Source organism: Schistocerca nitens, chromosome 8 (assembly GCF_023898315.1).
Source record: "Schistocerca nitens isolate TAMUIC-IGC-003100 chromosome 8, iqSchNite1.1, whole genome shotgun sequence".
In the NCBI taxonomy this organism is placed as follows: domain Eukaryota; kingdom Metazoa; phylum Arthropoda; class Insecta; order Orthoptera; family Acrididae; genus Schistocerca; species Schistocerca nitens.
In genome coordinates this window covers 165,800,270-165,872,358 of record NC_064621.1, presented here as the reverse complement: position 1 = coordinate 165,872,358, position 72,089 = coordinate 165,800,270, and positions in this window count along the sequence as shown.

Genomic DNA, 72,089 nt, shown 5'->3' with positions numbered 1-72,089 from the left:
AGAAAGGAAATGTTTGGAATAGTGTCCAGAGTCATTTGCAGTACGAAAAGTCTTCTTCATCCACATTGTCTCACAGAGGAAAGAAAGCTACAGGTATATTTGTGATGTATACACATCCACAATCCACAGCTACAAAATTGATGTGGCTTTATCAGTGACAGGCAGACTAGCAAACAAGCTCTACATCTGTTTTCAAGAGGCACGAGGCAGTTTCGGCCCTAACATTTCGAACTTGAAACAACTTGCACACGAAACATGTATGTGGATGCATGAAAAAGTGAAAAAAAGGACTAAAGAACAGTCCTTGGCGGATATGTTAACAAATAGAAAGAGGCTGCTGCCGTGTAATTCCTAGTCTGTTTGTACAGATCGTACCCTCCAAGAAGCAAGTTTTCCAAACAATGACTTTATCCTGAAGAAATTTCCAACGAAAACAACCCGATGATATTTACTTCTTTCGGCATTATCAGCTATATATCAGGAGGATTGCTGATTTTGTAGAACTACTAAGTGCCAAACCAGAACTGAAGATATGTGATCTTCATCTCATCATCAAACTTCACTTTGTGATTTACGATAAGTTTTATAAGCTAAAGTATAACCCTATGTTGCAATATGCTTAGCGAAAGGCAGGTTATAACACTGACATCCCTATATCATAATGTGAAAATATGATAAGTGTGGCATTTGTTATTGAACTGCTTGAATGTGAAACCGATTTTGAGCAAAAAGCGTGGCCTTGGTGAGGTGTGCACATTGTTTTTTCCACTTTGATTTAACCACTTTGTCGAGGCGCCGTATCTGCACTATGAGGACTAACACAAGCTCTATCGGGTACGAAGGCTATGTGTGTTATGTGTTATTACAATTAATTTCAGCATAGGGTTTTTGGCACTGTTGATTAAAAGTGTAATGACACACTGAAATCATCGAATTACGTATAATTTCCTTAGTATCGTACTGGTATCTTGTTAGACTGTTTGTGTCTACTGAAATGTCATTTGTGGTAGAATGCGCCGGCCGTAGTGGCCGAGCGGTTCTAGGCGCTACAGTCTGGAACCGCGCGACCGCTACGTTCGCAGGTTCGAATCCTGCCTCGGGCATGGATGTGTGTGTTGTCCTTAGGTTAGTTAGGTTTAAGTAGTTCTAAGTTCTAGGGGACTGATGATAGTCCCATAGTGCTCAGAGCCACTTGATCCTTTTATTTTTTTTTTTTTTGGTAGAACGCAATATTTTGCAGGGAACGTACAAACAACTGGGCAACCCTCCGTTGCGTGCCGCAAATGTTCAGCTCACTAGTTATTCAGGACAGCATATCCCTGTGTTAGGACAGTGCACTCTTCTTGCAACCTACAAGGGACAAACAAAACTTGTGTCATTTTACGTTCTTCGTTCTTCTACTGCAGTGAACTTGTTTGGTTTAGATTTATTTCAGTTGTTTAACTTGTCAATAGTCAATCAGGTCCTATCAGTGAAGCAGACTGTGCCTTCAGCCAGTGTTTTTAGTCTATGTGAAGAATTTGCAGACATTTTTGCACCGGGCCTTGGTTGCGCTAAGAACTATGAAGCACATTTGGAACTGAAAGTAAACGCGCAACCGAAATTTTTCAGAGCGCGCAATGTTCCCCACGCATTGCGTGATGAGGTCGCAAGAACATTACACGATTTCGAATCACAAGGTGTAATTGAACGTGTGCAGGCTTCTCTCTGGGCCTCACACTCAGTAATGTTCCTTTTGTTGTCCGGATGTCTTCAATGACGTCATCTGCCACCATCCAAGCGTTGTCTGCTATCTTTTGCATTGAAGGTCTTCCACAGACTATTGTTTCCGACAATGGCCCTCAATTCATGTCCACGGAATTCAGTCATTCTGCAAGGCCAATGGTATTCAACATCTGACATCCGCGCCGTTTTCGCCTCAGTCAAACGGTGCCGCTGAACGATGGTCCGGACTTCCAAGTCACAGATTCTCGGGAGGACGCGTTGTTGCTCTTTTTGTCTTCGTATCGCTCTCAGCCCCGAGATGGTCGCTCGCCGGCTTTGTTGCACGGTCGTCCTCATCGAACCTTGATGTCTTTGCTGCATCCGCCACATCAGGTTCTTGTGCAGCGGCAGACACCTGCTTTTGCTCCAGGCGACGTTGTCTATTATCGCAACTATCGCGGTTCACAGCGTTGGCTCGCGAGGCGCATTCTTCGCTGCCTCGGCCACGCTACGTATTTGGTTTTGGGGGCCTCTGGTGAGGTGCGTCGGCATCTCAATCAGCTGCGCCTCTGTCGTCGCCTGGGTTCTGCCGCTCCCCGTCTGCTTTCAGCGACGGTGCCGTCCGGTCAGCGCCCTGGGGACCCATCTACTGGCTCGCCTCATCCCCAGGTGTTACCGACGCTGCCTTCCATTTTGCCCCATGGCGACGTGCCTTCGCCGCCGCCTGTTCTCCCGCCGGCGCCGCCCGCAGTGGACGCGTCGCTGCAATCGCCTAGCGCCTCCCTGGGTCACGCGCCGCCGATCGCTTCCCGTGACCAGATGTCCTCCGCCATGGAACTCTTGCCCGCTCCGGACCAGATGTCGTCTTCGCCCGTCGGGTGCCCCGACCACATGGAGGTCGACCCTTCGGCCCCTCCTGTATCTCTAAGGACGCATACACCGCATGTTGACGTGCACCCTGGACTAGGTTTTCAGGCGTTTCCTAGCTCCCCTCGGACCGAATGGCAGGGTGCGGGTGGCACAGCCTCGCCTGTTGTTAGGCTCCCCACCTCATCGCATACGTCAACATGGGGTCCTCCCCACGGCGGGCGGAAGCCTTCTAGCACGACCGTCTGCCGATTTGCGGGGGAGGAATGTGGTGTCACCGCCAGACACCACACTTGCTAAGTGGTAGCTTTAAATCGGCCGCGGTCCATTAGTACATGTCGGACCCCCGTGTCGCCACTGTCAGTGATCGCAGACCGAGCGCCACCACACGGCAGGTCTCGAGAGACTTACTAGCACTCGCCCCAGTTGTACGGACGACGTAGCTAGCGATGCACACTGACGAAGCCTCGCTCATTTGCAGAGCCGATAGTTAGAATAGCCTTCAGCTAAGTCAATGGCTACGACCTAGCAAGGCGCCATTAGCATTACATAGCTTGTATGTAAAGAGTCTCACTTGTATCGTCAAGAGCGATGTACCACAAGGATGGATTAAAGTTAAGTATTCCAGGAGCTACGTACTTTTCTTTATAGCACTCATTACGTATCCTGTTTCAGACCTATCTACTAGCCTGCGTGAGTTAACGCGTGCCTTTCGGCTACTTCCGAGTGGCGTGGCTGTCTTGTTACGCCACAACAGAAATGAAAAGGATCATTGTTCTTCTATGATCGATTGTTATTCTAAGCATGCTTTCGTGCGGTTCCGATCGTTCGAGGTCAAAGATCAGGTGAGTAAAGAAACCGCAGTTGTGATTTCTGGCACTACGTTGCTGACACGAAATTTGTGGTGAGGTCCTATGTGACCAAACTACTTAGGTCATCGGTCCCTAGGCCTACACACTACTTAACTTAGCTCAAACCGACTTACAATATGTACAACACACACACCCACGCTCGGGGAATAACTCGATTCTCCGACGGGAGGAGACGCACCAAGGACTGTGAGAGGGCGCTCGTGACCGCGCGGCTACCCCGCGCGGCGATAGACGAAGAGAGCCATTGGGTATTGATTTGCGAGGCACTGTGTACTTTATGAAAGTCAGCCAATGTCATAGCAGCACAGAGTGCTAATTACAGCGTTTGACAACGCACGCTACAACCCAAATAAAATTATTTTCCTTTCCTGACACTGGCGAACTCTCGTTTCTTCATTTGACACAGGGCTTACTGTGTAAAGCTAAACAAAGCTGCGGCCCCTCTGCTTTGTGCTCGATGTTTATTCATGACCAGTTAATTCAGACTAATGAGACCGAAAAAAGGCTGCTCAGTACAATTTGCCACAGTGCCGTTGTTGGCTTCGGACAGTGACAAGTTGTCCATTCCCTGTGATTGGCAATGCATTCGATTGCGATACAAGAGTGATTTCACACAGGCATCTCCAACAGAATTAAACACAAATGCTTCTGCGAATCCACCAAGTATTTGCTCTGATACCGATAAAAATGAGGAAACGGAGAAAACTTTCAGATTTTCATTCATGTAATACCGATCACTTGTTAGGTAATGCGTTCTGGATCGTTATGTTACGATAATAACGGCTGTTTAATGCCAGAGCGGTATTAGGACACAGTTAACATGCTATTGAGGGCCGAGTGATCGAAAGATCTCCCAAGAGGGAATTTGTTTGCATGGTTTGATGAAGCTTTTCCAACAGTTATCTTACACTCAACGATAAATATTCTGATCCAAGCTACAGTATATGTTTTGATACTTCAATGTCATTGAAGTTTTGAGAACATTAAACTGTGGTTGCTTTCCTCAAAACCCTGTGTTGATGCGAAACAGGACATCATAAAGCGCTATTTCGCGTCAGGAGAAATCAAAAATAAAGAGAGACGTTAGGCAAACGTAATAATGACCAATATTTTACCTTTTACTTAGAAAAAAACTTTCAGTGGCTAAGATTGCATAGAATTTTCCTTTTAAGATTTAACCTCACATTTGCTTTTAGCTTGTACAATAGTAGCTTCAAGCCGAGGAAAATTATAAAAAAATCATATTAATTGCTTATTTACGAACTGACTGCACAGTCACTTAGTACGAGTTAGCGACATCACAGTAACCAGAGTGCTCAAATTAATAGTCAATCAAGATACGATAAGTTACAATTCGAATGTTCGAGATACTTTCAAGCCTGAGACGTAATAGTAATTTTAACCGTCAGGACGGATGAAGTGTTGAGATTAAAAAATTAAGTAACCAACCGAATAAAGATTTTAGCAGAATTTTCCGTTACCTCCTGACGGCGTCATACATGACGAGAGCATGCTGAAAAGTAATGCCTCAGATTTTTTTTTACGTGAAAACTCTTACAGCTTTTTAAACTAAACAAACGTTATTAATATTGTACATCTACATTCTTCATGTATACGTATTTATTTCTCAACGCAGCTACCCTTGGGACAGTGATATTTCTCCCAACGAGAGACCAGTTTGTTGATAAGGTCACTGCAGAATGTTCGACTACTATGGCCGAGCCACAACCTCACCTTGCTTTCACCGCTTCTCGGTATCAAAGTGAAGTTCTCGAAGAACTTTTATAAATTTCGGAAACAGATGAAAATCGGATGGGGCTAAGTCGACACTATGTGGTGGATGATCGATGACAGTGAGCAGAAAGCATCGGATTGTTGCAGATGTAGCAAGGCCCGTGTGAGGTCTGGCAGGGTCATACTGAAGGAGGTGTTCCATGTGTGGACGAACTCTTCGAATTCGAAACTCGATCCCAGCGCACTGTTTCTCACACGCTAGCATAGTTACACTACAACCGCCATGTTACACGCTACAATTCGAAGCCTTCGAACGGCAGAGGGCTGCAAGTATGCAGACATGAAGAATAAAGAAGTAGAATATTAGTAATATTTGTTTTACCTGAAAAGTCTTTAGAGTTCTAACATAAAATTTCGGAAGCATTACTTTTCAGCAACCCCTCGTAGTAGGATGACTTCCTTAAAGCAAACATACTGTCGACAATGAGACCATTTGTGAGAGACCATGCCTGACAGAAGCAAAATGATAAAGTACATTTGTGTTCTTGCAGAGGCTCTTTGTTGACTGAAGTGAAATGTTCACTCGCATTTCAGAATGGGATAAACCTTTTCAGGTACGGGTATACCGTACTTAGACTAATTTGTACAGCAACGACAGAACATTTATGATGTTACGAAGGTGTACACACGCACTTACGTCAGAATAAATACTATTTACATTGAAAAGTATGGATATTACGCAGGATAACGTAATAGTGCGCTCGCCTGAACTCATATTTAGTACAAGTTTGCTGATTTCAGTAGGCAGTATCAATCGAAACCACAAATTAGGTATTCATTAAAATTAAAATTATACAAACTACGAAAAGTTAAATCTTTGAAGCGACTTCAAGAAACTTACACTACTCACTGTCGCATTTCTCCGTCAACACATTAGGCCTTCTAGGCTTGGAGGAGGTAGCTGTTATTGTTGTGGTTTTCATTCCGAAGACTGGTTTGATGCAGCTCCCTATTCTACTCTATCCTGTGCAAGTCTCTTCATCTCCGAATAACTACGGCAACCTACATCTTTCTGAACATGCTTACTGTATTTACCTCTTCATCTACCTCTGCGATTTCCCCCCCCCCTCCGCCCCCTCCTACGCACACACACACACTTCCGTCCAGTGCTGAATTTGTGATCCGTTGATGTCTCAGAACGCGCCCTATCAACCGATCCTTTGTCAATCCATGCACAAATTTCTTGTCTCCCCGATATTGTTCAGTACCCCCTCAATAGCTACGTCATCTATCCGTCTAATCTTCAGCATTCTTGTGTAGCACCATATTTCAGAAGCTTCCATCTTCTTCTTGATGTTAGCAGATTTCTCTTCTTCAGAAACACTTATATTTCCATTGCCAGTCTACATTTTGTATCCTCTCTACTTCGGCCATCATCAAATATTTTGCTACCCAAATAGCAAAACTGAGCTACTAGCTTAAGTGTCTCGTTTCCTAACCAAATTCCCTCGACATCACCTTGTTTAATTCCACCACATTCAATTATTCTTTTTTGCTTTTGTTGATGTGAATATTATATCCTCATTTTAAGACACTGTGCATTCCATTCAACTGTTCTTCCAGGTCCTTTGCTGTGTCTGACAGAATTAGAATCTCATCGGCAAAACCTGAAGTTCTTATTTCTTCTCCCTGAACTTTAATTTCTCCTCCAATTTTTCTTTGGTTTCTTTTGCTGCTGTCTTTCATATGCGGATGACAGTTGTGATGGCAGATTCGATTGAAAGTTTGCAAAGTAATATTTCAGAGCTAGATCAGAAATGTAAGGACTATGGTATGAAGATTAGCATCACCATAACGAAAGTAATGTCAGTGGGAAAGAATTATAAACGGATTGAGTGCCAAATAGGAGGAACAAAGTTAGAACAAGTGGACGGTTTCAAGTACTTAGGATGCATATTCTCACAGGATGGCAACATAGTGAAAGAACTGGAAGCGAGGTGTAGCAAAGCTAATGCAGTGAGCGCTCAGCTACGATCTACTCTCTTCTGCAAGAAGGAAGTCAGTACCAAGACTAAGTTATCTGTGCACCGTTCCACCTTTCGACCAACTTTGTTGTATGGGAGCGAAAGGTAGGTGGACTCGGGTTACCTTATCAACAAAGTTGAGGTTACGGATATGAAAATAGCTAGGATGATTGCAGGTACTAGTAGATGGGAACAATGGCAGGAGGGTGTCCACAATGAGGAAATCAAAGAAAAACTGGGAATGAACTCTATAGATGTAGCAGTCAGGGCGAACAGGCTTAGATGGTGGGGTCATGTTCAACGCATGGGAGAAGCAAGGTTACCCAAGAGACTCATGGGTTCAGCAGTAGAGGGTAAGAGAAGTCGGGGCAGACCAAGGAGAAGGTACCTGGATTCGGTTAAGAATGATTTTGAAGTAATAGGTTTAACATTTTAAGAGGCACCAATGTTAGCACTGAATAGGGGATCATGGAGGAATTTTATAAGGGGGCTATGTTCCAGACTGAACGCTGAAAGGCATAATCAATCTTCAATGATGATGATGATGATGATTCCTTTGCTGCTTGCTCAGTGCACATTCCGAATAACATTGGAAATAAGCTACAACCCTGTCTCACTCTCTTGTCGGCCACTGCTACCCCGATCTCCCCACAGGTCAGCTTTTACCAGTTTTTCCATTCCTTCGTAAATAAATCATGTTAATATTTTGTAACCATGACTTTTTAAACTGACAGTTCTATAATATTCACACCTGTCAGTAACTGCTTTCTTTGCGATTGGAATTTTTATATTCATACAGGTGGTTCTCTTTTCCGCAAAGGCGTCTTTAATTGTCCTGTTGGCGGTATCCCACTTGCCCTCTGCAACTCTCAACAACCTCTGATTCTTACTGTTTATACGTATTACATCTCCTTAATTTCCTACCTTTTTGCAACCTCTTCAGTTTTAATCTACAGTTTATTACCAATAAATTGTGGTCAGAGTCCACATCTCCCCTGGAAACGTCTTACAATTTAAAATCTCTTTCCGAGACCTCTGTCTTACCATTATAAAATCAACTTAAAACCTGCAAGCGTCCCCATGTGTCTTCCGCGTATACAGCCTTCTTCCATGAGTCTTAAACCGAATGTTAGCGATGATTAAATTACGCTCTGTATAAAGTTCTGCGACGCGGCTTCCTCTTTCGGTTCTCTCCCCTAGTCAATACTCATCTACTATTTTTCCTTCTCTTCCTTTTCATACTGTCGAATTACAGTTACCCACAACTATTAAATTTTGATGTCCCTAAACTACCCCAGTTATTTCCTTTATCTGATCATACATTTCTTCAATCTCTTCATCATCTGCGGAGCTAGCTGGCATGTAAACTTATATTATTGTGGTGGGAGTAGACTTTGTCTCTAGCTTGGCTGCGATAATTCGTTCACTTTGCTGTTCGTAGTAGCTTATCCGCGTTCCTGTTTTCTTATTGCTGGAGGAGGCACACAATGTCGAAATAAACTTTCTTAAGCGATACGTTTCCATCGCTTACGAGAAGTACGTTGTAAAGTTGCGGTGCAGTACGGCACACCCGGTCTCAAAATATTGTGTTTTAGATATTCTTTATGTTTCACTGTATGAATGAAGTTAAAACCAAGAGTAAATCCAGAGCTCCGAAACCAATAGTTTCTGCACACTTTATTGAATGGGCAGTTTCTCCTAATGCCCAATGTGAAACCTAACAACACGGGAATCCGAGTGAATAAGAACAAACTTAGTGCGATTAACACTTATCATTTTACCTCCTTGTGATCACACTGGATAAAAAATTTGTCGCTCCCTGGAGACGTAATTCTAATGACGTGTAACACAGTCTGTTGTGTCGATTCCCTAAGGTCTCGACACAATGAGTGGCTAGGTGCACGCGAAACTAACGCAGACGGGCGTAAATTCTGAAACAGGAGACTGGATGAAAAACTATAAAGAAAAGAAAGTATTGGGTAGATTACTTAACTTTTAATGAGGTTCTTCTTGTTGAAATACATCTCTTGCATAGTAGTAAGCAATTAGCAGTGATACACATGGCGCCTTGCTAGGTAGTAGCGATGGACTAGCTGAAGGCTATTTAATCTGTCTCTCGGCAAATGAGAGGAATACTTGGTAGGTCTAGTCGCAAGCTATGTCGTCCGTACAACTGGGGCGAGGTCATGTCCGTGTCTTGTGACCTGCCATGTGGTGGCGCTAGGTTTGCGATTACATAGTGGCGACACGCGGGTCCGACATGTACTACAGGACCGCGGCCGATTTAAGTTACCACCTAGCAAGTGTGGTGTCTAGCGGTGACACCACATTCCTCCCCCGCAAATCGGCGAACGGTCGTGAGATAAGGTTTCCGCCCGCCGTGGGGAGGACCCCATGTTGACGTATGCGATGAGGTGGGGAGCCTAACAACAGGCGAGGCTGTGCCACCCGCACCCGGCCATTCGGTCCGAGGGGAGCTAGGAAACGCCTGCAAACCTAGTCCAGGGTGCACGTCAACATGAGGTGTATGCGCACGTAATGAGACAGAAGGGTCGACCTCCATGTGGTCGGAGCACCCGACGGGCGAAGACGACATCGGGTCCGGAGCGGGCAAGAGGTCCATGGCGGAGGACGGCTGGTCACGGGAAGCAAGCGGCGGCGCGTGACCCAGGGAGGCGCGAGGCGGCTGCAGCGAAGCGTCCGCTGCTGGCGGCGCCGGCGGCGGCTGCGGCGGCGCGACGCCATGAGGCAAAATGGAAGGCATCGTCGGTAACACCTGGGGATGAGGCGAGCCAGTAGATGGGTCCCCAAGGCGCGGACCGGACGGCTCCGTCGCTGAAAGCAGACGGGGAGCGGCAGAACCCAGGCGACGACAGAGGCGCAGCTGATTGAGATGCCGACGCACCCCACCAGAGGCCCCCAAAACCAAATACATCGCGCGGCCGAGGCAGCGAAGAATGCGCCCTGCGAGCCAACGCTGTGAACCGCGATAGTTGCGATAATAGACAACGTCGCCAGGAGCAAAAGCAGGAGTCTGCCGCTGCACAGGAACCTGATGTGGCGGATGCAGCAAAGACATCAGAGTTCGATGAGGACGACCATGGAGCAACTCAGCCGGCGAGCGACCATCGCGGGGCTGAGAGCGATATGAGGACAAAAAGAGCAACAAAGCGTCCTCCCGAGAATGCGACTCTTTCAACTTCAACATCTGCGACTTGAAAGTCCGGACCAATCGTTCCGCGGCACCGTTTGACTGAGGCGAAAACGGCGCGGAAGTCAGATGTTGAATACCATTGGCCTTGCAGAACGACTGAAATTCTGCGGACATGAATTGTGGGCCATTGTCGGAAACAATAGTCTGCGGAAGACCTTCAATGCAAAAGATAGCAGACAAGGCTTGGATTGTGGCAGAAGACGTCGTGGAAGACATCCGGACAACAAAAGGAAAATTACTGAAAGCATCGACCACAACCAACCATCGAGCATTCCAGAACGGACCAGCAAAATCGATGTGCAAGCGTTGCCAAGGGGAAGTGGCTTTCGGCCATGCAAAGAATTTCCGCGGCGGTGCGGATTGTTGTTCGGCACACGCCACGCAAGAGGAGCACATATTCGCAATCGCAGCATCGATTCCGAACCAAGTACAGTGCTGACGAGCAAGCTGTTTCGTTCGCACTATACCCCAATGTCCTTGGTGAAGAAGCTTTAAGACAGAGGACTGTAACGAACGTGGGACCACGACTCGGGATTGATCATTATCGGAACGCAACAACAAAACACCACGTCGTACAAAAAGTCTCTCCTTGTGAGCAAAAAAACGGCGAACCAAAGGATCCTCGATCCGTGACTTTGACAAGGGCCATTGCGTAGCAACAAAACGCAAAACGGGAGCAAGGACAGGGTCAGCAGCTGTGGCTGTAGCTACACGACGAAAATCAATCGGAAACGATGCGACCACGTCATCGGCTTCCGAATCAATGAACATGCAAGCAAGTTCGGAAGAATCGAATGCTTTATCCTCAGCAACAGGCAAACGGGACAACGCATCAGCGTTGCCGTGCTTAGCAGTGGACCGATACAAGATATCGTAGCGGTACTGCGAGAGAAAAAGTGACCAGCGAATGAATTTCTGCGCTGTACGTGGAGGTACAGGCTTGTTCGGATGGAAAAGCGACGTCAACGGTTTGTGGTCCGTGATGATGGTAAAGTGACGACCATACAAGAAATCGTGAAACTTTGTTACACCAAACACAAGAGCCAAAGCTTCCTTCTCTATTTGTGAATAATTTCTTTGCGCAGATGAGAGCAATTTGGACGCAAAGGCAATAGGGCGATCATGCGAGCCATCCTTGTGCGCAAGCACAGCACCGATCCCGAAATCCGATGCATCGACCATCAACAAAAGGGGTTTTCGGGGATCGAATGGCGTAAGGCAAGCATTTGAAAGTAACGCCGATTTCAACTGGCGAAAGGCGCGTTCGCATTCCGTCGTCCAGACGAACGGAACACCTTTACGGCGTAAGCGATGAAGCGGAGCTGAAATGGAAGAAGCATTGCGCACAAATCGATGATAATAATTTACCTTACCCAGCACACTCTGTAGCTGTTTTAAGTTCTGCGGTGACGGCAAGTCCTGAATGGCACGAAGGTGCTCTGGACTCGGATGTATTCCTTGGGCATTTATGACATGCCCCAGGTACGGTAAGTCACGAGCAAAAAACACACATTTGTCCTTCCTCAAGCGAAGACCATTCTGACGCAATACCTGAAATAATGTCCGGAGATTCTGCAAATGTTCCGCTTCTGTCTTTCCTGAGATCACAATATCGTCTAGATAGTTCGCAGCAGTAGGGACCGACGCACAAATAGTTTGTAAATATTGCTGAAATAAAGCAGGGGCGGATGCACACCCGAATGGCAGTCTTTTGAAGCGATACAAGCCAAGATGCGTGTTAACCACTAAGACGCGCTGGGAGTCTTCGTCCACAGGTAGTTGCAAGTACGCATCTGCTAGGTCCAATTTTGAAAAATATTTTCCCGGGCACAGTTTGTCAAAAAGATCTTCCGGGCGGGGCAAAGGAAAAGTAGCAGTCACAAGTTGTGGATTCACAGTGGCCTTGAAGTCCACGCAAAGTCTCAATTTTCCGGAAGGTTTTGGCAAAATGACTAAGGGTGAGGCCCAGAGAGAAGCCTGCACACGTTCAATTACACCTTGAGATTCTAAATCGTGCAATGTTCTTGCGACCTCATCACGCAATGCGTGGGGAACATTGCGCGCTCTGAAAAATTTCGGTTGCGCGTTATCTTTCAGTTCCAAATGCGCTTCATAGTTCTTAGCGCAACCAAGGCCCGGTGCAAAAATGTCTGCAAATTCTTCACAAAGACTAGAAACACTGGCGGAAGGCACAGTCTGATTCACTGATAGGACCTGATTTACAATAGACATATTAAACAATTGAAACAAATCTAAGCCAAACAAGTTCACTGCACTAGAGGAACGAAGAACATAAAATGACACAAGTTTTGTCTGTCCCTTGTATGTTGCAAGAAGGCTGCACTGTCCTAACACAGGTATATGCTGTCCTGAGTAACTAGTTAACGTAACATTTGCGGCACGCAATGGCGGGGCGCCCAGTTGTTTGTACGTGTCGTGATTGAGCAATGAAACAGCAGCTCCGGTATCGAGCTGGAATGGGATCACTTTTCCTGCAAAGTCTAAGTCCACAAAAAGTTTATTGTCTTGTCGACGACAAGAGCGACTGTCTCGTGCAATTTGAACTGATACAGGTCCAGAAGCACTTGCAACTTTACGGGATTTCCGGCGACGTCGACGCACACGGTGGGTGGGACGAACACAGTCACTGTTAGCTAAAGTGTCACTGGACGGGTGGGAATGTACTACATGGATGTCCATGGGTGAAGGTCCACGAGCCTGATTGTCCTGGGTTCGATTCCGGCGCGAAGCAAAGGGCCTGGAATTTGTGTGATTGTCTGACCTAAGCTTTTTCTGGCAAACACTTTGTACATGTCCTTTCTTTTGACAGTAAAAACAAATAGCTTGGCGTGACGGGCAATTTTCACGCGAATGTCTAGTGGCACACCGCGGGCAAGATTTCACTGCATTTGCTTGCTTACGCGGCGCACGTGGTTGCAAGCGAGGCTGCCGCTGCGAAGTCGGGCGCGAGGGCCGCTTAGCGTCCCGTGCAGCGGGCCCGGCGGGCCGATTAATGTGACACACTGCTGGCGAAGTTTCAAATGATTCCTGAGCAAAGTCAAGTGTGTCTTGCCTGTCCAATATGTCTATCACTTGTTGCAGGGAGGGATTAACGAGTTTCAAAATCTGTTCCCGTATGCGAACATCAGAAACGTTCTGTGCAATTGCATCACGCACCATAGTATCTGAATATGGGAGGCCACATTCACAGGCAAACGCGCAGTCTCTAGTAAGGCCTTGCAAAGTTGCAACCCACTCCCTATTAGTCTGACCGGCCGTACGTTTTGTACGAAAAAACGTATACCGTTTGGCAACTACATTTACTGTTTCTTTGAAATAGGCATCCAAAGCAGACAAAATTTCTTCGTAGGACAGAGTTGCTACGTCGCGTCGGGGAAACAATTTCACTATCACACGGTAGGTAGACACACCGACACAAGAAAGCAAAAACGGCTGCCGCTCTTTACCTTGAATTCCATAAGCTGTGAGGTGGAACCGGAACTGATCGGCCCACTCAGTCCAGCTCTCGTTATGGGCCTCAAAGGGCCTAAATGGCGGTGCGACAGCGTTGTGTGGCTGCGGTAGCGATGAAGCGGCTGCCGCCGCATCGGTTTGCAGCGCACGTTGACCCTGGACGAGCTGTCCAAGGGCTTCCAATAACGCCTGCGTCTGCTGATTCTGCAAGCGAAAAAATTCGGACAGTACATCTGGAGAATGCGGCGAAGCCATGACACAAGCAAATTAGAGCAAGTATAACACAAAGACTGCAACGTGGGCGCGGCACCACTCCTCGGCGCCAAAATATTGTTGTGTCGATTCCCTAAGGTCTCGACACAATGAGTGGCTAGGTGCACGCGAAACTAACGCAGACGGGCGTAAATTCTGAAACAGGAGACTGGATGAAAAACTATAAAGAAAAGAAAGTATTGGGTAGATTACTTAACTTTTAATGAGGTTCTTCTTGTTGAAATACATCTCTTGCATAGTAGTAAGCAATTAGCAGTGATACACATGGCGCCTTGCTAGGTAGTAGCGATGGACTAGCTGAAGGCTATTTAATCTGTCTCTCGGCAAATGAGAGGAATACTTGGTAGGTCTAGTCGCAAGCTATGTCGTCCGTACAACTGGGGCGAGGTCATGTCCGTGTCTTGTGACCTGCCATGTGGTGGCGCTAGGTTTGCGATTACATAGTGGCGACACGCGGGTCCGACATGTACTACAGGACCGCGGCCGATTTAAGTTACCACCTAGCAAGTGTGGTGTCTAGCGGTGACACCACACAGTCTCTAGACTTGATGATAACTTCAGTTCGCTGAGGAAGAAAACCTATAGGTTAGAATATGTCACATCAATCTGAAGCCAATCATTGCCGATTATGTTGCGTACGGTTTACAAATTTAAGCATTTAACCTGCTGTTTTCAATCGGATGATTCGGCGGGCCAGTAGAGGTGGGGTAGGGCGTTTGACTGTTCGCCAAACGTTGAGTGCAGCCCCGGTAACATCGCTGCTGTTATCTAGGTAGACCGGAGCTTTCACACCATGATCGTCAGGGAGTTGTAGAAGAAATGACAACGCTTGGCCAACGAAAATGATGAAATAAATATCCTGCTTCATGATGACGGTAGCCTCAATGCTTTGGGTCTCAGTCATAGTTTGAAAAGACTCCAACAGTGCCACAGAACCACTTCCGGGATGAAGTACACCCTGTAACCATATCGACTTAAGGCCCCCATTGTTTTGTCAGTGCACAAGTCGCTTTGGTTAAACTGAAATGAGGCAAAAACGCGATTATTAGAACCACCTTGCACGCTTCCAGCCAGCTACTGTCCAGTTCCTGTATTGTTTGGTGCATCCAAGAAGTGTAGCATTACGCGCAGCAGTGAGCAATGGTGCTTTGCTAGGTATCCGACTTCAGATTTCAATAGCATGCGATGTTCGTTCGAAAACTGGTTAACATGGACCTGTATCCTATTACAGCATTCACAAACCGTCGGGGTTGAAACCGATTATCATTCTCCAGACGTAACGCTCGTCTCTGGTCGCTGTAAGTTAAGTAATTAGATGGCTGTTAGTGGTACACTATTCCTTCCAGCCACGTTAGACAGTCCGCATTGAGACACCAGTGCATCGAGCAACTTCATTCACAGTGTGGTCATATGCACGTCCAAACACGACAGCTACATTCTGCCATACTATTAGATCTCCACTACCGCCGATATTACTGTGCTGATGTGTGCCTGGTGGTCTAGTGGTGTCTGCACGGTGACTCAGCGTGTTTCGTCACGGAACTGCCATTCTATGTAATAAAGAAACAACTGAGTGATGTTGTGTTCGTTGAAATATGAGAGACGACGTGCAGCATCTCCACAGAACTACAGAAAAAAAAGACGGAGAGACATTACCCAGCTGATTCCACACGGCATACTGACGCATGGCATTCTTCATGGCCGTGACCTCCATCAGCTAAGGAAGATCACATGGGTGCTGGTGTCTGTTTTACACAGCACTCGTAAGCGGCTGTAGTAATCATTTAAGATGGTTAGCTCATTCGGTGAGCTAATGTTTTGTTTCACTAACGTTTCACGATTCCATTACGAACAATTTTTGAAAGTACGTCTACCTCATGGCGACAGGCTTGGATGACGTCTGTTTCCACGGTAACTGGCAACGCTGATATCGATCTTTGAATGAATATCTTCTTTGCCACAGGCGCATTCGTCACTGGATATCAAGCTAACCGTCTCCATGACATCTTGTGGCGCCACGTTCAATACATCTATGGATCGATGTTTATATTGCCTTTACTATGATATTTGACAATACACGTCTACATCTACATCTACGTGATTACTCTCCTATTCACAATAAAGTGCCTGGCAGAGGGTTCAATGAATCACCTTCAAGCTGTCTCTCTACCGTACCACTCTCGATGGGCGCGCGGGAAAAACGAGCACTTAAGTTTTTTTGTGAGAGCCCTGATTTCTCATATTTTGTCATGATGATCATTTCTCCCTATGTAGGTGGGTGCCAACAGAATGTTTCCGCAATAGAAGGAAAAAAACTGGTTATTGAAATTTCATGAGAAGATCGCGCCGCAAAGTTAAACACCTTTGTTTTAACGATTGCCACTCCAATTCACGTATCATGCCTCTGGCACTATCTCCGTTACTTCGTGACAGTACTCGTATAAAAAAGCCGCCTTCTTTGAACTTTTTCGATGTCATCCGTCAGTCCCACCTGACGCGTATCCCACACCGCCCAACAATACTCCAGAATAGCGCAGACAAGTGTGGTGTAAGCAGTCTCTTTAGTAGACCCGTTGCACATACTACGTGTTCTGCCAATGAATCGCAGTCTTTGATTTGCTCCATCCACAACTTTATCTATCTGATCGTACCAAATTAGGTAATTTGTAATTGTAATCCCTAAGTATTCAGTTGAATTAACAGCCTTAAGATTTGTGTGACTTATTGCGTAATCGAAATTTAGCAGATTTCTTTTAGCACGCATGTGAATAACTTCACACTTTTCTTTATTCAGGGTCAATTGCCACTTTTCGCTCCACAAAGATATCTTATCTACATCATTTTGCAATTCGGTTTGGTCATCTGATGACTTTACAAGACGGTAAATGACAGCATCATCTGCAAACAGTCTGACAGGACTACGCAGATTGTCTCCTATGTCGTTAATATAGATCAGGAACAGTATAGGGCCCATAACACTTGCCTGGGGAATGCCGAATATTACTTCTCTTTCACTCGATGACTTTCCGTCTGTTACTACGAATTGTGACCTTTCTGACAGGAAATAACGAATCCAGTCACACAACTCAGGCTATATTCCATACGCACGCAGTTTGGTTAGAAGACGCTTGTGAGGAACGGTGTCGAAAGATTTCTGAAAATCTAAAAATATCGTATCAATTTGACATCCCCTGTCGATAGCACTCATTACTTCTTGGGTATAAAGAACTAGTTGTGTTTCACAAGAACGATATTTTCTGAATCCGTGTTGACTATGTGTCAATAAAGCGTTTTCTTCGAGGTAATTCATAACGTTCGAACACGGTATATGTTCCAAAACCCTTCTGCAAATCTACGTTAGTGATATGGGCCTGTAGTGCAGCGGATTACCCATACTTCCCTTTTTAGGTATTGGTATGACTTGAGCAATTTTCCAGTCTTTAGGTACGGAACTTTCTGCGAGCGAGTGGTTTATATAATTGCTCAATATGGAGTTATTGTATCAGCATACTCTGCAAGGAACCTGACTGGTATACAACTTGGACCGGAGGCCTTGCCTTTATTAAGTGATTTAAGCTGCCTTGCTACACCGAGGATATCTACTTCCATGTTTCTCATCTTGGCAGTTATTCTTGATTGGTCGATTGCTTTTATATACCCCCCGTACAGGGCAATTCTGTATATGAATTGATGTATAACTCATGTAGTTCTATAGTTCCTGACCACCCTCGCAGAAATTTACAAACTGTCAGTGACCTGTAAGTAGTCTACTAAGACTGAAACCGATCGTCGGTAATGAAACGAAACGTATGTCATCACGACCGATTATTTTCATCAAAATATAGAAATCTTCCGTTATATCCAGACGATAAGAACACTTTATGAGCTCTCCTTGTAATACATACTTTTAAACTTCTCGCTGTAAAACATTTATTCGTCATATTTCCTTTACCTTGCTAACCTGGTGGGAGTCATTTGAATAGACACGTGTACTTTCTCGTCGCTTGCTTACTTAATCCCTTACTTTTCGAGTTTCAACAGCTTTGCAGCATTTAATAAGGGCACGTGTCAAATGCTTTCAGTTTAGAGATGTAATTACGTGACAGATAAAGTCAAGTAAATTTCCTTAATACATCATATTGCAGGCGCGACAGATACAACACTGTGGAAAAGGAATATAAGCGAGCGCGATAAACTGAGAAATAACTTTTCCACTTGCCAAAGTGAGTTTAGCTCCCAAGCACTGAGAAATTTAGAGGAGCGCCAGAGTATGAAAACAGTATTAGGCCCTGCCATTCAAATATAAAATTAGGAAAAGTGAAACGTCAGAGCAATCCATTTGAAAACTTACAAGAGATGGAAAGATTCCACATGTTACATGCTAAATTAATTTACAGAGTTAAGGGCACTAATGGGCATCTGCTGTAACCTGATTTACTTCACACTTATGTGTCATCTCATGCACGTCCTTCAGCGGTAACAGCAGTTTACGTTCTTAATAGAGATGTGATCGAACAGCCATATAATTAATGAGCTGTATTACTAATCACAATTTGATCGTTCCATCACATAATTAATTTTATACGTTAACTAATGATCGATACAGACCAACTTAACAGAATTAGGAATTACAGCAAGTGAATATCGTAATACGTCACCTAAAAAATTTCTGTTTGAAATTCACGAGACTACAGAAAAAATTTACTCAAAATTGGAGATTTTCGATTTTTTGTATCACATATCTTCTAGTTATTTGATATTTTGTAAAATAATCTGTATTATTTAATTTATTGTTTATATTTCTGTATTACATACTGAATTCCGGCCTTGGAAAGTAACGTCATACGTCGTGTATGACGAATTGTTAACACGTAGTGACAGTTATCTCGGAATGATCGTTCGAAAGTAACTACAGGATTTACGCTCAGAAAAAGTTTCACTTTGCATTGGGTTTATCGTACGCATACCTCGGCATTGAATTTTTCCTAAGACATAGTATTTAGATTATTCAACAAAGGCATTTAGAACAGGAAATACGCAAGGCGTTATTCTGAGTCCGTCCCTGTTAACTGAACCCATGTGAAATACACTATGAACTGTTCTACATGGTTGTTATAGTACACATGACGCGTTGTTTTACAGTTAGCACACTTTCATTTAGTTTAGAACACATTTAGGAATTGTTTTTGCTTTGTTAGCAACTTCGAAAGTTCACAGACTTTCTTCCAAAACAAGAAACGTAACACTGAAGGAGCCTGTGTGGATAATTATTCACATAAAAGTGAACAGTGAATGTTAAGTATTTTAAAATGCTGGGGAAAGTTCTGTTTCCTTAATTAATTTACGAAAACATATAGCCGTATAGGTGTTCCACTAATCTTTCTCTTAAACAGCAGAATTCTATCCTCACATGTTCTTTCCTAACCAGTTCTTTCAGAACTTTATTTCGTATTTTACCACTTATGACGTCACCGTTGCTACATCTCGATAAGGACGTGAACAAACATAACCCGTGTGAGGCGCGACAGTATGCGGTTATGCATCTCTGTGTTTAACAGTAGTTTTCACTGCTGCTTGTTTTTGAGCGAGCGCCAGTCGAGCAGTCGTTAAAGAGTAGCCTACATATGTGTTCGGCCGCAAACACCTTGACAAAGTATTCAAATGTTAGCAGCGTGTTGGTTCGTTAGGGAAGAAATGTGATAACAACACTGAGCAGGAATCCGCAAGTAGGGAATGTCGTCTACGACTGAAACATTCATGAAATTTTTATTCGAATATCGAGGCACAATTGCAGAACCAGTTAGAGAAGATGTTTCCACAAAAGCAACTTATAATTTTCGCCCCCTCTCTCTTTCTCGTACACTTTCACCTGTGTCAGCTTTCGCTACTAATTGTGACACACATCGTATTCCCTGGCGCTCCCCTCCACTTGACGCCCCAAGTAGCCGCTATTAATTGTGGTACGTCCTATATGGAAGTCTTATAGTTGTGATACCTCTGAAGCCTGTCTCAATTTGGCGCCTTAAGCGGCGGTTGTCTAGCTTGGTCCTTGATTTGGCAGGTATACATGATTTAATATAATTCAATAACGGGTTCCGATATACGATGTGATAAACTAATGGTGACATTTAAGTCAATTTTGCTTATTGTACTCCCTGTAACCAGTAGTCATATTGATTATTAAGAAACAATTCGTAATCGATGACGAGAGGAGTAATTATCAACGAAGAACGCTACCATTTTCTTCTTCTCTTCGTGTCCTACGGCCCGCATTTTACTTCCATACCACTGTGTGCTCCAGAAGCACGCTTTCAGGTATTTCTACTGCAGTTCCATGTCTGTATGTAATCCCAGTAGAGCTCTATCACTGATGAAAGCTTTTTTCGCCCATCTCAACCTCCTTCTGATATCTTTTTGATTTCAGCAGTCTGGCGTAATTTCGTTTCCTACTTACGGGAATTATCTTGACTCTTCTACTATGTTATTACCAATTTCTTAATAAATCAAGCTGTTAGTCTCCTTTTTACCTTCGTCCTTGCTGTATTTATGCTTAAAACCATGTTCCGTGTTAAGTACGATATACGTACCTTTCGATGAGCCCGACTTAGTCCTGCTTACATCCAGTCAGACGGGCAACGTCATTGTGAACCTTAGCGATGATATCTGGTACTCTTTATATTTTGTTCCTCTTCTCAAATTATCTTTCAAATCTATTATACTTTCTTCGACTTCAAAGTTAAACAAAAATCGTAATAAACTGCTAACTTAACTTACACCCTTTCCACGTTGTTTGGGAGCATGTGGATTTTGGAAATGCTGTAAATCATTTCTGTTTCTCCACCTAAGTAAGGAACTTGTGAGGGTTCTTAGACTCTTGAAAGCATTCTCTTGGTCCACAAATGCAAGGGGACTAATCAGATTTTTCTTCAGTCTAGGTTCCATTACTAAGTGGATTGTCAGAACTGATTCTCTGCTACCTTTTCTCTTGTTAAACATCAAATGATCTTCATCCAGCACACCATCATTTTTCTTTCTATTGATTTATATATTATTCCGTTCAGTAGTCTGAAAGAGTAATTTGACTAATCGTCCAATAATTTTTACGTCATCTCTGCGTCATTTAGGTGAAGGCTAAAGAAAACATAGCTGTCAATTAAAAAATGCAGAAATTGTTGTTCAGAAAGACGATCGAGTACGTTTCCAGCTATTTGATAAATTATTTCCTAAAGGTCTCACATGGAAGCGGTTTTACTTACTGAAAATCGAGAAATTTCTAATTCCGCGCAACGGTTCGATATAGCTCCTGGACGCTCAAGTGAAACGGCACTAGTAATTACTTCGTGTTCCCAGGAATTCGTGCAATGTGTGGATCGCAATTGCATCCCAAAGCTCTGCAGAAATTAACACTAGTGATATCTATTGAATCTCTTGTTTTGTTTCCGCTATGTAACTCACTAAACAAACACTTTTTTCATTACTTTCAGCAACACAAAGCGCCTGTTTCCCCTCTGTACGGTTCTGTGAACGTTAGATAAGCAAAGTACTCTCCTGAAGTTCGCATCACGTAGCGGTTACTTTCAAAGTACTGCGTAGGCTCTTTGAATCCAAGCAGTGGGTCATGTCCTGTTGACCATTTAATTAATTTCGTTTTCCCAGTTATTCAGCTGGTCAGCAGTTTCCTTATCTTTTATATGTACATATTTTTTATATAATGAAAAAGTCCCAACCACTTAAAAACGTTTATTTAATCTACTGGTGACTTGTCACCGGTTCCTTCGTCTGAAAAAAAATGTTGGTAGCAGCCAAAGGATAAAGTTGAGGGAAATACATGAACAATACCAAAAGAATAAAGTTTTAACAATAGACAATTATAATCCAATGCACTATTTTAAATACAGGAAAACGACAAATTTATACGTTTGCGAAAATATATGGATAAGTGTCTGGAGGCTTCAGTAAAACGATATTAGTAACTATCCCGTTCTTCTATGGAATTCGTGGAATGTTTGGATCGCTATTAGTGCCCAGAGCTCTTCAGTTTTCGAATTTGAGTCCTTCTGAACCACGGTTTCTCTTTCCGTGTTTATATTCACGACGATAGTCAGCTGTATGTTAGTAGTTATACGTTCTACAGATTGTGTACACGAGTTTTATAGAACTGATGAGTTTGCAGACTACGTGCATACCATTTGTTTGCCGATACGCAACGTATTGACTAAATCTCACACTATCTTGAAGTTAGTAAGAATAATATTACTCACGCAACAAGTAAAAAATGTCGTTTTTATAATTCCATTTGCTACTAGTTTATAATTAACAATGCCTCTAAAAATAGATGGGGTTGTTCAGAGTCAATGAGGTCCACCTAGGATTAAAATTTGTTATTTAACTGTCAAATACTTTACGTTATTAGCCAAATGATAAAAGATTTCTGTGGCTTCATATTGAACTCCTTTCTAACCCACTCACAGTTTCAGAAATGCGAATCCGTGTGCAACAAACATGGGGTGATCCATTATTCGTATTTTACGTTGGAGCGGGTGGTGGGACATAGACAAATGGTGCTTTACATAGGAATATACATGCGAAAACATTGTTGTTCCAAATTACAAAGAAAACGGAATCGAGTTATATTGTAAACTACTGGACAAATATGAGTATTCTTTTCTTATGGAAACGTTTCATGGTACCGAACAAGAAATTTCGATTTCAGATTGTTTTACTTACAACGATTTGACATGGGCTGGGCGCTTCCGTCCGGAACCGCGCAACTGCTACGGTCGCAGGTTCGAATCCTGCCTCGGGCATGTATGTGTGTGATGTCCTTAGGTTAGTTAGGTTTAAGTAGTTCTAAGGTCTAGGGGACTGCTGACCTGAGATGTTAAGTCCCATAGTGCTCAGAGATATTTCACATCGGCTCACTCACAGGTGTTTTAATGTAAACATCGTGTGGCAGTGTAGATCACAGGACAGTAACCACTGCGCAAGGCTATGCTTTTCTTTGCAATTTATTAGTAGATAATTTTATTTATATCTCCATAATTGTTGCCGAAGAAGAAAAATCGCCGCGATGACACGAAACAGAAATGTAGTTCGTGTGTCATTTATTATCTTACAGTTATTCTGTCTTGCGGCGGCCGGAAACGTATTCAGATATATCACGTGTTGGGTTCTGATATTTCACGTAGAATGACAGATTATTGCTGCGGTTGTTGCTGTAGCGAATGCTGTAACATGTGGTTCCAACACTTAACAGGCTCAGTTTTGGTTTCTCAGCGGTTGCACAGATTTGCCTCAAGCACGCTGAGTATGGGAAGCTTTGGTGAAGTCATTGCCTTGTCATCTGCACACGAGACATGAAAAATTGGCAGATATTCGTTTCGGCACCACTACCTCAATTGCACTGCTCATTACAAAGATAGCTATGAACTATCTAATTTTCAATATTCTATAGGAGAGCAGGACTTAAATCAGCTTGTTGTGTGATTAAGTACACTGAACAGCCAAAACATTATGAGCACTAACCACAGCGAGGTTGGGGGCCACCTGGTGGCGTTGCGGCCACGTTACGCTGTACCAAAAGTGGGTAAGCGAAGCACACACGGACGGAGTATCACCCTAACGTAGACATGGGTTGCCATTGGGGATATCTATTAAGATAAGCGACTTCGATAAAGAGCAGGTTATTATTATGCAGAGCCTGTGAACGAGTATTTCTAAAACGTTGAAGCTAGCCGAATGTTGATGTGCTACTGTCGTGAGCATAAACGGAATGAGAAACGACAGTGCAACTACCACTAGGCTAAATGGTAGGACGTCTATAGCTCTTTACAATATTTGGGATTCGGAGACTTATCTGTTCGGTAAAGTAGGATAGATGGTGATGTGTGGCATCTCTGCAAAAAGAGTACAATGCTGGTGCATGCACAAGGGTTTCTGAGCACACCGCTCATTGTACAGGGTGATTCAAAAAGAATACCACAACTTTAAAAATGTGTATTTAATGAAAGAAACATAATATAACCTTCTGTTATACATCATTACAAAGAGTATTTAAAAAGGTTTTTTTTACTCAAAAACAAGTTCAGAGATGTTCAATATGGCCCCCTCCAGACACTCGAGCAATATCAACCCGATACTCCAACTCGTTCCACACTCTCTGTAGCATATCAGGCGTAACAGTTTGGATAGCTGCTGTTATTTCTCGTTTCAAATCATCAATGGTGGCTGGGAGAGGTGGCCGAAACACCATATCCTTAACATACCCCCATAAGAAAAAATCGCAGGGGGTAAGATCAGGGCTTCTTGGAGGCCAGTGATGAAGTGCTCTGTCACGGGCTGCATGGCGGCCGATCCATTGCCTCGGGTAGTTGACGTTCAGGTAGTTACTGCCAGATAAGTGCCAATGTGGTGGCGCTCCATCCTGCTAAAATATGAATTGTTGTGCTTCTTGTTCGAGCTGAGGGAACAGCCAAATCTCTAACATCTCCAGATACTGTAGTCCAGTTACAGTAGCACCTTCGAAGAAAAAGGGACCAAAAACTTTATTGGCTGAAATGGCACAGAAAACGTTCACCTTAGGCGAGTCACGTTCATACTGAGTTGTTTCCCGCGGATTCTCAGTGCCCCATATACAGACACTGTGACGGTTGACTTTCCCGTTAGTGTGGAAAGTTGCTTCATCACTAAACACAATCTTTGAAACGAAAGATTCATCTGTTTCCATTTGAGCAAGGATAAAATCACAGAAATCGATTCTTTTAATCTTATCAACTGCAGACAGTGCTTGAACCAATTTCAGACGATAAAGTTTCATATCTAACCTTTTTCGTAGGACTCTGCATACAGTTGATTGTGGAATTTGCAGCTCTCTGCTAGCTCTGCGAGTCGATTTCCCTGGGCTGCGAACAAATGCTTGCTGGATGCGTGCTACATTTTCATCACTCGTTCTCGGCCGTCCAGAACTTTTCCCTTTGCACAAACACCCATCCTCTGTAAACTGTTTATACCAACGTTTAATACACCACCTATCAGGAGGTTTAACACCATACTTCGTTCGAAATGCACGCTCAACAACTGTCGTCGATTCACTTCTGCCGTACTCAATAACACAAAAAGCTTTCTGTTGAGCGGTCGCCATCTTATCATCAACTGACGCTGACGCCTAGTCAACAGCGCCTCAAGCGAACAAATGTACAACTAAATGAAACTTTATAGCTCCCTTAATTCGCCGACAGATAGTGCTTAGCTCTGGCTTTTGTCGTTGCAGAGTTTTAAATTCCTAAAGTTGTGGTATTCATCTCCCTGTATATTGTTGAACATGGAACTCCGCAGCAGACCACACATGGTGTTCACGTAATGACCCAATGACTGTTATTTACGACTGCAGTGGGCACAGGACCAACGGGATTCGACCGTCGATCAATGGAAACGTGTTGGCTTTTCGGCTGACTCACAGTTTTGCTACACTAGGTCGCTGGTCGTCTCCACAAGTGCCGTCAACGAGGTGAATGGCGGTCCAAAACGGGTAGGGTGCCACGGACGTTGGCTGGTGTGAGCAGTATTATGGTATGAGAGGCATTCTCCTGCCCTTGCATGGGACCTGTAATACTACTCGAAAACAAGCGAACAGCTACGGACTACCAGCATCCGTTCATGCTAGATGTCTTCCCCGACGGTGGTGTCAAATTTCAGCAGCATAATTGTCCGTGTCTCAGAGCCAGAACCATGCTACAGTGGTTTGACAAACGTTATAGTGAACTCACGTTTGCCCGCATCTCGTGGTCGTGCGGTAGCGTTCTCGCTTCCCACGCTCGGGTTCCCGGGTTCGATTCCCGGCGGGGTCAGGGATTTTCTCTGCCTCGTGATGGCTGGGTGTTGTGTGCTGTCCTTAGGTTAGTTAGGTTTAAGTAGTTCTAAGTTCTAGGGGACTTATGACCACAGCAGTTGAGTCCCATAGTGCTCAGAGCCATTTGAACCATTTTTTGAACTCACGTTTGTGTCTCTGCGACCAAATTCACCTGATGCGAATCCTATGGAATAAATCTTGGTCGCTATCAGATGCCATCGCTCCGTACGCAAATCAGTGACCCGTTATTTAAGAGAATTGTATGATATGTGCATAGACTTCTAATGCCACATACCTCAACAAATATATAAAAAAACTGTCAGATCCATGATACGTCGAATCAGGATGCTCTTAAGCAGCTGGCTATAATATTCTGGCTCATCAGTGTACGTTTTGTTCAATTTATTATCTTTTATACTTGTATGATTTCAAAATCTGTTTATATTTTTTTTAAATCACGTTCAGATATCTAGATGACGATTGTAATAGCCGCAACAGTAACTACTGTGTCTTCTTAAATTTAAAGAGACAGAAACATTGATTTGATTGAAGTTTTAGAGAGTGTTTTATTTTTATTCTAATGACTAGAACTAACTTTAACAGATTTTTTAAAAAGACATAAGGCAAAAATTCAATAAATGCCTTGTCTGTTTCTAAGCTGAATGAATAGATTTAACTTTCAACATTCGTTCCTTCAGGACTGTATACAGCCAGCGGTAACATTAATCTTCGGGAGGAACTTCTCAACATGAGTTTAGCCATAGTTCATGTTCCTATGGTGGACGCAGTAACTGTGTTTAGTGGAAAACAGAAATCAAGGTGAGCAAGTAGCAGTAGTTCATCTGCTAAAAATTTCAGAAGACGTTCGACATTCAAATTAAATACCAGGGGGATAAGCACGTGGTCGAAATTGGTCAAAGAGTGAATTATCGTGAAAGATCGTGTTAAAAGTGCAAATGTTGCTGTTTGGATTCGCGGGTACGATTTAAACGCTACGGAGGACAAAGTCATACCACCCTCATGCTGCTTCAAGGACGCGACCACACTCTCCAAAAAACTAACAAAAAAGAAAACACTATATTTGAGTGTAAGAAACGGGGCGATAGGGTCGTCATAGTTGGAACGTTGTTCCCCTGAAATTACAAAAAAATGGTTATATCAATATGCTACATTGCACCAAGGAGTTTCACTGCGTGTTGCTGAGGGATTCCAGTGTATACCATGTGGTATCGTGTAGAGATCGCAGCGCCAGACTTAAGTTGGCAATCCGAACCGATATCACAGTCATTAGTGAGATCCCTTTGCAATTCGCAACAACGAAAGCGAGACACTCCACGAGACCACACCTCCCTCTCACCATACAGTGTCCACAAACTGAGGTCAGTATAGTGTCGAACATACGAGAGCTCACACTCAGTCCCAGTTCGACTCTTCAGCTACAGCAGAGCACATCATCGTGCAGGACAGCGATCTGCAACGTTTCTGATGAAATGTTGTTTCGTAAATGTTACGTTTCGTGCATCAAGACAACAGTTTGCTAATTTGTGCATCAAGTGATGCTTTCATAAGTAATGATAATTGTAAATTATTAACTAATTCTACGGTAACGAGGTCCGTCAAAGTTAAGTAAATATTTAATTTATTAATATAATAAAGAGGACTAATGTTTCAAGAGTTCTACTCTGATGAGCCTTCTCCCAGAGCAAACAAAGAACCAACAGCTATGGACGGACGACAGTAGTCTCGGCTGGTCACAACATACTAAGAGTACAGAAACGTAACAGCAAACAAACAAATGAATTACGCAACTATATTTTGTAAAAATGATAGTTAAATCTTCGTGGTCACGTAGGAATGAAGGACGATACACAATGCAAGCTGGGTTCGAGTGGCTGTACGGTCTAGAATTTGGCTTTTGTGGAGTGATCGAGTACAGTGCTAAAAGTTCTTGACCGATTAACACGTCATATCTGACAAAGCCAGTCCAGACGCTACTAGATATGGCGTATTAATTATCTAAAACTTTTTGCATTGCGCTCGATAATAGCATAAAAACGGAAATGTATATGGTACAGAAGATAAGTACTGTAATACATAGTCAAAGCTAGGTTTATTCTTTCAAAAACAGGGCAATCTAAATAGGAACATCCAGACCTTTATGTGAATCCCATTTCTCTCGAAAATAAATTCAGTGCCTACAACACTGCATTGAATAGGGAACTAAAAACTTTGAGTGTTATAGGACAAATACGCTTGTTTTTTTTTTTTGTTTTTTTGTTTTTTTTTTTTTAAAAAAGGAATTCTGATCGGTGTGAAGAAATCCACCGTGACATCCTTCCTGAGTCATCCTCCTTAGCCTGCCGAAGTGGCCGTGCGGTTAAAGGCGCTGCAGTCTGGAACCGCAAGACCGCTACGGTCGCAGGTTCGAATCCTGCCTCGGGCATGGATGTTTGTGATGTCCTTAGGTTAGTTAGGTTTAAGTAGGTCTAGGGGACTAATGACCTCAGCAGTTGAGTCCCATAGTGCTCAGAGCCATTTGAACCAGCCATCCTCCTTATCTCAGAGCAGTACTTTCATCCGACGTCCACAATTATTTGTTGGATGTAGTTCCTACATTTCTTACCTTACATGTCGCGAACACGATCAATTACCCTACCCCTTTTTCTAGTCGGTTTCCTCCATATGATATATTCCTCGCCGATTATGAAGAGAACCATCTCATTTTTTACCTCCACATCCACCATATTTTAGGACATGTTTCTGCTGCATCTCCGACACTCGTAGTTTCTCTTTTTTTCCGTTTTGCCACAGTCAAATGGTTCAAATGGCTCCGAGCACTTTGTCACTTAACATCTGAGGTCATCAGTCCCCTAGAACTTAGAACTACTTAAACCTAACTAACCTAAGGGCATCACACACATCCATGCCCGAGGCAGGATTCGAACCTGCGACTGTAGCGGTCGCGTGGTTCCAGACTGTAGCGCCTAGAACCGCACGGCCACAACGGCCGGCTTGCCACAGTCCGTGATTCACAAACATAAAGTGCTGTGCACCAAACGTTCCTTGTTAGAAATATTTCCAGAAAGTATGGCCGTTACTCGATACCAGTAGACTTCATCTACCCAGGAATTCCTCAATGCCGGTGTTTACTCTGCTTTTTCGGCAACCTCGCTTCGTCCGTCCCGTGTTATTTTGCTTCAAGGCAGGTAATACCGTTTGTGCTACTCTTCATTACTTTAGTCTGTCTTCGGTTTACCCTGAGCCCTTAATCTGTGCTCACTGGCAAGCAAATTCCTTACAACAGCTCCTGTAATATTCCCTCATTTTCGCTGAGCATAGCAATGAGCAGCCAGTTTTGTTACTGATGTTCTTTCACCTTTAATTTAATCCCACTTTTATAATTATCTTTTTTTTTACTAACTTTTCGATGTACAGATTGAACTGTTGTTGCGAAAGAGTGTAAAACTCTCTCACATTCTTTTTAAAATGAGCACTTCGTTACTTCTCTACCACTCTTATTATTCCCTCTCGCTTTTTACGTACAATATATTACCCTTTCCTAGCAGATTAAAACTGTGTGCCGGACCGAGACTTGAACTCGGGACCTTTGCGGGCAAGAGCTCTACCATCTGAGCTACGCAAGCACGACTCACGCCCCGTCCTGACAGCTTCACTTCCGCCAGTACCTCGTCTCCTACTTTCCAAACTTCACAGAAGCTCTTCTGCGAATATAGCAGAACTAGCACCCCTGCAAGAAAAGATATTGCGGAGACATGGCTTAGCCACAGCCTGGGGGCTGTTTCGAGAGTGAGATTTTCACTCTGCAGCGGAGTGTGCGCTGTTATGAAACTTTCCTGGCGGATTAAAACTGTGTGCCGGTCCGAGACTCGAAAGGTAAAGGCAAAGGTCCCGAGTTCGAGTCTCGGTCCGCTAGGAAAGTTTCATAACAGCGCACACTCCGCTGCAGACTGAAAATCTCATTCTGAATGTATTACCCGTCTTCCCCTGTGGACTACACTTATTTTTCTGAGAATTTCTAACATTATGAACCACTTCACTTTGTCCAACGCTTTTTAGGGATTGAAAAAGCCTACGCACGTCTCTTGAAGTTTATTCTGTACAATTCGCATAAGGAGTGCAGACATTTTGTACAGGTGATGAAACTATGTGATTGCTCTCAGCGTGGTTATGATCAGCGGTAATTACGACAACATACTACCGTCCATTCTGAAAGTTTGTCTGTCGGTTGTGTGCTGGCTGCCACGTTCTCCTGCATAGGAGGCACGGCAAGTCCTGGAGAGCCGCAAAGGCTGACGCCTCCCGGTCGAACACTGGTGGCAGAAGCAGAAGCAGCGTCACTTTACGGGCGCCGTAACCGCAGAGCGGCGCTGGCGTAAAGGCAACGGAATGCCCTGGGGCGGACCAGCCGATACAGTAAATCCCACCTGCTCTCCTGTAGGCTGCCTCGCCGTGAAGGCTCGTCAAACTGCGTACCCCACGTCCCGGCGACGAGACGTAACGCGGGGACCGTCAGCAGGGCGTACGTGTCGTCATCTGCCGGCGCAAGTATCGATGTATTTACAATACGGCCAGCTAGCACTAGTGCCCAACATACCGCGCGTCTAGGCCATTTGTGTTTATCATTCAGGGTAGTTGTAATTTAACTTTCGCTACTCTACCTTAATCTTACATTGAGGTGAGAAATGTCGTGGGATAGCTATATTCATTTATACAGATGGCAGCAGCGTCACGTACACAAGGTACAAAAGGGCACAGCATTGGCGGAGCCGTGACTCATATGAAAAGGTGTCCTTCGTGATTGTGGCTCAAAATGGCTCTGAGCACTATGGGACTTAACATCTATGGTCATCAGTCCCCTAGAACTTAGAACTACTTAAACCTAACTAACCTAAGGACATCACACAAAACCCAGCCATCACGAGGCAGAGAAAATCCCTGACCCCGCCGGGAATCGAACCCGGGAACCCGGGCGTGGGAAGCGAGAACGCTACCGCACGACCACGAGATGCGGGCGATTGTGGCCGCACGACGGCAATTGACAGACTGTGAACGCGGAATGGTAATTGGAGCTAGACGCTAGGGACATTTCATTTCGGAAATCGTTAGGGAATTCAATACTCCGTGATCCACAGTCTCAAAAGTGTGCCAAGAATACCAATTTTCAGGCATTACCTCTCACCACGGGCAACGCAGTGGTCGACGGCCTTCCGTTAACGATCCAGAGCGGCGACGTTTGCGTATAGTAGCCAGTGCTAACAGACAAGCAACACTGCTTGATTTAAAAGCAGAAATCGATGTGGGACGCACGGCTGACGTATCCGGTAGGCGACTGATGCGAGTGCCTTTGCTAACAAGATGACATCACGTGCAGCGCCTCTCCTAGGCTCATCACCATATCGATTGGACCCTAGGCTACTGTAAAATTGTAGCCTGGTCAGATTTCAGAAGGTAATAACTGATGGTAGAGTTCGAGTGTGTTGTAGACCCATGAAGCCATGGATCCAGGTTGTCAAAATGGCTCTGTGCTAGCTAGTGGCGGCTGCGTTATGTTGTTGGGTGTGTTTACATGGAACGGACTGGGTCGTTTGGTACAGCTGAAACTATGAGCGATTGGATATGGCTATGTCCGGATACTTAGAGACCATCTGCACCCATTTATGGACTTCACGCTCCCAAACAACAATGGAATTTTTCTGGTTCAAATGGTTCAAATGGCTCTGAGCACTATGGGACTCAACATCTGAGGTCATCAGTCCCCTAGAACTTAGAACTACTTAAACCTAACTAACCTAAGGACATCACACACATCCATGCCCGAGACAGGATTCGAACCTGCGACCGTAGCGGTCGGGCGGTTCCAGACTGAAGCGCCTAGTGCCACTCGGCCACACTGGCCAGCGAATTTTTTTGGATGATAATGCCTCATCTACATCTACATCTACATTCATACTCCGCAAGCCACCCAACGGTGTGTGACGGAGGGCACTTTACGTGCCACTGTCATTACCTCCCTTTCCTGTTCCAGTCGCGTATGGTTCGCGGGAAGAACGACTGTCTGAAAGCCTCCGTGCGCGCTCTAATCTCTCTAATTTTACATTCGTGATCTCCTCGGGAGGTATAAGTAGGGGGAAGTAATATACTCGATACCTCATCCAGAAACGCACCCTCTCGAAACCTGGCGAGCAAGCTACACCGCGATGCAGAGCGCCTCTCTTGCAGAGTCCGCGACTTGAGTTTATTAAACATCTCCGTAACGCTATCACGGTTACCAAATAACCCTGTGACGAAACGCGCCGCTCTTCTTTGGATCTTCTCTATCTCCTCCGTCAAGCCGATCTGGTACGGATCCCACACTGATGAGCAATACTCAAGTATAGGTCGAACGAGTGTTTTGTAAGCCACCTCCTTTGTTGATGGACTACATTTTCTAAGCACTCTCCCAATGAATCTCAACCTGGTATCCGCCTTACCAACAATTAATTTTATATGATCATTCCACTTCAAATCGTTCCGCACGCATACTCCCAGATATTTTACAGAAGTAACTGCTACCAGTGTTTGTTCCGCTATCATATAATCATACAATAAAGGATCCTTCTTTCTATGTATTCGCAATACATTACATTTGTCTATGTTAAGGGACAGTTGCCACTCCCTGCACCAAGTGCCTATCCGCTGCAGATCTTCCTGCATTTCGCTACAATTTTCTAATGCTGCAACTTCTCTGTATACTACAGCATCATCCGCGAAAAGCCGCATGGAACTTCCGACACTATCTACTAGGTCATTTACATATATTGTGAAAAGCAATGGTCCCATAACACTCCCCTGTGGCACGCCAGAGGTTACCTTAACGTCTGTAGACGTCTCTCCATTGATAACAACATGCTGTGTTCTGTTTGCTAAAAACTCTTCAATCCAGCCACACAGCTGGTCTGATATTCCGTAGGCTCTTACTTTGTTTATCAGGCGACAGTGCGGAACTGTATCGAACGCCTTCCGGAAGTCAAGAAAAATAGCATCTACCTGGGAGCCTGTATCTAATATTTTCTGGGTCTCATGAACAAATAACGCGAGTTGGGTCTCACACGATCGCTGTTTCCGGAATCCATGTTGATTCCTACATAGTAGATTCTGGGTTTCCAAAAACGACATGATACTCGAGCAAAAAACATGTTCTAAAATTCTACAACAGATCGACGTCAGAGATATAGGTCTATAGTTTTGCGCATCTGCTCGACGACCCTTCTTGAAGACTGGGACTACCTGTGCTCTTTTCCAATCATTTGGAACCCTCCGTTCCTCTAGAGACTTGCGGTACACGGCTGTTAGAAGGGGGGCAAGTTCTTTCGCGTACTCTGTGTAGAATCGAATTGGTATCCCGTCAGGTCCAGTGGACTTTCCTCTGTTGAGTGATTCCAGTTGCTTTTCTATTCCTTGGACACTTATTTCGATGTCAGCCATTTTTTCGTTTGTCACCAGGCCACAATGGTTCGCGACTGGTTTGAAGACCATTCTGGACAATTAGAGCGAATGATATCGCCACCTATTGAAAATTTATTGGCATGATTTAAAAGTCAACTCATGCTAAAAACCCGGCACCACCAACACTTTCGCAATGATGGATGGCTGTAGAGCCAGCATGGCTCAGTACTTCTGCAGGGAATGTCTAACGACTTCTGAAGTCCACGCCTCGTCGAGTAGCTTCGCCAGGCAAAATGTATTCCTTCATATTCCTAATGTCACATGGCGTTTGTCATCTCAGTGTATTTACCATATGGGTGCCCAACATTACAGGAATGATGTTCAGGTGGTGCGATGCAGGATTCTCGTTGTTAGTAATGGTAGTGGCCTTACTTGGAGTAAGGCGCTGGCACTGGTACGGCGACATATGGTTGAATCACCTGAGCATTACAGTCCCTGACAGTCGGCATGTGTCTGAAGAAGGTGAACAGAGTTTTGCTTGTAAGACGACATCAATAGTTGTCCTGCTCTTCGCGAGTAGCGATGTATTAAAAGATTATGGAAGGGTCTTTTGCACACAAGGGTTGAAGACCATGATTCCGAAGTTCGATTTAACTGGCCATTTGGGAGTAGCACCTAGGAGAGACCGATGGCCAGTAGCACCACAGATTCTTGAAAACGTTACTGCTACCATATCAGAGAATGCCCCACAAATTGACGAAGAAGTAAAAGTTTGAAAGTAATAGCTGTTCACTGACTAAAGTTTCGAAATAAAGTCTGATTGTTGTTGCTGGGCGCGAGAGCGCAATAACAGCAGTGTAGCTAAGTAATTTTTGTAGAGACAACTCTGGCTGCTTTTTAATACCATTTAACAGCAAATGAGTGGTTCGGCCGGTGTCCAAAATGTGACGTTTTCAGAGACATTTGGGTTTATTTCTCGCTTACTCTATCATGATCATAGGAAATCCGTATTGAGTAAAGGAAAGTTATATGCACTGAACTACCATTTCCAAACGTGCTTTAACATGCACGAAAATGTATCATTAGATTGAGTTGCAAAGCACAACAAACCAAACTACAGTTGTGTTTGTGGGCGGTCTGCGTTCGGCAGAATATACACATACAAGAACAAAAAAAGTCACTAGTAAGTACGAGGGCAGTTCAATAAGTAATGCAACACATTTTTTTTCTCGGCCAATTTTGGTTGAAAAAACCGGAAATTTCTTGTGGAATATTTTCAAACATTCCCGCTTCGTCTCGTATAGTTTCATTGACTTCCGACAGGTGGCGGCGCTGTACGGAGCTGTTAAAATGGCGTCTGTAACGGATGTGCGTTGCAAACAATGGGCAGTGATCGAGTTTCTTTTGGCGGAAAACCAAGGCATCTCAGATATTCATAGGCGCTTGCAGAATGTCTACGGTGATCTGACAGTGGACAAAAGCACAGTGAGTCGTTGGGCAATGCGTGTGTCATCATCGCCGCAAGGTCAAGCAAGACTGTCTGATCTCCCGCGTGCGGGCCGGCCGTGCACAGCTGTGACTCCTGCAATGGCGGAGCGTTCGAACACACTCGTTCGAGTTGATCGACGGATCACCATCAAACAACTCAGTGCTCAACTTGACATCTCTGTTGGTAGTGCTGTCACAATTGTTCACCAGTTGGGATATTCAAAGGTTTGTTCCCGCTGGGTCCCTCGTTGTCTAACCGAACACCATAAAGAGCAAAGGAGAACCATCTGTGCGGAATTGCTTGCTCGTCATGTGGCTGAGGGTGACAATTTCTTGTCAAAGATTGTTACAGGCGATGAAACATGGGTTCATCACTTCGAACCTGAAACAAAACGGCAATCAATGGAGTGGCGCCACACCCACTCCCCTACCAAGAAAAAGTTTAAAGCCATACCCTCAGCCGGTAAAGTCATGGTTACAGTCTTCTGGGACGCTGAAGGGGTTATTCTGTTCGATGTCCTTCCCCATGGTCAAACGATCAACTCTGAAGTGTATTGTGCTACTCTTCAGAAATTGAAGAAACGACTTCAGCGTGTTCGTAGGCACAAAAATCAGAACGAACTTCTCCTTCTTCATGACAACGCAAGACCTCACACAAGTCTTCGCACCCGAGAGGAGCTCACAAAACTTCAGTGGACTGTTCTTCCTCATGCACCCTACAGCCCCGATCTCGCACCGTCGGATTTCCATATGTTTGGCCCAATGAAGGACGCAATCCGTGGGACGCACTACGCGGATGATGAAGAAGTTATTGATGCAGTACGACGTTGACTCCGACATCGACCAGTGGAATGGTACCGTGCAGGCATACAGGCCCTCATTTCAAGGTGGCGTAAGGCCGTAGCATTGAATGGAGATTACGTTGAAAAATAGTTTTGTGTAGCTAAAAGATTGGGGAATAACCTGGTGTATTTCAATGCTGAATAAAACAACCCCTGTTTCAGAAAAAAAATGTGTTGCATTACTTATTGAACTGCCCTCGTAGAAGCAGTTCAGAGTGTTACTGGAAACAATGTTGCAGCATATCTGGCACCAGAAAGGTATCACAGTTTCACAATAATGAAAGAAAGTGCTTTTGGCAAAGCATACTTTGATATATACAGGATGAACCAGAAGACGTGCACGTCAAAGTTGCAACAAACAATGTGCCAGAGACTGAATCGCCTAGAAGAATAGCAAATTTCTGAACAGTGCAATAGTTTGCTAAGACAATGCACAGATAATCTACTTGAAACATTATTAAATATGGATTTGTTAGATATAAATTAGTGTCTAAAATTATCATGTATGGTGAAGCATATCATGCTATTCTGAACTTTTAAAAGTGCAGGTCTGTTGTTTTCCTGTTATCGAGAATGTGTTATTCAAATAATGTTATACGTTCAGAGTAAATGTTTGCATTACTGTTATGTCCAGCAGATTCCAAATGAAGAAAATAATTACAAATTCTTGCTTGTGTATTACATACAATAATTACTGCAAAAATATAACTGCGCATAATACAACTTATTTTAGCAGAACATCTAGCTTATTTCGTTTTGTTGGTTTGGTAACACTGAGTGCCAGTTGACAGACTGCAGTCTGTAGACAGAACTGTGTCGTGTGAAGCGTCTGTTTGACATATGATTATTCGCGCCGCTTTAATTCATTTGAGAGTTTCAGTGTAAATGTCGATGTTGCATGGAGGCACGCGGAATCTGAATTAAGTGTGCATATTTAAATGTGTTTGCCCTGAATCGTACTTTCGACAATAAATAGTACTGTTTGTGTTCCGCTAACAATAACTGTTCTTCACAGCACCCGAATTATCCGCTTCCTCAATTATCAACCACTGGATTATAGCTGTCCGTTAATTAAAGGATTTGGGAGAGGCTGCGGTATCGTCGTAATATAGCAACCATACGAAGGCCGTGTTGTGGTCTACCTGGAACGTAAACATGGTACGCAGTTAACAGATGTTATCCTCTCATTCGAAAATTAAAATGTGTTTCTTCGATTAGTTTATTCGTTATTTCTCTTCCACAAGTCGTTACAAAATGTTTCCACCTAGTTTAAATATACTTCAACCACACGTCTTGCGTGGGGGCCTCTTTTAAGCAGCGAAAGTGTAATTATATCCACCCTGTAGTTTCCATCCCCAATACGTTCGTTATTGACGTATGCTCACGGACCAAAAACTTTGTTACCGTGAGGAGGCATCTCGCTAATACCGTGTACAGTGTACCATGTAACAGTAATCAGACTTGATAATGTCCGCAGTTCGGCGGGAATGAGAAGCCACAAGTTTCTAATGTATGCCCTATCCAGTTGAAGACAATCATTGACGGCTAGATCCAGAAGAGCTAGGGCTCATTTCGGGGGACTGATGTCCAGGTGCGGCAGAACGCCTGAATGTTTGCCAAAACAGAAACATATGTGTGAATCCCTGTGAATTCGGCAGTTTGTCTTCTTGGAAAACGAGATCGATGACACTGTAATCATCTTGAAGATGTTGAAGGAAGATCAATATTTCTTGAAATAAGCATACTCACTGAAGTACACAGTAACTTCAGTGAGTTGATCCAAGCCATTGTACGAGAAATAACCGCAGACACCACAGAATCATCTCTGGACTGAATTGCACGATCCACAACTTGTTGTTTAAACGCCTTATAGGGCCGCCGGTGCACTTTACGCCATGGATTTGAAAAAGAGGCAAAATCGTGATTCGTCGGATCCCACAACACGCTTTCAATGTGTTGCTGTGCCATTTATGTGATTTCTTGTCTTTTCCAGGAGTGCTGCTTCTTGTGCCGCCGTGAGTGATCGCGTTTTGTGAAGTACCTGTCTGCATATGCCTATTGGACGCAATTCCCTTCTCAATGTTCACTTTGCTACTGGATTAGATGGATATGTAGTGATTGGCAGCAGCCGTTTCTGTTGGGTTTTAGCCCAGTTGACATTGAGAAAGCTTTACTCTCGCGTGTAGTCCCTGTCGATTAGGATTACGATCATTGTTATCACACTGGCATACCATTCGTTATAGTATACGCTCATCCATTCACCCGTCCTCCTAGTTAAGTCAACAAGGCAGTCAAACTCATTCACTGTAAGTGTCATGGACACATCCAAACAATCAAACTATTTTCCAATTACAGCTATGACCAACTTAATTAAAGACACATGCTGCGTTAGTATCAAGGTTACGTCGAACACTACTGGAATGAAACGTCGCAAAAAGATGTTCTGTTCATCAGTGTCTCAGCCTATCGCAGTCCGGAAAAGACGCAAAATATCATCACAATGGTGGTGTTCATGTTATGGGTTTCCTACATTGTGCGCGCACTGGGCTCCTGACGCAGCACGGTGGGAAGGGCGTGCAGTGAGCTCTTTGTTTAAGAGGAAATCACTGCCGTCAGAGTCAAATGCTGTGCCTAACAACGCATTAACTACGGAGGCCGCCGCAGAAAATTCTCTATTACTGATTCTAACAGCAGATGGTGGGATCGCACTGTAGTAGTTCAAAATGGTTCAAATGGCTCTGAGCACTATGCGACTTAACTTCTGAGGTCATCAGTCGCCTAGAACTTAGAACTAATTAAACCTAACTAACCTAAGGACATCACACACATCCATGCCCGAGGCAGGATTCGAACCTGCGACCGTAGCGGTCACGCGGTTCCAGACTGAAGCGAGCACTGTAGTAGTCAATTCGCCAATTCAGCGCTGGATGACGACGACTAAAAAAATGTGGTAAACCGACATTTCTAACCTATGTAGCCCTACATTTATCATTATAGTTCACCAAACTTTCAATGTGTTGGGTTTCCAAGTTCCTTACTTTAAATATGAGGTGTGCTATAACTTTAAATTGCCCTCCTATGGAGGTAACCCTTTTAGTGTGCAGTCTGGGAACGTTCAAGCACTTACATAGTTAGTGAAATGTATTCGCATTTCCGAATACGAACAACCATCAGCCATATAAGGGAATGACGACTGCGTAAATCTGTCCCGGACCAGGTCTCGAACCCGGATTTCCCGCTTTAAGCGAGCGGTAGCATTAACAGCCTTAGCTATCCGTGCACGAATCAGTGCCAGACCCAGACTTCCATTCGTCGTCGTTTCCTGCCTCACAACCTGCACTCGTACAAATGTTGTGTAATTCCCGTACCGTGGAAGACATTTTAATTGAAAATGCCGCCTGATATCAAATGGTTCATATGGCTCTGAGCACTATGGGACTCAACTGCTGTGGTCATAAGTCCCCTAGAACTTAGAACTACTTAAACCTAACTAACCTAAGGACAGCACACAACACCCAGCCAACACGAGGCAGAGAAAATCCCTGACCTTGCCGGGAATCGAACCCGGGAACCCGGGCGTGGGAAGCGAGAACGCTAAAGCACGACCACGAGATGCGGGCCCGCCTGATATCAACGGGTAAATATGATACCGCAGTGCCTGTGTTTTTAAGAAGAATGATACATTCCATTGTCGTATTTACATCCTAGCGACGTTTCATTATCCAGTATTGCAGGACACGCCGAGTAAACAAATAGTCAAAACCGCGAGTTGTGCCCCCGCTTCTCCACCTTGGGCTGATGCTGTATCTGTCAGTTGCTGTAAGAAATGCAGTACTACCTGAACGCCCTGAACCTATTCTTCTAAACTTACCAGTTACCGCAACCATTCAATAACTTCCGTGTGAACATTTCCAACATTGGATATTCTCTTTCCCCCTGGATGCTTTTTCCCGATCGCCTGGACAATGTTCTGTGTGGTCTATGTCGATGGCTCCCCTTCCCTATCAGAATCGCCCACGAATCGCGCACGAATCGTCCATGCGGCTTTTCGCGGATGCTGCTGTAGTATACAGAGAAGTTGCAGCATTAGAAAATTGTAGCGAAATGCAGGAAGACCTGCAGCGGATAGCCACTTGGTGCAGGGAGTGGCAACTGTCCCTTAACATAGACAAATGTAATGTATTGCGAATACACAGAAAGAAGGATCCTTTATTGTATGATTATATGATAGCGGAACAAACACTGGTAGCAGTTACTTCTGTAAAATATCTGGGAGTATGCGTGCGGAATGATTTGAAGTGGAATGATCATATAAAATTAATTGTTGGTAAGGCGGGAACCAGGTTGAGATTCATTGGGAGAGTGCTTAGAAAATGTAGTCCAGCAACAAAGGAGGTGGCTTACAAAACATTCGTTCAACCTATGCTTGAGTATTGCTCATCAGTGTGGGATCCGTACCAGATCGGGTTGACGGAGGAGGTAGAGAAGATCCAAGGAAGGGCGGCGCGTTTCGTCACAGGGTTATTTGGTAACCGTGATAGCGTTACGGAGATGTTTAATAAACTCAAGTGGCAGACTCTGCAAGAGAGGCGCTCTGCATCGCGGTGTAGCTTGCTCGCCAGGTTTCGAGAGAGTGCGTTTCTGGATGAGGTATCGAATATTTTGCTTCCACTTACTTATACATCCCGAGGAGATCACTAATGTAAAATTAGAGAGATTAGAGCGCGCTCGGAGGCTTTCAGACAGTCGTTCTTCCCGCGAACCATACGCGACTGGAACAGGAAAGGGAGGTAATGACAGTGGCACGTAAAGTGCCCTCCGACACACACCGTTGGGTGGCTTGCGGAGTATAAATGTAGATGTAGATGTAGATGTCTGGGCGCCCTTTGTCTAATTGTTGGCACCATTTCATTAAAGCTGGACTCGACGTTGCATTTGGTCCATATCCTGCGGGAATTTCACAGTAAATGCCCGCATCTCGTGGTCGTGCGGTAGCGTTCTCGCTTCCCACGCCCGGGTTCGATTCCCGGCGGGGTCAGGGATTTTCTCTGCCCCGTTATGGCTGGGTGTTGTGTGCTGTCCTTATGTTAGTTAGGTTTAAGTAGTTCTAAGTTCTAGGGGACTTATGACCACAGCAGTTGAGTCCCATAGTGCTCAGAGCCATTTGAACCATTTTTTTTTTTCACAGTAAATCGGTGGGGCAGTTAGAAGTTTTGCCGACGATTATCGTACTGTCGCTAGCTACTCAATGTTTGGTACCTTTCCAGTTGCCCGTACCGTAGTAGAATTGTTTGCTGGAGACCAGATACATGGACTCTCTTGACACTGTGCCACTATTCTTGTGCAGAAGCCTTAGCGTCATATGACATGTGCAACTTACTTTCCGAATCCACGCAATTATTCAAATATCAAACAAGGGTAAAGTTACAGACAAGGGGAGCTCAAGGAAACTACCTAATGTGAAGTCCTTTCCCCTGTAACGGTTCACTTGCATCCTTCTACTTATTACCCCTCATATAAGTAAAAGAATAGAATAATGTATTTCAAATATTTGCTGAGTATTGCTGGAAGGGTGGCAGCTGGAAGAAACTTCTTTTTACTATCATTTTGTGAAAATGTTTTTCATATCGTCGTAAAAAACCTTTCGAGCCGTGTCGCATCTTGAGCTCCTGGGAAAGAACTACCTAGATTACGAGTTCGAAGGCTACAGACTATCGTCTCAGTAGTGGTATTGGATTAGCGATTTCCTGTTAGAAAGGCGACAGCTCGTAGTAACGGACGGAAAGCCACCCAGTAAAACAGAAGTGTTACGTTGTGTTGCCAAAGAAAGTGTTATAGGACCTATGCTGTTTCTCAATTGACCCTAAATAATGAGAAGTGTGAGGGCATTCATATGAGTACTAAAAGGAATCCGTTAAAGTTTAGTCACACAATAAATCACACAATTCTGCATGCTGTCAAATACGCTGAATATCTAGTAATTACTACTACGAGCAATTTACATTGGAGCGAAAACGTAGCTAAATTAGTTGGGAAGGAAAAAGCTTCAGACTGAGTGTGATTGGCAGAACACTTCTAACACGCAACGGGCCTACTAAAGAGACTGCTTAAGCAATGCTTGTCCATTATGAGGTAGAGTATTCCTGTGCGGTATGGCATCCTTACAAAATAGAATTGACGGAAGATACTCAAAAAGTGTAATGTTGTTAACACCCAGCTATGTAGGAAGAATTTATCATTGTAATAAAATAAGAAAAATCAGAGCTCGCACGGTAAGATGGAAGTGTTCGTTTGTCCCATTCGCTGTTCGAGAGTGGAGCGGTAGAGAATCAGAGTGAAAGTGATTCGATGAACCCTCTCCCAGGTACCAAAGTGTGAATTGAAAGAGGACCCATGTAGATCTAGAGACTGAGAGGCAGAAAAAATCGCCTAACAGCACGGAGTCCACAACCCTCCGTTGTCGTTCCCGAACACAAGAACGATATAAAATGTATTCGTCAGTCATTGTTTTAAAACCAGTTTGGACTGACGTCTTGTTGATTGTGTCAGGCTGTGGGTACTGCTAACATTATTTACACTGATTTCTAACAGTCTGAGAGTTAATAGTTCAGCGACCGATATTTATTTTACCGGGAAAATGTGTTACATTGCGATAAGTTAATTTCAATTAATTGCAGACTGTGCAGTTTCATTAGCAGTGGCTTCGTGAAGCTGCGGCTAATGCTCACTCTTAATTTTAGGAGTTATTAGTCTCTGTAAATGTCACGTCTGGAGCGGTGAAGCTTGATTATTCACACAGAAATGGAAATGAGTGTACGCCATTGTCGGTCGGGAGTCCACAATTCGGGGAAGTTCCACCGCCAAGGGAAGGTACTTATTGCATTCGACGCCATATTGGGCGACTAGAGCGTCGGAGGTGGGGATGAAATGATGACGAGGAGAAGACAACATCCAGTCTCCTCGGGCTCCTTGGCTTGGCATTCCGCTGCGTTGACCACTCAGCTAATGGGGACGGACTATTCACACAGAAATATTCGTATTTGAGGCACCAGTAGTGATTTTTGCGATGCAATATTAACACTCTTATTTTAGATCCCTAATATTGCTGGGACACCTGCGTTAAAATTTTAATACGCTAAAGAGCAAAAGGGTGACGTGCTTCCCCATAAACCCAACTCGTTACATAATAAACTGCTCTTACAACACGATTGCCTTCCCCGCGATCCCCCACTCACGTCCACAATAGCATATCATTCGCAACTCACAAATCGTTGCTCTCACATGGTATCTTAGCACTTTAATTTGCTAAGATAAAAAAGAGAAAAAGAAACGTTATCGCTTAGAAATAATGGCGCGCTATTTGATTAGCCCTTAGTCTCTACAGCGCCTTTAACATCTGCTCTCAAACTATGACTTGAATCTTTTTGGTACACAGTTGTATGCGCTGCCCCGTTCGTGTTATATATATATATATTGTAAGTAGGCTGTTTAGGTTTTTTTATTGGTAACGCCACCTCTGTATGAAAATCACTGGCTGTGCTGTGTGCAGCCTGTGGCCAGTTTGCATTGTTGTAATACTCGCCATTGTAGTGTTAGGCAGCTGGCTGTGAACAGCGCGTAGCGTTGGGCAGTTGGAGGTGAGCCGCCAGCAGTGGTGGATGTGGGGAGAGAGATGGCGGAGTTTTGAAATTTGTCATGAACTGCTATATTTATAAATGATGATATCAAGGTAAATACATTGTTTGTTCTCTATTAATATCTTTCATTTGCTAACTATCCCTAATGGAATATTCCGGAGGAACGTAGACATATTAAGAACTTGAATCCACGGTATTAATGTTCCACAATAATATTAATTTAATTATAATAATATGAACCGACTTTCGGCTTCTTAAGACATCGTCACATAACTTAATACTAAACAGATAGTCGACATAACCTATTTGTACGGCTATGAATCATCACTGAAGTTGTGTGAACTAACTATTCAATGTTAAGTTATCTGAAGATGAACTATAGAGCCGAAAGCAGTTTCATAACGAACTGTTAAATATTATTATGGAACATTAATACTGTGTATTCAAGTTACTAATATATTCAATTAACGAATGCTCGCAATTGATTTTAATCTACATAACGGAGGTAATTAATTACCATAACCTAATCACAGAATGATTTTCCAAATAATCTTTGACAGTTTTGCTCTTTTCCCTACTAATTCAGTTTTACCTTACTTCTTTCCTCTCTCTCTTTCATGCGGGTGTCTGAGGCACCTTATGTGCAGTGGCGTTACGCCCTGATATTATTGTTGAACAGTTGTATACAACAAATCGCGACGTGCCGCACTTCCCAACAATACAGGAGTCTCTCAGCGCCCAAGGCCGTTGCTCAGCAGCAGTTCAACACGAGTCGAACCACGAGCCAGGCGAATGTGTCCGTTCTCATTCACCAAAATCACACAGAAGCCGTGATACGCTGTAAACCCGCTGAGCAACGACAGCAGTGGAAAAGTAAGTATCATCGTCTGACTTCTGCAGTGTTTCGCACCGAAAACAGGCGTCAAATCGATTGCACTTTCTACGCGTGCGTAGTATAAATACTCATAGGCACGTATGTTTAATGAATATGGATGACTTGTTCAGAGTAATGTGATTGTGAATTTGGATGATGTATCACTGTTTATCTGCAGAGGAGACCACACGGCTATTGCATTTTTGTATTTATTTTAACGTTGATGCTACTAGAAGTTACGAGCTGAAATATCAGTGCTTAAAGCAGTCGATTCAAGTGTTGAAAAAGTCTCTAGAAAATAGACTGAAGTTTTCCGAGCTCTTTTAATACAGTAAAGCTAGGTCGTATTTTCGGCGAATTGCACTGCTCCGAGACAGGTTCGATTTCCAGTCGTGATTATTTTTAGATAAAGGTGCGTGTTCCACGAGCATTTTCATGAGGCGCAAAATACAAGAAGCTGATAAACAGTTAATATGTAACATTTTTTTATTAATTTAAAAATCTCTATTAACAATCTTTTATAAAAAACCGATAATAGTAACTTATACTTGCAGTGAAAACTGATTTTTTTATTTGCGATATGTAAATAAATAAAAAGATGCGCAGTTATCATAAAAATGGAAATTAGGTATGTTTTAATTAGCGCATATTTCCTTAATTTTGTATTTAAATGACGTAAGTATTCAAACTGAACCGAAGAAAAACATAGTCCCAGATCTCTCTCCCTTCCTCCCTCCTCCCACACCCAACGAGCAGGCGAGCATTCTGCGATACATCCACACTGCCTGTCGAAAAATCTATGAGTTTGTACTGTAAAGTAATACCTCCGAATTTTATACGTGGCAGCTTTTTGAATGAAACAATCGTTATTAATATTCTATATCGTTACTCTTCGTGTATACATAGTTGTAGCTTTCTGTAGCTAGAGCGCTCCGAATTGTAGCTTGTAAGATGGCGGTGTGTTACGGAATTATGTTGGTAAGTGAGCATCAGCTTATTGTAATAAGAGTTTCGACGAGTCCGTCCACGCATAGACCATTCTCTCCTTCACGATGACAACGCCAGACCGCACACGAGCAACAATCCCATGCTTTCGATTCACTGTCATCGACCATTTTCGAGGCAGTCGAGACCTGGTCCCATCCGAAGTTTCATCTGTCTCCAAAACTTAAAGAAACCTTCAAGGACATTTATAGTGATGATGCGGTGCAAGTAGAGATAAGGCTGCAGTGACGATATCAACAAACTAGTCTCCCAGAGGAGGAGGTTAGTGTATAACGCCCCGTCGACAACGACGCCATTAGAGACAGAGCACAAGATCGAAGTAGGGAATGGTGGAGAAGGAAATCGCCCGTGCCCTTTTCACGAAAACATTCTAGCATTCGCAAAAACAGACATAATGTCTGATGGGATAGCAGCAATCAGTGATTGCACAATGTTACTTATAATCCGTCTTGATTGCAAAATTTTTTTTTTGTTCATGTGACCGGTTTCCGTTCATCCAGAACCATCTTCAGATCTGATATTTCGGTTACAGGAGTAACGCATCCAAATCCAGCAACTTTCACATGCTGCGTGACATGAATAAAAAAATTTTGCAATCAAGACAGATTATAAGTAAAATTCTGGCATTCGCCTTAACTGAGTTAGGGAAATGACGGAAAGCCTAATCAGAATGGCTGGACAGGGGTTTGAAACGCCGTCCTCCCGAATGGGAGTCCAGTGTGCTAACCACTGCGCTAGCCCGCCTGGGGAACTAGACTCTCATTGGGAGAAATGTGTTCATCGCCAGGGTGACTATGTTTGGAAATAAATATGTAGACCTCAAGAGTTAAAATGTGTAATGCTACTAACGTTTGTTTTATTTAAAAAGTTTAAGAGTTTGTATTATTTAAAAAATTCGGAAGAACTACTTCTCAGCACTACCTCGCATCTTATTTCAGATTATTAAAGTCGCTTCACAGATTTGCATGGAGCTGCTATGGTTGATTGATATTGGAGTTCTGCATTTCATTCACCCTAAATATAAAAATATACAAAAATCCGAATATTGCAAAAAAAAATGGTTCAAATGGCTCTGACCACTATGGGACTTAACATCTATGGTCATCAGTCCCCTAGAACTTAGAACTACTTAAACCTAACTAACCTAAGGACATTAAACACATCCATGCCCGAGGCAGGATTCGAACCTGCGACCGTAGCGGTCACGCGGTTCCAGACTGAAGCGCCTAGAACCCACGGCCACAGCGGCCGGCCCGAATACTGCATGGTCTCCTTGTGAGATAGCTTCTGTTGAATAAATATGATTTTTCTAAATTTTGTAATTATAAGAAAATCGGAATATTACAAACTATACATTTCGTTACGAACGTAACACATGAAGGCTCACGGTATTCGCTCGACTAGATAATCTTCGACAGGTATAGTATATCTTCGTGGTGTCCTAACGTTTCCCAACCAAATATAGTAAGAAATAACATACGTTGCCGCCAGCCGGAATGGCCGAGCGGTTCTAGGCGCTACAGTCTGGAATCGCGCGTCTGCTGCGGTCGCAGGTTCGAATCCTGCCTCGGGCATGGGTGTGTGTGATGTCCTTAGGTTAGTTAGTTTTAAGTAGTTCTAAGTTCTAGGGGACTGATGACCTCAGAAGTTAAGTCCCATAGTGCTCAGAGCCATTTGAACCATTTGAACATATGTTGCCAGTCCTTCCAATGCATTATAGACAGATTTGACGCATAAAGCTGTGTTTTTATCAAGGAAACTAATTTGCCTTTTAAATACCAGACTCCTTTTTAAAGAAGTACAAACACGATTTACAATTATTTCTCTATGCAGATAAGCTTGGTCTATTTCCGTCTTCGTGCTGTAGCAGTCCGTATCCTCAACCGCAGTACAGTTGTCGTATCTCTAGTACTGAGTCGGGAGAAAGCACTGGAAGTGGAGCAGCTACTATGTTCATTCCTATCGCCGCCAAATTTGACGATCAAGTGCGCAATACGACTGCCAGCATAATCGCCATTGCTTAACACTCTGTTTCATTTCAGTGATGAATGGCTTACAGCAGTGAGTATCCCTTGTATATGACATTGTACGCCACTGAGTAACACCCCCTCCTCCCTGATTCGACCTACCATGTATTTCCATCGATGAGGAGCTCATTAAAAGCCCCACATACGAGTGATGTACCGCTGGCAGTCTCGGAGCAATTACCTCCTGAAATCTGTCAAATCCTACCGATTTAGCAAGCTATTTCAGCCAAGGTTTCGAATGGCATTATTTGGGAAAGTTCTGTTTTCCTACATTTTGAATTATGTACAGGAATGCATGTTTGACCATCAGCTGGTTTTTATTTTAATATCAACCGATTTGAGTTACAGACCATCTTTACGGATAAGGGATAAAACAGTTTAGACCACAACATCACATCTGTCATAACTTAAATAATGGCTACATCTCATATGTAGAGCATACCATGAATTCCAGTGTACCTATAAATCTTCTCTTCAGAACTGTTCTGTTTATGCATGTTATTAGTGTGTTTGCATTTAAAAGTCATGTATGTTATACTGGAGTTCATGGCATGCTCCAAGGACGAGAGGTGGATGTTATTTAAGTAATGACAGATGTGATGTGGCCTAAATTGTTTTAACCCTGATCTGTGAAGACGGTCCGTGACGGAAACCGTTCGATTTTTGGGTTTTACATAAAGGAGCAGCTGATGATCAGACATGTATCTTATACATTACTTGACGGCTGCTTGTAGACTCCTTCCAAAAATGTTCGTTTTCAATTATGTGTAACAAAACAAAGTATGTAGACTAACACTCTTGAAAACAGGAGTTTAAATGTATTTAACTTATTTTTAAATGATTTTCTTGGGAACTGTAATGTGTCCAGCAGGAAGATGTTCCGACTTAAACTGCTACTCATATATTTCAAAAACAGTATTGGAGGCGTCCACAAGTTTGGGCCTCTGATCATTTCATACTTACCCTCAAAAATTTTTCTCATTTTCCTGCTGCACTATTCACTGTGGTCCGAACTGCTCTTTTGCTATTTCTGAAATAATTTATTTTTTCTTGAAAGTATATGTGCTGGTAAAACACTGTATTGTTTTCCGTAAAAGCAGCGGACCAAATTCCCATTCGACCATCCAGTTTTAGGTTTCCTATGATTTCTCTAAATTACAGAAAGCGAACGCCGGGAGGATTTCTTTTGAAGAACGCAGTCAAATGTCTTTCCCGTCCTTTTCCAAACAGAGCTTATGTGCAAGAAGTTACGTTATTGGCCAGATGTTATTGTACGTTGAATATTTTTTGTATGCAGAAGTAGTTGAAGTGAAATGTCAAGAGGCACCATAAGGCTTGTAACAGAAGAAACAGGACTGCATGCAGCGAGGGAGAGAATATGAAAATCTTGCATGTGGTATTTGAAGGCATTGTGGGCTGCATAAAACGCAGCAGTAGGGACCGCTCAATCAGCCTATATATGTTGATAACAGAGTCACCTGTTATTTAGTTTACTAACATTAGCAGGTCTCTAGTAAATTAAGTGGCTCTAATTTCATCTCTTAAGGCAATCTTTCACCTATACTGGATAACAGGGGCTACAAAACATGTGTGCTTTTCATCCGTTAAGGTCATCTGTTTCCACTTCTCTTGGGTAATAGCGACGTGTGCGCTGCTAGCAAAGTTCACACACATTCCAATTCGTCAATAACAGAATTTACTCTGGAATGTCAAATATGTATAAAATTGTAAGATGTGCTAATGACCTTGTTGTCATGCAGTTCGCTGTTGTGTTCGGGTGAGTAGTGACTCATCCAACCGGTAAATGTCGTAGGTTGTGGAGACCGCACTTTCATTTTGCCCTTCAGTAATGAAATGTCATCCTGGGACACCGATATTTAAACGACTCACACACAGTACTGTGGTGGCTCTTCCGTTCTCCGTCTCAAGAAACAAAGTTAACAAGGGGAAGATTCAGTCTTTTCGTAGGAAATGCAGTATCATTGTAAGTCTGGCACGAGGTGCGAATAGGGCACTGAACTTTAAAAAATGCGCAGGGAAAGGTTTATGATATTGTGACATACAAATAGTTTTATTAATGCAAGGACAACAGTGCTTTGATGTCAGTATGTTCATTGAGGTTACAGTGTTATGTGAGAGACGTTAATTGATTTCGTAAGTGGCGGATGTAAGTAGTTATCAACAACAATTTTGTGCGTTGAGAGTTTTTATCTGCAGAGAGGAACACAGTACTTAAAGAGGCGCTTTCGAACCACACTATGTGAATCACACTACAGTTTTTAAGATCGAACTCCAGCACTTTATACAGAATGCGGGAGAGCTTACAATTTATTTATCACGCAGTCTAGTCAAGATTATCTGCATTTGTAGAGCAGTTGTCTGGACTCATTTTATTCGCATACTGCCCTTATTTTTCTATAGTGTTATGTATGATTTTGGCAGCTGGCACATTTAAATGAAGAACTCCTAGTATACCGCTTAGGTGTAAAGAAACTTTGAGGATGGTATTCCGTCATTAACAAGGTCATTACATACCGAGTGACTGCTCAGACGGATGTGGTTGAGTAAGAAATCTGATTTGGCCGTCTACAAGTAAGGGCATGTCATTTGTTTTAATCAAATTGCTGAAAGGGTGCTATCTCATTGCATGCACTGTTTAGGGAGTACTACTTACGGCGCTTGTTGTTGGAGGCACAGAGACTATTCTTTAAAGAAATATCTATACTTGCATGACGTGTACAATTGGCATCAGAGAACAACTGAATGGCTGTATATACGTTGCTGTTAATAAAGTCAACACATTCCTCAGTCGTTCGAAGTAGTCCTACAATCAAGTGTGCAACAGCTCAGTGAATCTAATCTACTGAATGTAGACGCTTTAAATATCTTTTGCAGAAAATTTTATTGATGTCTTCGAAGAACAAACACGTAACTTAGTGCTATTCGTTTCATTCTATTACCTACAATCCAAGAATGATGAAGATTAGGATCTGCCGTCGCGTGACGAAAAATGTATTCAATGAGAAGTTTCGTTTCATTGACTTTCTCACAGCTTTCCTAATACACATTTCATTGGTGCAAAGCAGAAAATAATTTACTAATCTAAATATAAATGAGACTTCTTGTAATGACTTCACATTTTATAGGTGTCTAACACGCTTGTTATAGCTTTTGTGTACCCTCTCTATCTTTCGCCTTACAATTGTCCGATTTTATATATCAGGTTGTTCCTACCAACAAGTACTCAATCACTGTTAGAACAAAATGAAAGAGCACAGCATATTAACGTCGGCACGAGAGGAATATCCAACATAACGTGATAGATTGTAAGAGAATCATGTAAATTTGATAATGTCTTAACATATGATTATACTAAAAGACGAAGTGTGACAGTCTCTGAGACACTGAATTCGTTTCATGTACGACTTTCATCTCCATAGATATTCCGCAAACAAACATACTGCGCATATTGGAGGGGATGGGGAGGGGTGGGTGGGGGGGGGGGGGGGGGGAAACCACGTACCAATACTTGTTGTTCTCTTCCCCTTTACACTCAAAATGCTGTGAAGGAAAAACGATTGGCAGTATAACGCTAGACGACCCCTAATTTCTCTTATCCTCTCTTCGTGACCCTTACACGAAATAAGTGATGGCGTAGAATAGTTCTGCAGTCAGCCGAAAATACCCATTCTCCAAATTTTCACAATGTTTTTTCGTTATAAGAAAATCCTATTCCATCTAAAGATTCCCATTTAGATTCATGAAGTATCTCTGCAGTACTCGCGTGTTGATCGAGCCGACCGGTAACAAATCTTTCAGCACGGGTCTGAATTGCTTCGATGTCTTCCGTTAATCCGATCTAATGGTGATTCCAACCACTCGAGTTGTATTTAAGAATTCGTAGCACTAGTGTTTTATACGTGGTATCCTTTATGAATGACCTACCCATTCTTAGAATTTTCCCAATAAGCCGAAGCGACCATTCGTTTTCCCTGCTTCTGACCTTATGGGCTCGTAGCTCATCATATCCCTTCGCTGCCTTACAATTGCATATTTAGTCGACGTTACTGTTCAAATGGTTCAAATGGCTCTAAGTTCTATGGGACTTGACATCTGAGGTCATCAGTCCACTAGACTAAGAACTACTTAAACCTAACTAACCTAAGGACGTCACACACATCCATGCCCGAGACAATACTCGAACCTGCGACCGCAGCAGAAGGGCCGTTCCGGACTGAAGCGCCTAGAACCACTCGGCCACAGAGGCCGGCGACTTGACTGTCAAGCAGCACATTAGCAATACTGTATATGAAATTACAGGATTGATTTTCTTGCCCATCTGCATTAAATTGCACTTTTATACAATTAGAGCAAGCTCATTCATCATACCAAAGAGAAATTCTGCCTCATGCTGCATCCTTATGGCGCCACGCATGACGCATTTCAATACACTATAGCTTCACTGGAAAATACTCGCAGGTTCCTGCTCACGCTATCTGTCAGATCATTTACCAATATAGGATGTTCAAGGAGAAATGGTCAGTATTCTGTTATATGACAGGAACGATAATTCTAACCGCAAAGGTCTAGTAAAAATGGGCAATAAAATAAATAGGTTAAGAGCTATGAAATATTTACTTCGATACGCTGAAAAAAATCTGTTGTACTGCAAACTCTTTGCCTTCTATATTTTGAGAAGTGGTGGTATGGACAATGTAGTAGTGATGAAGAGTAGGCTGAAGTTTGAGAGGTTAGTCAGGAAGAACCAGTACGCAAAGTAGTGAGATTCTTACGTACCCTTGACGTTCTCTAAGTCTATACATATAGCATTAAGGAACAGTTCAGCAGGCACGACAGCTGAAAAGGAATGGCAATCTCTAAAATGGGCAATCACAGAAGCCGAAAAGGAAAACATTGATAAAACAAAGGTAATCACGAAGAAATCATGTGTAACAGAAGAAATACTTCAGTTGATTGATGAAAGAAAAAAGTAGAAGAATGTTAATGGTAATTCAAAAATACAGTTATACAAACCGCTGAGGAACGAAATAAATAGGAAGTGGAGGGAAGCTAAGACGAAAGGGCTGCATGAAAAGTGTAAAGAAATCGAAAAAGAAATGATTGTAGCAAGGACTGATTCAGCATACAGGAAAGTCAAATCAGTCTTTGGTGAAATTGAAAGCACCGGTGGTAACATGAAGAGATTGTCTGATAGAAGAAGATTGAATAGAAGTAGAAACAGAAGTCGATTTAGAAGTGATAGGGGTTCCAGTATTAGAATTTAACAGAGCTTTTGAGGGCTTACGTTCAAATAAAGCAGCAAGGATAGATAACACTAGATCAGAATTTCTAAAATCATTGGTGGAAGTGGCAAAAAACCGCTCTACTCACATTTGTGTGTAGAAGTGTATCAGTCTGGTGACATACCATCTGCCTTTCAGAACAACAGTAACTACACAGTTCTGAAGATTGCAAGAGCAGACAAGTGCGAAAACTATCACACAATGAGCTTAAAAGAACATGCATCTAAGTTGCTGACAAGAATAATATACAGAAGAATGGAAAATAAAATTGAATGTATTATATGACTATCAGTTTGGCTTTAGGAAAGGTGAAGGCACCAGATAGACAATTTTGTCTTTCCGGTTGATAATGGAAGAACGACTAAAGAAAAATCAAGACACGTTCATAGGATTTGTCAAGATGGAAAAGCGTTCGACAATGTAAAATGGTGTATGATGTTCGAAATTCTGAGAAAAGATGGGTAAGCTGTAGGAGACACGGGTAATATGCAAAATGTAGAAGAGCCATAAGGGAATAAAAAGAGTAGACGACCAAGAACAAAGTGCTCGGATTAAAAAGGGTGTAAGACAGAGATATAGTCTTTCGCCTCTACTGTTCAATCTGTACATCGAAGAAGCAATGATGTAAGTAAAAGAAAAGATTCAAGAGTAGAATTAAATTTAAGATGAAAGGATACCAATGATACGATTCGCTGATGACACTGCTTTTGTGGCTGAAAGTGAAAAAGAATGACATGATCTTCTGGATGGAATGAGCAGTCTAATAAGCACAGAATATGGATTGAGATTAAATCGGAGGAAGACGAAAGTAATTAGAAATATCAGAAACGGGAATCAGGACTGATGATCACGAAATAGATGAAGTTAAGGAATTTTGCTACTTAGACTGCAAAATAACCAATGATGGACGGAGCAAGAAGGACATCAAAAGTAAATTGGCACCGGTGAAAAAGGCATTCCCGGCCAAGAGAAGTCTACTAGTATTAAACATCGGCTTAACTTGAGGAAGAAATTTCTGAGAATGTACGTTTGGAGCACAGGAAACACGGACTGTGGCAAAACCGGAAGCATTTGAAATGTGGTGCTACAGGCGAATGTTGAAAATTAGGTGGACTCATAAGGTAAGAAATGAGGAGGTTCTGCGCAGAATCGGAGAGGAAAGGAATATGTGGAAAACAATGACAATAAGAATGGGCGGGATGATAGGACGTCTGTTAAGACATCAGGGAATGACTTCCATGGTACTAGAGGGAACTGTAGAGGGCAAAAACTGCAGAGGAGGACAGACATTGGAACATAACCAACAAATAATTGAGGATGTAGGTTGCAAGCGCTACTTTGAGATGAGAAGGTTGCCACATGAGAGGAATTCGTGGTGGGCCGCATCAGACCAGTCAGAAGACTGATGATTGAAAAGAAGTAAGAAGAAAAGCAAAAAAAAAAAGTCATGTAAACATGGGCTCTTATACGCATACCTTAAGAGCTAAGGACACTTTTTCATCTTCGTTACTACGAAAGAGTCCTCTTTTATTGAACAAGTGCTCATAGCTCTTAAGGTATGCATTTCAGGGATCATGTTTACTAAAAACTATTGGCTTCGAATGATCATTTCTATCATATCCTTGAATGAAGACAATTTCTCCTGGGACACTCCGCATAGAGATCAAGAGCGGACCTATCACACTTTTCCACTGCTCTTCTGACAGTGCCCGTCTCTCTTTCGAACACTTCCTTCCAGGACAACGTACTAGCTTCTATTACTTAAGCAATCTTAACGTCTCTTGTGTATCTGGGAACTTATTCGGTATATGCTAGGTCCTATTTTAACAGATTGAAGTTCGACACTGTGTCTAACGCTTTCCGGATATCTAGGAATAGGGAATTTACCGGTTGCCCTTTCATCCACGGTTCGATGGATATCATATGAGAAGAAGGAAATATGGCATCCGCATGAGCGATGTATTGTAAATACATACTGCACTGTGGACTGAAGTTTTCTGTCTCCAGGAATTTTAGCATATTCGCACTTTGAAAATGCCCAAGGATTCTGCAGCAAACAGACGGTAAAGATGTTGGTTTGTATTTTTGCGAGTACCATATTTTACGCATATTATATACAAGAGTCAGTTGTACTTTTATCCAGTCGCTAAACGAGAGATTAACGATATATGTAAGCAAGTAAGGGCCTGTCTGTAAAAACGAAATGGGAATCCATCCACACCCATTCATAGTTTCTCAACAGTGGGGGTGCCATTTCTATGCTCTTCACACTGGAGTCCGTGCGACGATCAAACGATGGTATATCTGTACGATCCTCCTGCGCGGACGATGTTATAAACGTGTGATCTGAAACTTCAGATTTCGCTTTCACGTCTTCTGTTGCCACACCAGACTAGTCGACCAGTGACTGTATAGGAACCCTCGACCGCTTTAGTGATTTTAGTGGGACTAGAATTTTGTTGGGTTCTCGGCAAGATATTTTACCAAAAAATGACTGCGGAAATTGTTGTGCGCTTCACGCATCCATCCTCTTACAAATGCGCGAATTTCTCCCAAATTTTACCTGTCGCTAGTTCCGCGTTCTTTTTTTTTTTCGTGTCTTAATTTTCTCGTGATTTCGGTAAATTGCTGACGATGAATGACGAAATGGCGCTGTTGGAAAGTTAAACCGTTAGTCTCCCCGGTATTGTGGTGCATCTCTGATTACATCGATCTCAGCGGGATGTCAGATCCAGTTAGTATTTCATTCCCCTAACGCATAAATCTATACGTACTATACATTGAAAACTCCCGCCTAGTTTTTCTGTCTCTACGTAAAAAAGAATATTAAGAGCTACGGCAGCGACTTCGAAACGCTTTTACTAATAGACAGAGTGGTTCACTAGGAATGTTTGCGTATATCACTACATATCATCAACAAGGCTTCCGGCGTGGATACCTATTGTTACCTGTGCGAAGCCGGGCCAGGTAGCTTGTATTACACACTGAAGTGACAAAAGTCATGGGGTAGCGATGTGCATGTATACAGATGGCAGTCGTATCGCATACACAAGGTGTAAGAGGGCACTGCATTCCCAGAACTATCTTTTGTCCTCGGGTGATGGATTGGGTTGGGTTGTTTGTGGGAAGAGACCGAATTGCGAGGTCATCGGTCTCGTCGTATCAGGGAAGGACGGGGAAGGAAGTCGGCTGTGCCCTTTCAAAGGAATCATCCCGGCATTTGCCTGGAGCGATATAGGAAAATCACGGCAAACCTAAAACAGCATGGCCGGACGCAGGATTGAACAGTTGGCACCGGGCGAGGTGGCCGAGCGGTTCTAGGAGCTACAATCTGGAACCGCGCGACCGCTACGGTTGCACGTTCGAATCCTGCCTCGGGCTTGGATGTGTGTGATGTCCTTAGCTTAGTTAGGTTTGAGTAGTTCTAAGTACTAGGCGACTGATGACCTCAGATGTTAAGTCCCATAGTGGTCAGAGCCATTTGAACCATTTTTAGGTATCATAAGTAAAATTACAGTGCACCCTCCAGCGTGTGACAAGATGAGACGAAACACAGATACTAACCAAAGCTCAAATGACTGCAAGTAGTCACTCATTTACGTTAAAAATGAGACGTGGTCTTTTATATAAGGCACAAATATCGCATATCAAAACAAAATCGTATCATTCTAGATTCTACTGAAGATGACTTAAAGTAAGACGAGAAACGCATCTGGAACTAATAAAATACATTGCAGCAAAGAAAAGCGGTGTTCATTTACAAAACGACTGTTCTCAAAAAGAACATGTACCACATTCAAGGACGTTTCTTCAGTTTCTATTTTAATCGGAAATTTGTTTTCATACTACTCTTTAACTTTTGGAAAGTGTTACTTAATTGTGTGATGTAAGTAAAAGTAAACTAAAATTTTCAGTGTAGTTAATTAGAGTACGCTGTGCCTCCATTCATGAACGGGACAATGCGGCCTGTGTACACTATTCAGTCTGTCAACATATCGTAAAAGGTCATTTCTGGCTTGGACTGCCTATGCCTTCATTAAGGAAATAAATGTTTATACACGCTAATTATGGCAAGAACGGAGGGTTGTCTGCACAGAAAGTTGCCAGAGAATGACGCTCACCACACCGACATCGTTTCAGTGTTCAGCCGTTATTGTGAAACAAAGAACATTGCCTCGTAATGGTCATTTCCAGTCATCAACTTCAGCTGATGAGTGCAACCTACAGACTATGGCTCATAGTTCATTCGACGAGAACTTCTCGCTCCTTCTTTCCAGGCATCAGGCAGGGATGTGTAAACCCAGACAGTAAGCAACCTTGTTTACACTATCACTTTACCCTCAAGGCATTCGTGATGAAAGAAAATGTATCCAGCTCCGTTATGTGGAAGAGAGGAGTGAAAGAAAAGGGTTGAAATGTAACCTCGATCAGTGGCCTTGTGTTCTGTTCACCAACGACTGCAGGCTCTGTCGAGTACCTGGTAGCTGGTACCTGATAACCGTTATACAATAGCGGCATTCAAGGCTCCCGTAGACGATCAAACAATTTCTCAACCTTTGCTACGTTTGCCAAATATTTGGCCATGTTACATATTGTGTCACGTGCTTGTCAAGCGTAAAGCGTGTTCGACGTGTTTGCCACGAAGTTTGACAGACAGAAAACTTGAAAAGCTGGCGGACGTAGTTTCTATCGATGTTTCGTGGCATATGTTTCGTGAAAAATATATTACAATTTATCTCATTGTATTGTGGATTTTCACAAATATGAAATTACGATGACGGATAGTAACAAAATAGCACTGGCAATTACCAAAATTTTTGCGGTGCCGCTTCTTTCTCATTACAAGCCGGAAGTTCTGCGGTTCTTCCACGGACGATGTGAACTATACGTTTCCACGATGTGATATTTTAACGAATTTTGGAGGGCCAAGTAGAAGAGAATAAATTTTCGCATAGTTGTCACCTTTTTCATTGTGAGGGGGAAGAAATCTAACAAGCTACTGGAACTTTCACTCATCGTCCGCAGAAAGTTTGTGTAATCATCCAGTTCTTAGTGTAATATACTCTTTAACAGGTTTTCGTATGTACATTTCTCTCTCATTTTAAACTATTCCCCGGGACCAGTGTTATGTTTACTCCTTCTTCTTTGAACACAGTCACAGAGTCAATATTATAAATGCAGTTGTAGCCATTCCCTCTAGTGTCAAAATACAGCATACACGAAAATCTTCTGCTTAAAAAGGAGGATAAAATTGACAAGCTCTGTTTGACGAATCTGCAGCTAGATAAATGGGAATTTGGCAAACGAGTTCGCCCAGGTACGGCGGTCTTAACTCTGCTCGCTTTGTTGAAATGTTCATTAATTTTTGTCTCACAAGGTGTACGTAAGTTGTGGCGTACTAGGGGAGTGAATGATGCTTCTATTTTTTGTTTACGATATGCATCTTGAACATGTCATTTTTATCAAATTGAATGCTATATTTTTTATTGAAACTAAATGGCTGGTTCAAATGGCTCTGAGCTCTATGCGACTTAACTTCTGAGGTCATCAGTCGCCTAAAACTTAGAACCACTTAAACCTAACTAACCTAAGGACAGCACACACATCCATGCCCGAGGCAGGATTCGAACCTGCGACCGTAGCGGTCGCTCGGCTCCAGACTGTAGCGCCTATAACCGCCCAGCCACTCCGGCCGGCTGAAACCAAATAATTATGTTTAATTAACGATGAATTAAAAACTTGCTTATGTACCTCAGAGTAAGTTTGTCACTTGTTCTGCTCCCATAAATCAAAGAACGAGTGGATATTATTATAGTTCCATCCAGTCAGAAAAAAACGATCCGATCATTCTTGTAACCGTAGTAGCCAGCAATACATTTTGTCGGTTAAGTGTTAGATATATTTAAAGTGAGCTGAGATGAAACGGATGACAGTACTACAAACAACTTTTATCGAAAAGTGCTGACTGGTCACCAACTAATAGGAGTACGGCAACAACACTCCATGAAAGAGGTTACACTTATGCACCAAGAGCAAAAGGAGCTGTGACATCGGGTGTGAGGAAAGGCTCCAGGCAGTGAGGAGATACTGACTGATCAAAATTGTCGTATAACACACAGTCTTGCTCTAAAAGATCGTCAGCATACCGCAAAAGATGTAAATATCGTATTAAAAAGTTACGGGACCAATGTTCCTGTTAGAACGATCAGAGAAAAATTCCGAAAACGGTTTATGAGCGCGTAAGAGCATCTTTCAGCAAGACAGTGGACCATGTTGTAGCGTTATAATTACTGAGAAACTGTTCGCTGACCATCGCCTTAGTGTGATGAATTGCTCATACAACGGTGAGGACCTCAACACAACTGAGAAACTATGATCAAGGCTGAAAATTATTGTTTCACGACGGAATCCCAGTACGTTGTTCGAAGTAATGAAACCAGAATGAAGAATTATCCCATTTAAAAATATCATAACTATTATGTTATTTGGCCGGCCGGAGTGGCCTAGCGGTTCTAAGCGCTACAGTCTGGAAACGCGCGACCGCTATGGTCGCAGGTTCGAATCCCGCCTCGGGCATGAATGTGTGTGATGTCCTTAGGTTAGTTAGGTTTAAGAAGATGTGCGCGACTACGCAGTGTTGGAAAGAGTAATCTCTCGAGTTTTACATGGTTCCAGCTAGGTAGCAGTAATGTGCGCCCACTTCAGTTATAGTTAAAATTCTGTTGGGGCAACAGAGAGCGTTTTGTGTTCTACGTTTTGCGCAGTGTGGATCAGTAATAACTGTTCAGCGTGACTTTCGTACTAGGTATGGTTTGGATTCTGCTATGGTACAGAGTATTAGCCGATGGCATGAACAATTTGGAGAAACAGTTTATTTGCGTAAAGGCAAATCGCCGGGCCGTTCAAGTGTCTGACACAGGCGTCGAGTGCATCCGCCATAGTTTCACATTGTGTCCGCAGAAATCCGTTCGCCGTGCAACTCGGCAACTCAACATGCTCCCGCTGTCGTCTGACGTGTGTTGCGTCGATGTTTACACATGAAACCATACAAAATTTAGCTACTGCAAGCTCTTCGCGAAGGTAACAAACAACAACGTGCGAAGTCCTGTAATTTCGTTCTTGGCAAGGTGGAGGATGACAGTTTTCTGTCACGCTTAGTGTTTCGTGACGAGGAAACATTTCGTTTAAATGGAAAGATGAACCGTCATAATATGAGAATATGGGGTATGGAACAACCGCATGAAGTTGTACAACATGAAAGGGACTCTCCAAAAATTTTATGTGGTTTGTACAGATTCACGGAAAAAGGTGTATGGTTCATTTTTCTTTGCCGGGAACACTGTTACTGGAAGCACATGTATCGATAAGCTTGAGAACTTTCTTTTTCCACAGATGGAGACTGACTCGAACGACTTCATTTACCAACAGGATGGAGCACCGCCACACTGGCATCTGGAAGTGCGGAATTTTTAAATCAAAAGATTACTGAACTGTGTGTCGGTCGCACTGGACCAAATGGTTCAGCCTTAAATTACTGGCCTCCGAGGTTACCGGACTTGACTGTATGTGTTATTTCCTGTGGAGGTTTATAAAATACTCTGTTTACGTGCTTCCGTTACCAACAACAGTGAATGAACTGAGTCATCCCATAACAACAGCTGTAACTCAAGAAATACTCGCTGCAGGTTGGGAGCAATTTGAATACCGCATTGACATAAGCCGTGCGTCTCAAACTGGTATGAAGAAGGTATGAATAAAACTTTTTGAGTTTCCCATTCACCAAAAAACAAAATTCATTGTATATGTTTTTTGGACAGAATCTTGTGCGGAAAAGGACGCCTCTCACAGTTACAGAAGACAATTTGAGGGTTCTGCTGCTCCGTAATAGAAACCACCAATCTACTGTCCAGCTCTACAATCAATCTTTCAGTGATCGTCCTTCAGGTCGATTGTTCACGACCACTCTGCGAGCGCATTATCAAAACTGACTTCCAGCAGGCAATAATGAAAAGAAGTGAGCGACCTGCGGTAACTGTTGACAAGAAATCCGGTAGAGCACGATTGTGAGAAATTCAGACTTGCAGCACGTCGTCGCAGGTATTCTCTTTGGATACTGGATGACCTCAGGAGGACCGCGGTCGATGAACCTAACAGGCTTCACCAGCAGTGTTTGGGCAACCATAGTCAGCGAGAAAAATAAGTTTTCAGCGGGTTCCTGTATACTGGGCGGACAACAAGGTGCTGAAATCTACCCAGCAGCAGATATTGGTCTGAAAAAGTGAAAAGACGTATAATTTCAAACAGGCAGCGTCAATTCTGGATACTGTTCTATAATTATTTCACAGTAGAGTTATTTGGGTAGTTACTTCAGTGTTTTTATTTTCAGTTTTACGGCGTTATCTGAAAAATCTGTCAGATGCAGAAATACAAATCAGTCTCTTGGATCAAACACAGAACCACTAAGAATCTCTGCAGACAAAATTAAATTAGTCACTAAAACAAAATCGCTATTAAATTACAGTTAATTCATCGAATAGAAAAGCCAGAAAGTTCATGTGTCTAGGAGCCAACAGAAGGGAAGGAAAAATGGAATGATCGTATGGCATTGCCGGCCGAGAAGCCCCGTTCGGAGACGTTTGACCGTCGAGTGCTAGTCTTATTACAGTCGATGCCTCATTGGGAGACTCGCGTGCCGGTGATGAGGATGAAGTGATGAGGGTGAACTGATGAGCACAACACAACACCCAGTCCACGAGCAGAGAAAATCTCCAATCCGGCCGGTAATCGAACCCGGGCACGCTGCATGGAAGGCTAGCAAGTAACCACATTTTTTTGGAATTTTATTCGTTATTGTTCGTTGTATTTGATGGCAGCGGACGCCACATGACATCCGTTGAAGTTCGTTGTTGATTTCTTCACTCAGTTAAAATGAAACGTAATCAATAAGGAAAAGGATTAACATTTCTGAAGATTTATGCAGTATGAATGAACAAGACACCGACACATTTCTCTGGGAAAAGGAAGTAACTGCAAGATAGATTGCAGAGTGAAAAAATAACTAGAAATTCTCATCAGCAGCAGAAAAAGTAGAAAACAGTAATATTTTCGGAGGTAAAGGTTTAAATAGAATTCTAAAGCAGACAGGGAACTTGTTTGAAGGGATCTGAAGAAAAAATAAAAGACATGGTGGAAAGATGAAAGAATATTGGAGGAAAACAAAAGAGCAAATCAGAATAAATTTAAATTATAACGAGGTCCTACCTGGCGTAAGTGAGAGGGAAAAATTTAAAAAGTAATGAAATAAAATAAATTAAAAATCGATATACAACTATTCTCTATAACTTTATCGGTAGAAGTCCTGCTCCAGTGATCAAAAGTTCAAGTGAAGCAGTCCTCAACGGGAAGACAGGTTCCGACATGGCAGTCAGCCCTTTCAACTACTAATATCGAGACCTATAGGTAACAATAGAATCAAAATAATTGTGCAACAATGTTTACTCTCATATGTAGAGTACTGTTATGGTCTCACGATGTTATCAATTCCAAAATGTATTTTGTTACTTATCGGGAGTCGAATCCGAGATCTTTCGAACAATGTTCTCATGTATTCAGCACAGTCAAGTCTTTGGGAAATACTGACAGGCAAATACAATAAAACACCATCTATCTCGTGGGCACCATGTTCAGTTGCAAGTTGCGTATCTAATGGCCTCAAGGCCAGCAAACATTTCACTTTCTGTATTTCATATTATTTCTCACTGAATTTAAAAATTCAAAATGCGTTGTAATCTTCTGACTAAGGCGAGTAATCTGTCGATAAAGGTTTAACACAATAAGCAAGTATTAAAGTTAGAAACTGTGTATATACCTTGAGATGACTTAATTCAAGACGCGAAAATAGTCCACGGTATATTCGTCCACTGTTAGAGAACGAGACCACTTAGCAACTTCCAACGAACATCACTCATATTTTAGAACCTTTCGGAAACTTTTCCTTGCTGACACCCTCACAAAATGATGAAAGGAAAAGACTTTATCGCATACTTTCACTATTTCTGTAGAGCCACTACACCATCAGGCATGACGTTTCAAATTATTACTTCTTTACTATAACTATATTCGCAATACAGTTTGCAGACGTTATCATCGTAGACCACTGCATGTACCTGAAGAATTATCTTAGTGTACGATGAATAGATCACGGGATAAGACGTCATACTCATTGCGTCGCATCAATCGTATGTTTTGTACATGGGAGTTCGATTCTGTACAGAATGTGTGGCGGGAATGGGGGAGGGATTACTCGTGCACTTCCTCAAGACAGGGAGTTGAGAGAACGGTGTGTAATCTTTGACCTCGTACACCAGCGTAAGGTGCTAAGTAATTGTTCACCCTCATGAAGGCGAATGCCACGACTCTTGACCGCTTCGACCTAGGAACGCAAAACACCTCATTTTTAAAAAGGATAGCACACAGAACAATAGCCACAAGATTCACAACCAGATAGCGCCTACGACTTAGTAACTTTCTTAGAGTAACTGATATTTGGAGCGATATGAAGGATGAATGTGGGCATAAATAAATTAAAATGCTATAAAATATCATCAATGAAAATTCAGTAAACGCTGGAGAAAAGACGGAAGCGAGAGGAGATTGTGAAACATTTCCTCAAGTTTAAGGACGAAATTATGGAACTTAGCACACCTTAAGTGAAGCGAAAAACGGCATCCTTTACCCACAAATATCCACTCTGCGACGCGAATACAATTTTGACACTAGCAATATAAAAGTCATTTTCCATAACGTGCATAACTCAGGGTGTGGGGGTACTTTATTTTAAAACGTTCGTTAGTTGTTGTCGAATTATATTAACATCATATTTCTTAAAGAGGTGCTGATTTGTAAGTAGGATCCAGAAGTTGAAAATATCTCTTATCTCACGCTTAACAATAGCATCGCACTTTCAACAACGTGAACTACTGACTTCACGGGCGTCAAAAAGAATTTTAAAAAATGTCAATTTCGTTCATTGTCATTGACGTTAAGTCTATATACTTTTAAGAGTGATGTTTATGAGTATTTAAGGCCCTAAACCTGGAAATACTAAACGACTTTAACAGGGGGAGGAGAAATTTACTTCTAAGACTTAAGTTTTTGGGAAAAGTTTAGTTGAAAAATTTTAAAAATTACCCGAATCTCTCAGAATAATTTACTAAAAACAATAAATATTTTTTTCAGAATTTTAAAATATAAAGTAGCTAACTAGATTATATTATTTTCAAAAGGTGGGCATAAAGTACTTCCCTCCCTCTACGCCCTCACTTGGTATTGCGAGAGTTAATGGAAACCTAGAAGGTCATCGACTAAGTATTCTTACAGGAGGGGAAGAGATTACGGTAAATTTTCTGGAGTTTGCTTGACTATACGCAAGGGCACTTCATTAGACGGGAAGAACGTACTAAACTTCACTATTAGCACACGTTCTCCCACAGTCAGTCTTGTGGGTTCGCCAGGTTTACTCGTTGTTGAAATTTTCTTGCCTTTCCAACGTTTAGGAGTGGATTATACGAGGCTGTGTTTTATGTAGACTTGTAATAAAACTTTTCTGAAGAGGCCGTATATAGTCCAAGTCCTTGCAGATACGACTTCTGAAATAGAGGCAATAACGTAAATCCTTTTAAGATTCTGTATTAAATATGCTCTTTACGATGCTATAAGAGACTAAGAGACCATCTGCATGGCACTTGAAATGCCCGTCTGGTTGAAACTGCTTGAGAATTTCATGCTCTTCATACATCATAAAAACAATTTCGTGTCTCCCACAACGCTTACAGACTAAAGATAACAATAAACTTTGTGTTTTTTGTGATATAGAATCAAAGTGTTCCGAACATATACTTCACAATCGATGATATTATGATGAATATAAAAAACATCATAAATACGCATGAAGAGCAGGCGACGTTCTGTGTTAAAGAGTCTGCAATATTGAAAGCTACAATGAAATAACGGTTTGTATTGTCAATCTTATACGAAAATACTCACAGGGATTCGATCCATGCACTACCTTTTCCTGGTACGAATACTATTCATAAAATTGCCTACAGACTGGGTGTTACCAGAAACAGAGAGATGAGCAAACGGCAGTTCCTATCAATAGTAGACGTTGATTCATCGGCAAAACTGTTAAGTAAATAAATAACGAATATCAGAGAGACTGACAAAAGCAGATGAATTTTTATATTGAACTATAGAAGTCTTTTTTATTCGAAATTTTATAGTGAAGATAGATCTGTGAATTAAAAATTATTATCTTGATGGAATGGAATAAAACGCATGTTTTTCCTAAATATCAGTCACATTGTTGCAGCTGATCCAGTGGGAGGCCTCAAATTTTAGGTACGTGTCAATTCATTGGCTGACTCATTTGATACGTAACACGCACAGCGGCGCACATGTTTTTCCCCACAACTACCTGTATACGCGGTACTGTGATGAACAGTACAAAGGAATCCCGTACCGGTGTTTAGGATGTGTACTACTTCAGTACATACGTAACGTATGCATACAAAATTTTTACACTAATTACTCATTTATATTTACCCAGAGTGGTGTACCAATTCACAGGACTAACCCGAAAAAAAATCAAAATGATATAAAAAAAATTATCTTATAATTATTTTGCAACATATATTCCTCACAATCCACACAGTCGCAGCGCTGCTCATAGAGACTCTGTAACACATTGGCAATAGCTCAGTTGAATGTCGTACAGAATCGCCGTCACATGCACTTCTAGCGACTGAACGTCCCGAAAGTAAATCTTCCTGGCTGATTAAAGTTGTGTGCCGAACCGACTTGCAAAATGTCCGACGTACGAGTCCTCGTACGGTACACAGTTTTAAACAGCCAGGAGGTCTCGAATAAACACACACTCCGCTGCAGAGTAAGAACTGATTCTGGCATCAGCAAAATGTTCCACAGCAAGGGCAGAAATGAATATCTGGAAGAGCATGAAACTAGACGGCGTTAAGATCAGATATGAGTGTCGATGGTATTAGGACTACTGTATTTTATTTCACCACAAACTAACAACGCGTTACTAGGAGCCAGAAAACAGTAAAAAATAATCACGTGTTTTTCAAACAGGTTCTGCTAAGAGCTTACAAATAATGCAGGGTTATTACAAATGATTGAAGCGATTTCACAGCTCTACAATAACTTTATTATTTGAGATATTTTGACAATGCTTTGCACACACACACAAAAACTCAAAAAGTTTTTTTAGGCATTCACAAATGTTCGATATGTGCCCCTTTAGTGATTCGGTAGACATCCAGCCGATAATCAAGTTCCTCCCACACTCGGCGCAGCATGTCCCCATCAATGAGTTCGAAAGCATCGTTGATGCGAGCTCGCAGTTGTGGCACGTTTCTTGGTAGAGGAGGTTTAAACACTGAATCTTTCACATAACCCCACAGAAAGAAATCGCATGGGGTTAAGTCGGGAGAGCTTGGAGGCCATGACATGAATTGCTGATCATGATCTCCACCACGACCGATCCATCGGTTTTCCAATCTCCTGTTTAAGAAATGCCGAACATCATGATGGAAGTGCGGTGGAGCACCATTCTGTTGAAAGATGAAGTCGGCGCTGTCGGTCTCCAGTTGTGGCATGAGCCAATTTTCCAGCATGTCCAGATACACGTGTCCTGTAACGTTTTTTTCGCAGAAGAAAAAGGGGCCGTAAACTTTAAACCGTGAGATTGCACAAAACACGTTAACTTTTGGTGAATTTCGAATTTGCTGCACGAATGCGTGAGGATTCTCTACCGCCCAGATTCGCACATTGTGTCTGTTCACTTCACCATTAAGAAAAAATGTTGCTTCATCACTGAAAACTAGTTTCGCACTGAACGCATCCTCTTCCATGAGCCGTTGCAACCGCGCCGAAAATTCAAAGCGTTTGACTTTGTCGTCGGGTGTTAGGGCTTGTAGCAATTGTAAACGGTAAGGCTTCTGCTTTAGCCTTTTCCGTAAGATTTTCCAAACCTTCGACTGTGGTACGTTTAGCTCCCTGTTTGCTTTATTCGTCGACTTCCGCGGGCTACGCGTGAAACTTGCCCGCACGCGTTCAACCGTTTCTTCGCTCACTGCAGGCCGACCCGTTGATTTCCCATTACAGAGGCATCCAGAAGCTTTAAACTGCGCATACCATCGCCGAATGGAGTTAGCAGTTGGTGGATCTTTGTTGAACTTCGTCCTGAAGTGTCGTTGCACTGTTATGACTGACTGATGTGAGTGCATTTCAAGCTCTCGGCTCCTATCGCCATTTTGTCTCACTGCGCTCTCGAGCGCTCTGGCGGCAGAAACCTGAAGTGCGGCTTCAGCCGAAGAAAACTTTATGAGTTTTTCTACGTATCTGTAGTGTGTCGTGACCATATGTCAATGAATGAAGCTACAGTGAATTTATGAAATCGCTTCAATCATTTGTAATAGTCCTGTATATATCCTTATACTAATTCTTGTTATGGTATAGTTATGTTTCTTCTCTAGGAAACTGGTACAGTCACTTGAATAATGCTATCGTGGAAACATTCGAAACATAGAAAATCCGAACACCACGAGCATCGCACGAAGGCATATTTGTCAAACCGACATTTTTTTGGTATGAATCTCTCTCGGGATAGAAGAGTTGGTTAACACTGCCAAAGGTTACAAGTGTTGGCAATAATTTCACGGCAGATCACGCATAACGGATCATTTTACCAAAATTGGCGTTTGCAGTTGACTACGAATCAAGAAACAACACAGGAATTTAATCGAAAGCCAATTGGTTCAAATGGCTCTGAGCACTATGGAACTTTACTTCTAAGGTCATCAGTCCCCTAGAACTTAGAACTACGTAAATCTAACTAAGCTGAAGGCATCGCACACATCCATGGCCGAGGCAGGATTCGAACCTGCGACCGTAGCGGTCGTGCGGTTCCAGGCCGTAGCGCCTAGAACCGCTCGGCCACACCGGCCGGCGAAGGCAATTTCAAACAGTTTCCTCATTGATTTACTGTTCTTGATTTTTCATTTCTTTCACCCGATATACTGTTACTAGACGAATAAAGACATGGTCGTTTCAATATAAATTCGAAAACTTTCGTGTAGCAGTCTTCTACGGATATGAATAGATAAATGAAAAACGAAAATACTAACACCCGGATGTCGAATACAAGGCCCAAAACTGAGAAGCCACATCACTAGCTACTGGGCCACCGTTTCATTTGGAAGAGTTACTCTCTAAAAACCACATAAAATACCTCGATAACTTTGACCGTCCTTTCTCAGAAACGATCGAGTTTCTACGGATAAGCCGAGACACACGTTCGCTTATTTTTGTTCCTCTTCCCCTGAAAGAACTTAATGGGGTGTCTGGTTATTGCACTTGCCATGATCTCCTCGCGAGTTAAGAAGTGAGTCAGCAAGTATCTCGCGAAGCATGTATTGGGTTGCAACACGAACCGGTATTGCGTTACACAGTAAACTAATACAGTAGAGCGGACCTCAGCCGGAAGTTTGATTCTACCACTGCAGTGATAAACTAGGCGTGATCCTATTGATACGTCTCTGACTTCCTCCGACATTCGAACTGAATTTCCCACGGGTTATAGAGTTGTGTATCTTTCTTCGTGCATTCCGAACCATATTGGTGCTTGTCATTTTTCACATTATCTAAACACTGACAGAAAAGGTAACAGACTAAAATATTGCTACGATCGACTGCGATCAAACTCTGGCCATTATGCTAAATACTATAACACTTAACGACCGAGGCACACTTTGCAGGCTGACAGGATCTGAATGCTGCCACGATGCTCTTTATCATAAAGTTATGCTTCTAGTGACTACTACCGGGTGTTGAAAAAGTCTCTCAGCAGTGCCGTATGATTGTTAGCCGCGCGTGCCGTATGATTGTGGGTCCTATATTTTTTTAACGAAACAATAAACCCACAACGATACAGCAGTGATATTATGTACCCATCCATAGGAGAACGTGTTTAAGTGGAATAATGAACGGTTATTTTCAACAAGATGGTGCAACCGCGCATACAGCTCGCGTTTCAATGTCACTGCTTGCTGATGTTTCTCGTGATGGCATAATGTCACGATCGCCTGGCCTAACACCACCTGATTGTTTCTTCAGGGGTGCAGCGAAAGCAAGTGTCTATAAAAACCGTCGAAAATCCATTGACGAATTGAAAACTGCGATATACACTTTCACTGTTTCTGTTACAGAAGAAATGTTACAGCTTGTGTTTGGAAACATGATTCGACGAACTGAATTTATTCAACAACAGGGGGGACACTTCAACATTTAATGTGAAAATTTGTAAGTAAAAATGAATATTCAATAAATTAATAACCGCTATTTCACTGAGTTTCATTTCTGTATATTCACTGCAGCATACCGTACGCACGGCTAACAATCATACGGCATTGCGGAGAGACTTTTTGAACACCCCATACAATAATAACCAGAAAATATTATGTTTGTTAACAACATAAAACCCATGTGTCTGTTCCCGTTGTTTCGGCGCTATAAGAGATTTTGTTGCCTAATGGAATTTTACTATGTATAACTGGAGTAGAACGTCCAGTGTTTGGTTTAATCATTGATCTCAATGACATGTACAACACTTGCCCCCTTACTCCAATTACTTACTGTTCCAAAAACACTGCGAGGCCGTTGAAATTATGATCTTAGTTACTGATGTTCTCGAAACAGTTGTATTCCCAAATGGATGTCAGTAGTCCATTTTCTTTCACGCTATCTCTCGATGCAATGAGTAATGCAAGGTATTAAATTGTACACTAGATACGGCAAATCCTGTTGGGCACTGGAGCTGAAGATGTGTCAGTTAAAAGAATTCCTACGTCTTATTTTGCTTAGAAAGCTACCTCCATTATCACCGTTTACTTTTTAAGCTCTCCGTGTTCTTTCGGCGTTGACTGAAACGCCTATGTTGTTGTGACGGTAAAATGACATTACCCACTGACCTCTGGAGAACAGACCGTGATAGTACTACTTGTAACAACTTAACAATAACCAATCAAATACTTCTATTGCTTTTCCGCTGTACTTCGAGGTTCTGACTTGGTCTTTTAATAAAATAACGCTATCTACATTTACTGTTCAGTCATGTCAAAGTACGGAAGATACAAGAGCGATTAAAAAATGAATACTGGAACAGCAAACATTGGTTGACTAAGCCAAAGCGAAAAACTAAAACACAGCCACATCTATAAACGGTTTTTGCATCATTTCCTTCCTTAAATTAGAAGTTACATACTACATTCAAAGGGACAAAACATGCTAGTTAATAATACTGGTTTCACAAAAATATGTATCATCATTTCGACTGACCGAAGATGCACCAATATCAAAACATTAATTAAATATTATAAATCATCACCACTTTATGTGCAAGAAACATTGTCATTATTTTTGTGTCTGTTACAGTCTCGAAATTTGAAACATAGCCTGCTAAACAAATGAATCTTCTACTTCTCTAATAGTTATTACGTAGATCTGTACGAACAGGAAATCACAGCCGTAATTATAAAGTTTTATCAAGAAGTTCCCTTGTAAATATTGCCGGAAATGTCTGGACCCTATTAAAAGTGACCAACTGATGAACGCTGATTTTTACGGAATTTTGCGCAGTAGCTAGTGATGTCTTCCTAGCACACAGCATAAAATAACTGAAAAAGGTTACGCAGAGCCTCGTAGGGAATATTGTTAGCATCTGGAAGCAAAACTGTATCTGATTTTAAAATGACCATTGCACTCGACGTAAAAATGGCAATCACATTTGCTTAAATTTCTCAAGTGTGCGTTTTATTCATCTTTCCAATACGCGAACTGAAATTCTATCAAGCTGTAATAAACGTGTCGTATTATCTACGCTACACACTGAACGGAGACTAATTCCAAAAGCGAGTTCATATGAAGTCAATCTAGTTGTTTTTCCACATGTCTTGAAGTGACGAATTTCAATTTGTCTAACGATTCAACTTGAACATGACCGCACATTGTTATTTTGAGAAGAGGATCCTGTAATTCCTGTTAGCACTTAATGCTATTAAAAACTTAGCGTAATTTCTGAGTGTCCAACTAATAAAGTAATATATTACGATCTAGTTTGAAAATCTCGTATTAATTTGGGAAAAAGTGCCCTAAGCATTTCAGTATTGCCGTTTCTCTATGTATTTCATTTAGTGATAAAAATATATTCAGTGGTGATCAAATTCATACTTCTATGGCATTATTACGTATTCATTTGCTCAAAATTACATTTCTTCTTGAACTTTTCCTTAAATTCGTTAGAAATCACGTCTCTTCCCCGAAATACCATCAACCTCTTGAAGGTTCGTGGTGTTCAGAAAGTCATTACTTCATTGAATTTGTGCATGATACGTAAGCATCAATTTGTTTATGAAAATGAAAAATTGCCAAATCTTATTCAATGAGAATGTGAAATGTTGTTTGTGACCATTCTAGGACTACTATATTGGTAGACCATTCATGACTACGTCTGTTTCGCAAACTTTGAAGAGCGAACTGACATCGTGACAAACAATTTGTAGGATTAACAGATTTTACCAGTGGCGGGAAACTGTGGCTTCTAATAAATAAATAAATCTCAATCTTATAGATATAGTGATAATACAGAGAACCCATTTTAGGCCTGATAAAAATATTGCAATCTACGGTTTCATATTAGTTCGGTCGAATGCATGAATCACCTACATACTATATTTTTAACAGGTGATATGATTTCGGTGCGCCTGGTTGCACATAATTTGTTCCTGACTTTGTAATAAATCCATTGCCAGTAACTATTCCATGTTTACCAAATGTAGCTCGCTAGCCTACGAAACGAACATATACGTTCTTTAGAGCCTTAACTCGTTTAAAAGCTAGAGCCACACTAAATATCCCTACACGGTATGTAACAGTATCACACGTATTACAAGAGTACCAATGTGCGTCGACGTGTTTTAAATTCACCCATTTAGTACAACTAATTACCTAATACGTGATTTTAAAAAATTTTGCCTAAGAATAATATTGTTTGCGTCTTAACGTTGCTTCTCCTGTTATTGCCGGAAGGGACCGCGTTTATTGAACGAGAAATGTAATTGTAGTTTTTCTGTGGGATAACCATATATTTATCTAGGATGCAGTAGCTTATCTAGCCAGTACCAAGAAAGGTGAAATGAACCACACAAAATATTTCTTTACATTCAGGAAAACAATCAAAGATCAGGAAATAAAAGCATACAAATACTGTTACAATTATAAGTTTGCTTCGTTCTGGCCTGTTACCTTACCTCAGTGGCTATTTGGTTGATGTGTCTGATTTTTAAAGGTGCCGACCAATAACATTTATAATTGGATCGCAA